At 53.5% G+C, this 67905-nt stretch overlaps 3 protein-coding genes across 3 annotated transcripts in view; 2 read left to right on the forward strand and 1 right to left on the reverse strand.

Annotated features, from left to right (window-relative positions):
* The first annotated feature begins 2361 nt into the window (after positions 1–2361).
* On the forward strand, positions 2362–17043 carry MAPK13 (mitogen-activated protein kinase 13). Its single transcript, XM_009902629.2, has 12 exons — positions 2362–2668; positions 7295–7424; positions 8217–8275; positions 9314–9422; positions 10420–10449; positions 11587–11634; positions 13095–13209; positions 13506–13577; positions 14187–14266; positions 14739–14817; positions 16154–16330; positions 16724–17043. The coding sequence occupies exons 1-12, from the start codon at positions 2370–2372 to the stop codon at positions 16801–16803; spliced, it is 1278 nt and encodes a 425-aa protein (XP_009900931.2). The 5' UTR covers positions 2362–2369; the 3' UTR covers positions 16804–17043.
* Positions 17044–26216: 9173 nt separating this feature from the next.
* Positions 26217–47335, forward strand: BRPF3 (bromodomain and PHD finger containing 3). The gene is made up of 13 exons (XM_054176538.1): positions 26217–26300; positions 32552–33954; positions 35106–35262; positions 36673–36804; positions 37091–37219; positions 38193–38505; positions 39179–39445; positions 39528–40031; positions 40970–41063; positions 43105–43202; positions 43848–43945; positions 44335–44489; positions 46451–47335. Exons 2-13 carry the CDS (start codon positions 32570–32572, stop codon positions 46632–46634), a joined length of 3516 nt encoding a protein of 1171 aa, XP_054032513.1. The 5' UTR covers positions 26217–26300; positions 32552–32569; the 3' UTR covers positions 46635–47335.
* Positions 47336–52591: 5256 nt separating this feature from the next.
* The window catches only part of TBC1D22B (TBC1 domain family member 22B), a 17144-nt gene continuing 1830 nt past the window's right edge, over positions 52592–67905 (reverse strand). The window contains exons 2-13 of the mRNA XM_009902635.2: positions 64729–64785; positions 63500–63813; positions 62511–62690; positions 61366–61436; positions 60332–60460; positions 59357–59422; positions 58408–58522; positions 55095–55201; positions 54702–54777; positions 54249–54376; positions 53915–54010; positions 52592–53470 (exon numbers count right to left, since the gene is read on the reverse strand). Of these exons, the coding sequence (XP_009900937.2) occupies positions 53342–53470; positions 53915–54010; positions 54249–54376; positions 54702–54777; positions 55095–55201; positions 58408–58522; positions 59357–59422; positions 60332–60460; positions 61366–61436; positions 62511–62690; positions 63500–63813; positions 64729–64785 (1468 nt within the window). The 3' untranslated portion in view covers positions 52592–53341. The remainder of the gene's footprint in view (positions 53471–53914; positions 54011–54248; positions 54377–54701; positions 54778–55094; positions 55202–58407; positions 58523–59356; positions 59423–60331; positions 60461–61365; positions 61437–62510; positions 62691–63499; positions 63814–64728; positions 64786–67905) is intronic.

A 67905-nucleotide genomic window follows, 5' to 3' on the forward strand; every position in this document is an offset into this window, starting at 1 on the left:
ATCATCCAAGCCAACCACCCCACCCCCCCCCCCCTGCCAGAGCAGCATCACCCAGGGCAGGTCACCCAGGAAACCATACAGGCAGGTTTTGAAGATTTCTGGAGAAGGGAACTCCACAACCTCTCTGGGCAGCCTCTTCCAGGGCTCCAGCACCCTCACAGTAAAATTTCTGTTCTCATGTTAAGGTGAAATTTCCTGTGACTAGATTAATGTCCCTTGCCCTATCCTTCAGTACCAGTGGCTCCAACCTCCTGACAGCCACCCATTTGCTTCCTCTGAGCTGGTCTGGCAATTTTATGTTGGGGGGGGGGTAATTTCAACCCACCACACCTTCAGATATTCATAAACAATTATAAGGTCACCTCTCAGCCTTCTGTTCTCCACACCACATAGCCCCAGGTGTCTCAGTCTTTCTTTGTAAGAGATGCTGCAGAATGTGCTCATCTAAAATGCTAAAATCAGAATTTAATGGGGGGGGGGCAGGGGGGGAGGGGGAGTACTGCACCTACAACATGAAGTTACTTAAGTCAAGGTTTCCTCTTCAGCTGGAATCAGTCACTTGGATTATTTCATCTTTCTACAGCCACGACATGCCCAAGACATGCAGGACTCTGTCGTGTGCCCATCACCTGCTGTGCACACGTGGTTGAGCAAGAGCTGTGCTCATGAAATGACAAAGGAGTTACAGGTTTGCTGATGTTCCAGTAGCTTTGCTGTTACTGCTCTTGCTCACAGGTGTATTTATAGCTCTAGCCACTGGCAGGTTGTTTCCTGACTTGTCTGGTGCTGTAGACAGGGCTTGGCACGTTCATATGTGAGTGTGGTTAGAGATCTGCCCTGGCACCGTGTCCCTGGTTTGTATTTTATGAAGCAGCAGCTCTTGCCAGGGCTGTTCGTAGAATGGAAGGAGCAGCACTAATAACTATGGGCAACACAGAATCCCAGCATGGAAGGCGGTGGAAGGGACCTCTGGACATCACCCAGCCCAACTCCCCTGCTAAAGCAGGGCACCAACAGCAGCTTGCCCAGGGTCATAACGGCCAGCTGGGTTTGGAAGCTCTCCACAGAAGGAGACTCCACAACCTCTCTGGGCAGCCTGCTCCAGGTCTCCAGCACCCTCACACCAAAGTTTCTCCTCCTGTTCAGATGGAACCTTGTGGGTTCCAGTTTGTGCCCATTGCCCTTTGTCCTGTCTCTGGGCACCAGTGACAAGACTTTGACCCCATCCTCTTGCTCCCTGCCCTTTAGTTGTTGCTGAGCATTGCTCAGATGACCACTGGGGCTGCTCTTCTCCAGGCTCAACAGCCCCAGGGCTCTCAGCCTCACAGAGATGCTCCAATCCCCTCCACATCTTTCTAGCCTTGCTGGACTCTCCCCAGTAGTTCCCTGTCTCTCTGCAGGTAAAATGATTCTTTCCTAAGTCCCTGATTGTGCTTTTTCTGTATTTCCTATTTATCAGGTAACTTGGTTCTAATCCTGCTGCCCAGATGTGCTGGGAGCAGGGACACCAGTGCAGGTGACACGTACGGAAGGAGCAGTGGCTATGGCAGGGTTGAGGGCTAGAGGGTAGAGCACAGCCTAAGCAGCTGGGCTGGCTTGGTAAGGCACAGCTTAGTCATTTCCTTTGGGAAGCATGTCAGACGCACGACCTCCTGTGGAGGAGCCCCACCTGAGTCTCCTCAAGCTGCAGCAAAATATTGGGGTGTGCTCAGCTTACCAGAAAAGACCTTCTTGCAGGCTGGGTTGGCTGGGCTGGCCTGGTATGGGGAGGCACAGGAGAGAACGTGGGCTGTGTGCTGTCCAGGAAGACCTGAGAAAAGGTTTGACCTGCTGCAGGAGATGAAACCAGACCCAGCAAGGCCTGGGGCAGGAAAAGTCTTCTTGACGGTTTCACAGCTGTTCCCGAACCTTCTCCGTGCAGTCACCTGAACGAAGCTGGAGAACTTCAGCTGGCTTTCCCCACAGCCCTGCTCTGCTGGGAAGCCTGGCAGAAAATCCCCACGGCTTCCTTGTTCCGTGGTGTAAGGCCCCGGCGTCCTTCCTCGCAAGCCTGGAGCTGTCCCCTACCAGCTGGCAGGAAGAATGTCCTGGCGTGCCTGACGAGCTGCTGCGGCTTGTCCCCAGATTCCCCAGCTCCGCGAGTCCTTACTCACTGCTTGTTCAGAGCAGGGGTTTCACGAGGTCCCCTGCGAGCCCCATCAGGACACTTCCCGGCCGGCGGCAGCGGGCGAGCAGCAGCTGCGGCTGTCGGCGAGGCTCTGGATTCCGTCTGGAGGAGAGTCCGCAGGCACCTGCACACGGCCGAGGCGTGTCGGGAAACCTGATGCCTCACCTCCGCCAATGTGGAGGCGGGAGGAGGGCCCACGGACATGTCCCTTCTCGCTGCCAGCAGCTGCCAGCGGAGAGGGAAGCTCGGTAGAGCCAAGCTCGGCAGAGCCAAGCTCGGCAGAGCCCTTCCCGGCAGCAGGCCTCGCGCTCCCGCTCTCGCCGCCGCAGCCCTCCCGCACGCCAGGACTCTGGGGGGGTGGCAGTCCCGCAGCCGCCGGGCGATGAACATCGCAAGGAGGAGAGGCTTCTACAGACAGGAGGTGAACAAAACCCTCTGGGAGCTGCCCAGGAGATACACCGACCTGCACCCGCTGGGCTCCGGAGCCTACGGCTCGGTGTGGTGAGTAGGGGCCTGGCTCCGCCGCAGGCCTGGGGTGAGCTGGGGCTGTGGGAAGGAGCGCGCCGGGGGGCAGCGAGGAGGCGCCTGTTGGTACCCCGCCGTTAGGAAAGGCCATTTGCATGTGTGATGAAGGTGGTTTGCCGCCAGACTTGGTCACTTGAAGAAGCTGAGGTGTTTCCTTCCGTGGTTGTTCCTGGTGGGCAGAGAGGGAAGTGTCTCCCACCGGAGCCGGCCACGGTGGGCAGCCTCAGCCAGCAGCTTGAGGACCCTGCAGGGCTGCTGGGGGCAGCTGGGGGCAGCTGTCAGAGCAACGCTGGGGGTCAGGCGGCTTTTGAGCTGACTTGTGGTAAGGTTTCTGCCTGGGATGAAGTCCCTGGGTGTCTGAAAGAGATTTGTAGATGATGATGGAGGTGGGCACTGGAGCAAAGGTGCCTGTGGCATGTCCTCTGCGACATGTCCTTGCTGCTTGAGTCCAGGACAGCTGATTCTGGCCTCGGGGGGGGAAAGGAGTTGGACAGTAGGACCCCCACCTTGATACTGCTTCCAGCTTGAAATGGTCAAATAGGAATGGTCCTTAGACAGCATCAGGAACAGAGTAGGGTTGCAAGAGCTGGGGCTGTTCAGCCAGGAGAAGAGAAGCTCCAGGGAGACCTTACAGCAGCCTTCCAGTACCTGAAGGGGGCTATGAGAGAGCTGGAGAGGGACTTTTGACAAGGGCTGATAAAGATAGGACAAGGAGGGATGGCTCTGAGCTGGAAAAGGGGAGATTGAGACTGGAGATTAGGAAGAAATTCTTTACAGTGAGGCTGGGGAGACACTGGAACAGGTTGCCCAGGGAGGCTGTGGATGCCCTCTCCCTGGAGGTGTTCAGTGCCAGGTTGGATAAGGCCTTGAGCAACCTGGGCTACTGGAAGGTGTCCCTGCTCATAGCAGGGGGGTTGGAACTGGCTGTTCTTTAAGGTCCCTTCCAACCCAAACCGTTCTGTGATTCTACCCAGCTGATGATGGTCTTGGGAGCAGCTCTGATCATCAGCTGGGTGAAGCTGCCTGTGGTGGATGCAGGCAGAAGTCAGATCTCACTTGGTTTGTGTTGGTGAAGCAGAGGAGATGAGCAGCTTTTAGAAAGGTTCCACATGAAGCAGCCTGATGATAGAATCTGAACAGAGCCTTTGTTTCACAACACACTGAGCTAAAATAACCCCAGAGGTGTGTCCCCGGCTGTAGTGTTGGGCAAAGTCTCTTTGCTGGCTCTTGTGGCTCAACTTCTGCAACCTGGAGCCCAGGTGCTGTTCTCAGCCCCTGGCAGCTGGTTTACAAAGAGCACTCAATATTTCCTTTTCCCACTTTGTTGGCCAGGTGCATTTCAGCTTCTGAGATTCCTGAGCCTTGTAAAACCAGGCAGGACTAAACCTGACTTTTTATATATCACAGAATTACAGAATGCATTGGGTTGGAAGGGACCCTCAAAGGTCACCTTATCCTTTGAGGGTCCCTTCCATTATAGATGCATTCTATCTAATGGAATAAGTATATATCTATCTATCTAAATACAGCTATAAATTTGAACCCCAGCATTCCTCAAATAGGCTGCCCAAGGAGGCTGTGGATGCCTCCTCTGTGGGGGTGTCCAAGGCCAGGCTGGATGAGGCCTTGAACAGCTGAGTCTGCTTGAGAGATGTCCCTGCCCATGGTAGGGTGTGTGGAGTAGATGATCTCTGAGGTCCCTTTCAACCTAAGTCATACCATGATTCATTCAATTCCATTTCCTGGGTTCTATCATAAAGGAAAGCAGGAAGAAAATAGGAGGAAAAAAGGGAAGAGGAAAATCCTTCCAGAGTTTCCTTGCCCACGACAAGAAAAAAAAATCCAAATCTACCAGACAAATCTCTTACTGGTCCCAAGGTCTTGGCTGCTCTGGAGTTTCCAGGAAGGGAGGGGAACAGCCCCAGGATCCAGGATGGACCCAAGGTATGGCATGGACAGGAGCCGGTCCAAAGCAGAGGTGGAAGCTTGTGGAGCTGGGATTTGCTGTCCTCTGCTGGGAATTGCTGGGAAGCTTCCCTCTTGCAGCATCGTTGGGAGCTGCTGTTTTTTACACCTCCTTGGGCAGCTGAGAAGCTAACAGAGGAGGAACAGCAAAGTTGTGTTTCCTCTTTCGTTAAATCTGCCCAAATCTGTAGTGATTTGGCTTCCAGCTGAATGTACTTGTGGAAGAAGAGCCTTCTGAGTCCTCCAGCTTGCTGCTCTCTGCTGGCCGGCAGGGACACAGCTCAGGCTGCCCTGGGTCATCCTGAACTTCAGCTGTGGGAAGGACGTGGTGGGCTCAGTGGAATGAACTGTGCCTGATGGCAGTGGTGAAGGTAGCACTGCCAGTGCTGGGCAGGCTGAAGCTCCTCTGAGTCGAGTGGTGGGGTCAGGTGCTTTGTAGGCTCAGAGCTGTGAAGGTTGCTAAGAACATGGACACCACGGCTGGGAAATCTGCCTTGAATTCTGCAGAAGCTCTTTGACTACCTAATCTGAGTCCCTTCCTCATACTTAGCTGGCTCCTCAGAAAGCTCCACGCTGTGCTGTCACCTCTGCCAACACCTGTTTGGAGTCCTGAAACTGAGACAGCTCTCCACTGTACCTCCTGAGACATCCTTCAGCACAGGACCTGCCTCATGTGCTTCCTGCACGTTCCTGACTGGCTGGATTGACAAAGTCCCCGTCATATCAAAGCTCTCAAAGGATGGTTTTGCTCTCATCACACACAACTCAGAGCAACTGGAAGGACCTTGGTGGCCAAGAGCAGGGAGATTGCCTGATGTCATCAGGGAGGCTGATAAGAGGCATTGTTAGCCCAGACTCCTGGAGGGTGCACCACTACTGATCACTTGTGGCTGAGATCTGGAGAAGGCTGCATGAGAGGCTTCCAGGATGTGCAGCAAGGAACTGTTAACCTTTCCTCAGCACTGACCTGAAGGGAAAGCCACATGCAGAGGTCTTTTCCAACCTTATTGATTCTATTATATTGCCTCCTCTGCTCATGCAGCCAGCCCCAAGCCCAGCAAATTCAGTTTGATTGGGTCATGGGTGGCATTTCCCTGTTTGTTTATGAAGTCCTCTTCTGAGTGAGGGCCATAGAGGTCATGGGTCATGCTGATTTACAGCTTTATGGTACCTGTATCTCCCTGTCTGGGTCCTCCAAGAGCCCTGAGGAAGGGGCAGTGGCTGGAGGCTGGCAGTAAGGGACTCTGCTGGGGTGATTCACACATCGCTGCAGAGAAGGAAGCAGGAGGAATGTGTCTGTGTGAGGCTGGAGGTTGCGTGCCAAGCACTACCACCACCACTGTTCACGTGGGCTTGGTCACCCTGTGCAGCTACACACCAGGGCTGAACCTGCTGCTTTACAGCCCTTCTGTTTCCCCAGGAGATGAGATAAGGATTTACAGAGCGGTGGGAACTGCTCTGGAAACCCACAGCAGGATATGGCAAGGAAAACCTTTTCTTCAGCTGTTTGCCTCTCGGAGGGGCCCAGCAGAGGCTGAGGCCCTGATGTGTAACAGGGTGCCCTGAAACCCTCCTAGAAAAGACACCCAGAACCTCAAGTTGCAGCTATCCCTGTCTGAGGACCTCCCTCCCCGCTTCTTACCTGCCTGACCAAAGAGCTTCCAAAACAGAGGAAGTGTTGTGGGCTCACCCTGTCTGGCTGCCAACAGCAAACAAGACCAGAGGGAAGGACGCCTGTCATCTCCAGTGATGGCTGCTGTGGGGTGTTTGACACAGAGCCACACAAAGAGCATCAAAGATCCCAGATGCTTGAGAACCAGCTCCAGCAGCCTGTGGTTTCAATGTGTGACATCCACGGTCCTTGCTCCCAAATGAGGTGAAGGTGGGGTGTACCTTAGAAGGCAGTACCCTCCAAGCAGAATTTGGTTTATTCCCTTATCTCCATGTGTTAGGGAAAGAGAAGGCAGAGTTGGAACTAATTCTGACCTGCAGCCCTTTGTGTTTCCCTCCTCTCAGGGCTCTGTTAGCTCCATCTCGTTTCTGCAGGTTAAGGGGAATAAAGATGAGCCACTGACACTTTGCTTGGTGTCCCACCTAGTCCTCCAAAGAAGACAGGCTGTGGTCTGCTGCCCGCAGAGGGGGGACGCCTCTGCAGCTCCCTCAAAGGAGGCTGGAGCCAGGTGGGGGTTGGTTTCTTCTCACTTGCAACGAGTGACAGGACAAGAGGAAACATCCTCAAGTTGTGCCAGGTTGGATGTTAGGAACAGTTTCTTCCCAGCAAGGGTTCTCAAGCACTGGAACAGGCTGCCCAGGGAGGTTGTGGCATCCGCATCCCTGGAGGTATTTGAAAGAAGCGTAGATGTGGTGCTGAGGGAAGCGTGGATGTGGTGCTGAGGGACATGGTTTAGTGGTGGGATTGTGAGCTCCAGGTGAGCAGCTAGACTGGATAATCTCAAAGGTCTTCTCCAAGCTCAACAGATCTTTGATTCTAAAGCTGTGTGTGGAGAGCTCCCGTGGGTTTCTCACAAGGCCTTTCTCTGCTCCGGAATTAGCTCTTCTCCAGAAGACTTTCGGTATCGCAAAGTTTGCTGAAACATCTTGCTGATGTCACAGCTGCTTTTCATTTGTGCACCACAGTTCAGCCATAGACAAGAAGACAGGGGAGAAAGTGGCTATCAAGAAGCTGTGTCGCCCCTTCCAGTCGGAGATCTTCGCCAAGAGAGCATACCGAGAGCTCATGCTGCTGAAGCACATGCAGCATGAGAATGTGAGTACTGCCTTCCCTCTGCTCCTGCTGACCTGAGGGGGATTTCCTTGCCACTTGGATGGGAGCAAGGCCTTTCTGGGGGCAGCACCAATATTGTTGTATAAGATGAGGAGAATCATATAAGGAGCAGCTGAGGGACCAGGCTCCTCTCCGCAGCCTGGAGAAGAGGAGGCTGAGGGGAGACCTCCTGGCTCTCTACAATGCCCTGAAAGGAGGCTGGAGCAAGGTGGATATCAATCTCTTATCACTAACTACTTGAGATAGGATGAGAGGAAATGGGCTGATATTGTGTCAGGGGAGGTTGAGGTTGGAGATAGGAAAAAATTATTTGCTGCAAGAGTGGTCAGGGGTTGGAACAGGCTGCCCAGGGAGGTGGTGGAGTTCCCATCCCTGGAGGTGTTCAAGAAAGGTGTGGCCATGGCACTTGGGGACATGGTTTAATGGCTATGGTGATGATGGGTTGGCAGTTGGACTGGGTGATCTTAGAGGGCTTTTCCAACCTTAATGATTCTATGATTCTTTTGTAATTGAGAGGCCCTGGCACTGGGCATATGCAGGCAGTCTCAGGGTTTAACTCTGCCTGCCTGCTGTGCCCAGCTGGCAGCAGGCTGGAGCAGATGTGTAATAGGTGCTCCCTGTGTTAGTAAGAGGACAGGCAGCTGTGCAGCATAGCCAGGAGTCCTTAGATTCCTCACATGGAGTTCTGGGTGCTCACCCCTGCACATGTGCCCATGGAAAGCCATGTGCACAGCAAATGCTTTCCAGGTTTAACTGTGGGCTTCTCCCCTGCAGGTCATTGGGCTTCTTGATGTCTTCACCTCCGCCCCCTCCTACCACGGCTTCCAGGACTTGTAAGTGTGGTGTCTGTGTTCACCCTGCCTGGGCTCAGCAGTACCTTAGCAGCAGGGTGATGGGGCAGGTTGAGGTGCAGCCCAACAGCCTGAGACACAAAGGGGCCAGGCTGAAGCCAGACATCCTCAGATCACAGGGACCATCCAAAGCATGTGGCTGAAACACCCAGAATCCATAAACAGCTCCCATGCCCTGCTCTCACAGCTGGCAGAGCACAGTGTGTACAGCCCAGCCTATGTACCAGGGAGGCTTCCTGTGCCCTGGTACATCACACACAGCCTGATCCATGCCAGCACCCTGCCCGTGTGCTGCCGGGCCGGGAGGCTTCACTCACAATCGGTGCTGGGGGAATTAAAGCGAGGATTGTACAGATCTGGTGTCTCTCCATCTTGATTCTGGCTGTTCTGGTTTTGGCCTTTCCCTCAGTGATCGGCTTGGATCAGTTGTTTGTCCCTTCCCCATCCCTGGGCATGGGCAGCGTGTGCCAGGGTTGGGTTTGGGCTGATGACAGCCTGCAGGAAAAGTGTCTGAAGGTTCTCAGAGCAGTTCCTGCTGGAAGACCATTAACTAATTAGCAGTCTGAGCAGGCAGGCCAGAGACTGGAGGAAGCTGGATGTTGTCTTCCAAGGCAGGGCTGAAGAACATCACAGAGATAAATTTGGGAGCTGACGCAGCGGTTTTGCAAGACTACTGCAGTTGGGCAAGATGCTTCAGCTCCCAGCTGCTGTGAGGCCACCTGGAGCTCTAAAGTAAACTCATTCAGGGTTGTCAGAGCCTGGAAGATCCTTGTTCTTACTTCACACCAGACACCTGATTTAAGGGGAGGAGAAAGGGCAATTTTCAGAGCAGGCTGAAATCCCAGCATCGCTGTGGGCTGTGCTGATTAGAGACAGCTCAGAGTGTCAGTGTGTGTGTGCTGGTTAGGCAGGAACAGTGTCACAACACAAAGCCCCAAAACCTCAGCCAAGAGAGAAGAGGGTTGCCTGCTTCCCTGTGCTCTTCCTCTAGACTCAGGGCCTTGTCTTACTGCCTTTTAGCTACCTGGTGATGCCATACATGCGGACAGATTTACAAAAGATCATGGGACATGAATTCAGTGATGAAAAGATCCAGTACCTGGTCTACCAAATGCTGAAAGGGTTAAAGGTAGGTGGGTCTGGAGGAGCTTAGTGGCTCCCCTTGTCTCCTCTAATGTCACCTCTAGGTTGACCAGAATTAAACCCGCTTCAAACACTGTGTAGGAAGGTTTGGGGGGTTATGGCACCTCCTGAGAGCAGTCTGTGCTGTTGAACTCCTGCTGTTTCAGCACACATCAATAAAGTGACTGCTCACAGCAGTCACTTGGGTATCGAAGCAATCAGCAGTCCTATGACACCAGCTGGGTCACTCTTTGACTCACCAAAGAGGCTGGCAGCAATGGGAGCTTCTCCTGAACTCTGAACAGAGGCTTTTGGGGGAGAAGAGAGAGGGAATGATCTGGTCAGTAGAATTAGGAAGGAACATGCTGCTGGAACTGGGTTTGAGGGAGCAGAGAGCAGTCACTGCCAATCCTGGGATGCCTTCATGCTGCCCTCTGGGACACCCTTCATCCCCAGTCAGAGCAGGGGCTCACAGGCATTAATGAGCTCACCTTCATTACACCTTTTCCTCAGATCACTGTGATCTTGAGCGGAAATCAAGAGGGGAAGAGCACACAGAAGGTTTGACAGGTCTGAGAAAAGCCATGGAACCAATTCTTGCAATTAGGTGTTTTAATGATGCCTTTTTTCCACCACACCCTCCCCTCCATGTGGTTTGATGCCCCAAACAGCGAAGTTTTCGTCTTGTCTATCTATTGACCATGCTTCTGCCTGGAATCCTGATGCTTTTGTTTGACAGTTTGCAGCTACTGAGGAATCATTGCTCTAAGGAGCTATTGCTCCACACTCCTGCCCTCTGCCTCTTCTTCAGACTGACAATATCACTGCAAACACAGAAATTCAGAGCAGAAATTTCTATCCCAACTGCTGCCCTGGGAGGGGGACTGCAGCAGCTGCAGGCTTTTGTTCTCAGCACATTCTTGCTGGTAGCTCTCAGTTCTCTGCTGGAGAACAGCGAGCCTGCTCTGCTGGTGCTCACATTGTGGCTCCTCTTTTTCTTGCAGTACATTCATTCAGCTGGCATCGTCCACAGGGTAAGTCCATGCATGTCCTTAACTCTGATTTGTGTCTGTTTAGCTTGGTCCTACAGCTAATAAACTAATAAATTCCTAAACATCCTTTCACTAATAGCCTCAGCTGCTCAAAGGTCTCTCTGGTGTCCTCCCTCTCTTCCCTCCTACACCCTGCATGTGTTTGGATTTGCTCATTTGTGCAGCATTTTGAGGAAATGCTGCCTTCTTTTGATAAGCTGGGAAGCATTTTTTGGATGCTTTTTAAGTGAAAACCAGTGCAGAAGAAATAAACCAGTGGCTAAAGCTGGCCAGCATCACAGAATCATAGAAGGCTAGTGGTTGGAAAGGGCCCTCAAAGGTCATCTTGTCCAACTCCCCGGCAGTAAGCAGAGACATCCCCAGCTAGAACAGGTTGCTCAGGGCCCCATCAAACCTGACCTTGAATGCCTCTGGGAAGGGAGCCTCCACCACCCCCTTGGGCAACCTGTTCCAGGGTTCCACCACCCTCACAGTAAAGAACTTCCTCCTAATGTCCAGTCTGTATCTACCCTTCTCTTCAGTAAGAAATCTCCTAGGTTGTGTTCAGCCTGGAGAAGAGAAGGCTCTGGGGAGACCTTAGAGTGGCCTCACGGTACCCGAAGGAGGCCTCAGGAGAGCTGGAGAGGGACTTCTCATAAGAGCATGTGGTGATAGGACAAGGAGCAGTGGTTTCAAACTCGGGCAGGGTAGATTTAGATGGGACATTAGGAAGAAGTACTTTACTTCTGAGGGTGGTGAGACACTGGAACAGGTAGCCCAGAGAAATTGTGGACACCTCATCCCTGGAAGTGTTTAATACCAGGCTGGATGAGGCCTTGAGCAAGCTGGTCTAGTGGGAGGTGTCCATGCCCATGACAGGGGTGGGGTTGGAGCTGGATGATCTTTAAGGTCCTTTCCAACCCATTCTGTGCTTAGATATGATAAGAACTATAAACCAGGACAATCATTCCTCAGAAGACCTGAAAGGTATTTTGCTTTATTGGTGTTTTGGTGCTGGAGGGTTGTTGCCTTGTCTTTGTTCTGATGGACCTCTGGGATCCCACCAGAGGAGGTTTGGAAGAGGCTTACCTTGTGTTGTAACTCAAACCATCCTTGTTATTGTGCCCCTGTCTGGTGTAGGACCTGAAGCCAGGCAACCTGGCTGTGAATGAAGACTGCCAGCTAAAGGTAGGTGGAAAAGCACCACTCTGAAGTGTATCAGGTGGTGGAGAGACTGCTCTGCCAGCAGGAATCTGGCACTGTCATGTTCCCTCTTGCCTCCCAAGGCTCAGCTGAGGTGTTGCATTACTTGGCGGTTGCAGGCAGTGGGAAATAGCCACCTGCTGATGTCACCTGCTGAGTCAGGGCCCAGCACTAGGAATGAACATCCTGGCACTGTAATTCCTCTGGCATGGCAGCTCCTAACCACTTCCTAAACAAATTCAGTGCTGCTGAGCAGTGCTTCCATTAGCTGACCGATCCATGGAGGATAACTGGATTTGGCCACAGTTACCCCTTGGTTCTCACTGCTGTGATGGTTGATTCCAGCCAATGTTCTCAGCATTGCTTGGGAGGGTATCCCTGCAGCTCACTGCCCCAGAGCACATTTTCTGTGATACAAGGAAAGGCTCCACTGCCTGTAAGAGTTGAGTCAAGCCATGTTCATAGAATCACAGAATGGTTTGGGTTGGAAGAGATCTTAAAATTCATCTAGTTCCAACCTCCCTGCCATGGGTAGGGACATCTCCTACTAGACCAGGTTGTTCAAGGCCCCAGTCCAGCCTGGCTTCATCTCCAGTACCAAGGGAGAGGCCAGAGTGCAGAGTGTTTTTAGAGGAAAGGTTGAGTCATGGTGGGCTGGGAGTTGCCAGGTTTAAGAACAATTCAATTAAATAAAGCTCACAGAGTTGAAACTTAAGCTTCAGAAGAGACCACAAAGATGATCAAAGGGCTGGAGCACCTCCCTTCTGAAGACAGGCTGAAAGAGTTGGGGTTGTTCAGCCTGGAGAAAAGAAAGCTCCAGGGACACCTTAGAAAAGCCTTTGAAAGGGGCTGCAGGGGAGCTGGAGAGGTGTTACAAAGACATGGAGTGACAGGACAAGGGGTATTGGCTTCAAACTGGAAGAAGCTCCATTTAGATTAGAAATTAGGAAGAAATTCTTCCCCATGAGGGTGCTGAGGCACTGGAACAGGTTGTCCAGAGAAGTTGTGGAGGCTCCAAACCTGGAAATGGTCAAAGCCAGGCTGGATGAGGCCTTGCTCCAGCTGGTCTAGGAGGAGATGTCCCTACCCATGGCAGGGAGGTTGGAACTAGATGGTCATTAAAGTTCCTTCCAATCCAAACCATTCTGTGATTCTATGATTCAAGAAAGGAAGTGACCATCCAGGTGATGCACAGCACTGATCCTTCCAGCAGGGTCCTCACACCATTGGGCTTGCAGCTGGCTTGCAGCTTACCATGGAATTAAGCCAAACCTGTAAGTTCTTTGAACTTGTGGCTGGCTGAGCTATAGTTGGGGCTTGCTTGGCTGCTTGCATCTGCTTTGTTGCCTCTTAGAAGCAGATTCTCACTTGCCTGTAGGGTTTCTCTTTTCTTTTTTTTTCTTTCTCCTGCCCTTCCTTCTCCCTCTTCCTTTGGTGACCTGCAGATCTTGGACTTTGGCCTGGCCAGGCAGGCGGACGCGGAGATGACCGGCTACGTGGTGACGCGCTGGTACCGAGCCCCGGAGGTCATCCTCAGCTGGATGCACTACAACCAGACAGGTGAGCTGCCCCTCCTGCCACACCCTGCTCACATCCCACCTAACCCTCCAGATGTTCTTCTGCTTCATCATCAGTGTCCCCTGCAGCGTGGTGTTGCACAACTCCCCAAGCTGGTGCCTGGGGGAAATGAGCACAGGGCTTAGGAGCAGACTGAGATCAGTGGAGGGTGGAAAATGGGAGAGAAATTTACATCAATGCCTGCTGCAAACAACAGCAAAACAGGAAAAGTGCCCAGGGATCACTGCTGCCTTTTTTACTGACCTTTTTTTTTTCACCTCCTCTCCCTCTCTGAGCAGTGGATATCTGGTCTATTGGCTGCATCATGGCAGAGATGCTGACTGGGAAAACGCTGTTTAAAGGAAAAGATTGTATCCTTTGGACCTGCACCTTTGCCTTAGGAGGGGGGGTCATAATTCTTGGTGGGGTGTGAAAGGGCTTTTGGGAACGAGGCTGCTGAGAAAAATAAGTCTCAGTCTGGTTTACCAGGAGGTAGTCATGGGGACCAGTCTTTGGGAGGAGGGAAACAGAGAGAAAGTAGGAAGGGACCAAGACACCCTTAGAAATATGCTTCTGTGCTGGCCATGTCTCACCATGGGTGGACACAGCTCCATCCCCCAGGCCCATGGCTGTGTATCCCCCAGGCCCATGGCTGTGTATCCCCCAGGCCCATGGCTGTGTATCCCCCAGGCCCATGGCTGTGTATCCCCCAGGCCCATGGCTGTGTATCCCCCAGGCCCATGGCTGTATGCCCTGGCAGAGCTGTGCCAGCAAAATTATCCACTGATGAAAATGGCATCCCAGGAAAACAGCCCTGGAGCTCTCCTTGCTGAGAGTCTCTGCTTGTGTGGCTCTGTTGGGGTTGTAGCATCATCTGTTCATAGCTCCTGTGGGGCCTTGGGCTCTCCAGCAGCCAGCCCCCAGGCTGGGCTGTTGAGGGGTACACTCCTAGATGGGTGATCTTTAACCCAGTCTGCCAGACCTCGACCAACTGACTCAGATCCTCAAAGTCACAGGGCACCCAGGAGAGGACTTTGTGGAGAAGCTGGAGGACAAGGCGGTAAGTTCACTGCAGGTTCATTCAGGTCCTGCTGGCAGAGGTTTGGTGGTGGGGACTGGTGGAGGTGATGGAGACTCGAGGAGGTGAGGACTCTTGGAGGTGGGGACTTGGAGATGTGAGAGGTGCTGCTTCTGCAGCAGCAAAGAGAAGCAACCTCAGTCTTTTCCCTTGAACATGAGAGATGTTTCTCTTTGCTGGTGGCACATCTAATGGTCTTGACATTGCACTGGGAAGTGGTGTGGACTGCAGGGACTCCTAGGTGATGCTCCAACAAACCAATGATCTCCTCTGTTCTTCAGTTTGACACTTAAAGCAGGAAGGTTGCTGTGTCTCAGCTGCAAAAGTGGTCACTGAAATGTGACATCTGGGATGATTTGCTGTCCCACCTGAGCCCAGGAGAACTCAGAGCTGTATTTCACAGCCCTCTCCCTCTAGTCCATGGGCAGTGAAGGTGCTTTCCTCTCTCTTTCAGGCTAAGAGTTATATCAAGTCCCTTCCTAAAATCCCCAAGATGGATTTGTCTGTGCTTTTCCCCAAAGCCAATCCCCAAGGTAAGTCACCTCCAGCATTTCTCAGGAGTTTTCACAGCTGGAAAGAAGCCAGGCTGACCACCAAAGCTCCAATATTCTTTCTCCTCTCTCTATGACTCTGATTCTAACAAAGAAGAGCTGCTTGGTTTATCTAAATGCTGCTGCATCACCTGCTTGGCTATAGCCACAACCTCTGGAAGACAACAGCAGCCAAAATTCTTCTCAACTCTCACACCAAGTGGAGCTAATCCAGGCAACTGTCCTAATCCCATCACACTCCACAACCTTGTCATCCTGTCACACAGAATCATAGCTTTGTTTGGGTTGGTAAAGCCCTCTGAGATCATTGAGTCAAACCATCAACCCAATACCACCATGGCCCCAGGTGCCATGGCCACACTTTTCTTGAACACCTCCAGGGATGGGGACTCCACCACCTCCCTGGGCAGGCTGTTCCAATCCCTGACCACTCTTGCAGCAAAGAAATTGTTCCTCTTCTCCAAATTAACCCTCCCCTGGCACAATTTCAGGCCATTTCCTCAACTTTTATCACCTGAGATTAGGGAGAAGAGACCAATCCCTTTCAGAAGGTCTCCCCTCAGCCTCCTCTTTTCCAGACTAAACAACCCCAGTTCCTTCCCCACTAAATCTAAGGCATCCCAGGTTTTGATGAAGTGCTCCAGTAATTTATTACTATTATTTTTAGAGTACAGCTTGATCTTAGCTGTTTGTTGAACACTTGGATCAGCTGACACTTAACAGGCAGCTGAGATGTGCAATTTTCAGGGTAGAAATTGATCTCCTCCAAGGAGCTCTTTTTTTGAGTAGATGGAGGTGAGAGGGAGCCAAACTCTTCTCAAAGCTGATAGGAAGAAAGCATGAAGCTGTTAAAACCAAGGGGGACTGAGGCCCCCAGCCTGGCTGGTATCAGAGTTTCCTGCCTTCCTGTTTACCAGGAGTGTGCAGATTTGTGTAGCTCACTCTTGTTAAGACTTTGAGTTGCAGGGGTCAGAGTTGAAAGCAAATGATGAAAACTGTAAAGTATCTTGAATTTGCTCTTGGTGTTCCTGCAGCCCCATCTGTGCAGCAAGGCTTATTCAGCTCTAGTTTGTTATTTCTGCACAGTTTACACCTCCACTTCTGTCAGAGAGAGCTCCCCAAAGCTGCTGTTGGGTGGACTTTGCATCCCCACCAGTGGGAGCTCCATGCTGCCTTGGCCAGCTTGAGGAATCTCTTTCATTTTCAGGTCTGCAGGTGTGGTACTGGAATGATTAGCCCCATCACTTTCAGGGTTCATGCACAGGATCCCTGTTCTCCATCACACCTTGCTGAGCCCTGCTCCTGTCTTCTCCTACAGCAGTGGACCTGCTTGACAAGATGTTGCAGCTCGACGTGGAGAAGCGCCTGACAGCCACCGAGGCCTTGGCTCACCCCTACTTCGACCAGTTCCGAGACGTCGAGGAGGAGACAGAAGCCCAACACTCCTATGATGATTCCCTGGAGCATGAAAAGCTTTCAATAGATGAGTGGAGAAGTAAGAAGTTCTCTTTGAAGGTCTTGTCTCTCACAGGCTTTCCTCTCTTGTGTGCGGTCACCTGCTGCTGACTGCACATCTGCCTTGCCTTGCTCTTGCTTGCAAACATTTAGCAAAGACCCCTCCAGCTCCCCAGGCAGGCTTCTTGTGCCCCTCCAGCTCCCCAGGCAGGCTTCTTGTGCCCCTCCAGCTCCCCAGGCAGGCTTCTTGTGCCCTCCTGGCTCTTTGGGCAGACACTTTTACCTCTGCCCAAAGAGCTTTTACTTTCTCTCCCAGCTTGTACCTGCCCTCTCCTCCCCACTGAATCCCTGCTCTCTGCACATGTAACATTCAAACTTTCATCTGTGTCCTCTAAACCCCCCCATTCATGGTTGCTTTCTCCTCCTTTTCAAGAGCACATTTACAAGGAGATCTTGTCCTTCAGCCCCATTGCACGCAAGGACTCGAAGAAGCGGAGTGGGATGTCACTATAGTGGCTGCTGTGGCTGTGGCTGGGATGGATTTGCTGCTCCTGACTGGATTCACTCCACACTGCCTCTCTGGTGGCCATGGTTTGGCCTGAGGGACTTCTCTGTGTGCCTGCCTGCACAAGGGTGACACCATGCTGTGGGCATTGGACTTTGTTCTGCCAAAGGGGGAAGAACCCCAAACAGTTTTCAGTGCAAAAGATAAAGATGTTGTTGAAACTTCAAGGGGGAGAACCTGACCTCCTGTTGCTTTTATTCAATATTCGTGGATACAAACTCCAGCACAGGAGGTTCCACCTCAACATGAGGAGGAACTTCTTCACTGTGAGGGGTCACAGAGCACTGGAACAGGCTCCCCAGAGAGGTTGTGGAGTCTCCTTCTCTGGAGATTTTTGAGACCCATCTGGATGTGTTCCTGTGTGACCTGTGCTGGATTCTATGGTCCTGCTCTGGCAGGGGGGTTGGACTGGATGATCTCCAGAGGTCCCCTCCAGCCCCTAACATCCTGTGAGCCTGTGATTCCCCTTGAGAGAGCAGAAGATTCATTGCTGCTTTCTCCTTACTCTTTCCAAGCACAGGGTTTAAAACTTTAATTATGGATAAGGTAAACAAAAGGTTAAACTGACTGGGAAGTGACTCTCAGGCAAAAATAAGTAATAGTGAAATTCAGCATAACAAGGCTTGATCCAATCCAGCTTTGAGTGTGACTCCCCTCCCTGAGCAGTCCAGGAGCCTCCAGCAGGAAGGCTGCTGGGATGGTGTTGGCTCCAGGGCACTACAGGAATCCAGTTGATTGTGGGATCAGTTAGAGTTCAGAGCAGCTCCAAATTCTTAACTCCCTGCTGGGGCTCTTCCCTTTCTGGACAGCTGCTGCCATCTCTCCTTTTGCTCTGCTTATTTCATTCTCTGGTTTGTGATCAGTGCTGTCTCCTTGTTAGTGCCAACACAGAATCCCAGCATGGTTGGGGTTGGAAGGGACCTCTGGACATCGCCCAGTCTAACCCTCCTGCTCCAGCAGGGCACCCACAGCAGCTTACCCAGGGTCACAATGGCCAGGGGGGCTTGGAAGCTCTCCAGAGAAGGAGACTCCACAACCTCTCTGGGCAGCCTGCTCCAGGCCTCCAGCACCCTCACACCAAATAAGTTTCTCCTCCTGGTCAGGTGGAACCTCCTGGGTTCCAGTTTGTGCTCATTGCCCCTTGTCCTGTCCTTGGGCACCACCACAAAGAGTCTGGCCCCAGCCTCTTGCCCCCCACCCTTTATCTCTTGCTGAGCATTGCTCAGATCCCCTCTGGGGCTGCTCTTCTCCAGGCTCTCAGCCCCAGGACTCTCAGCCTTTGCTCCTTACAGAGATGCTCCAGGGAGCATCCTGGGAATTCCAGGCTGTTTCCCACAGGGCTAGGCCAGGTATCCCAGGGAGCTGGGTTATTGTCTAACAGTGCTGCTGCTCTTCCTTTCTGCTCAGCCTGCTTTCCCCAATGGTTCTCTCTTTACCACCCTTATCTCTCACCAAACAGCCTCCCTGGAGTCACCCAGCCTGCTCCCAGCTGCCTTTATCTTAGTGGGGCCAGCACTTCCTTACACAGCCCAGTGCTGTGACCTCCTGTTCTCATTCCTCTGCCTCGTGGGAACAGTTGCACACAATCCCAGCACGATGGGGGTTGGAAAGGACCTCTGGAGATCATCCAGTCCAACCCCCCTGCTAAAAAAAAAACAGTTAAAGCAGGAATCCTCTTCTGCCTCTGCTACTCTTTACAAGTTGCTCACTTCTCAACATGAAGAGACATTTCAACTGACCACTTGCAAAACAGTCAGTCTTGAGGCTCAACTCCCTGAGTAACTAAAACCCTGTTCATATCTTGAGGGGACAAAAAGGCAAAAAGTCTCCTGCATGAGCAGTCCAGCATTGCCAGAAAGAGGAAGGCAATAATTCACCTCAGTGAGCCCAGAAAATAAGCTCAGATCTATCAGTTCCTTGGTATCATCTTGGCTCAGGCAGTCAGCATTGTTATAAAATGCATCTGAGGTTATTGTGGAAAATGGAACATCTCTAACCCTCCACAGCCTGGAAATGTCCTTGTGAACAAGAGCTCCACAGATCCTCTTTACTGCTCTGTCACTGAGGTTTTGCATTTCTTATTTGCCTATTCAGCCTTTAATTCACTCACTTACTTGGTGAGGAATTCTTGACAGCTACAAGAAATTGAGAAGATGAGAAATGAGCCAGTGTGTGGCCAAGAAGGTCAGCAGCAGCCTGGCTTGGGTCAGCAGTAGTGTGACAAGCAAGACTAAAGCAGTGGTTGTTCCCCTGTACTGGTAAGGCCACACCTTGAGTACCGAGTTCAGTTTTGGGCCCCCCACTCCAGGGAGGACATTGAGGTGCTGAAGCAGGTCCAGAGAAGGGCAATGAAGCTGGGAGAATGTCTGGAGGACAGGGCTGGGGAGAGGCAGCTGAGGGACCTGGGGTTGTTCTGCCTGGAGAAAAGGAGGCTGAGAGCAGACCTGGCTCTCTGCAGCTCCCTGAAAGGAGGTTGGAATCTCTGAGAAAATTCAGGCAACTTGCCTGCATTTAAAGAAGAAATGTTTGACACTAAGAGTGGTGAGGTCCTGGCCCAGGTTGCCCAGGGAGGTGGGAGATGGCCTATCCCTGGCACCATCCCAGGTCAGGTTGTTTGGGGCTCTGAGCAACCTGTTCTAGTTGCAGATGTTCCTGCTGACTGCAGGGGGTTGGACTGGATGAGCTTTAAAGGTCTCTTCAGACCCAAACCAATCTGGGATGCTCTGATTTAATTGCTTTGGGAAGGTGTTCAGCTAGCATGGAGGCACAAGGGGTATGATGTGGGAGGTTGTTTTATGAACACAGACCAAGCAGGCAGTCATCAGGATCGCCCCTCCAGGGAAAGTTTGTTCCATCCTTTGGTTCTGTAATATGCTAAATCATTCCAATGTAAAAGTGTGGTTTGATCTTTAAGGTTATTGGATGTACTGGAGGTCCTCTGGCATCATCTGACACCTGGCAATTTTTGATGTGTACACATCAGAATGTCCCAGGCCACCAGTGGAGTACAGAGGTATTTGTTAGAAATGTTATTACAGAGGAGAGAAGGAAAATAATTACAGGAACAAAGTTCATGGTGTCTGAAAGTGACTCTGGTGTCATCACATCAGCATCTGCAGGCTCTTGCCTTGGTCTGTTTGGGGCTCATAACAGCATCTAAACACTCCTGCTTCAGAAACCAGGTGTAACTTAGCCCCTGGGCAGCAAATGTGGCAGAGCAGGATGTGAGGAGAAGGGAGACTCTGAGCTGGTTTCCCTTATAGCTCATCCAGTGCAACCCCCTGCACTCAGCAGGGACATCTCCAACCAGAGCAGGCTGCTCACAGCCCCAGCCAACCTGACCTGCAGTGGTGCCAGGCATGGGGCAGCTCCCAGCTCTCTGGGCAGCCTGTGCCAGGCTCTCCCTACCCTCGTTGTCAAAGATTTCTCCCTTCTCTCCAGCCTGAATCTGCCTCTTTTAGTTCCAAACCATCACCCCTTGTCCTGTCCAAACAGATCCTGATCAAAAGTCTGTCCCCAGCTTTCTGATTGTCCCTTGAAGCACCGAACAGCCACCAAAAGGTGTTCCTGGAGCCTTCTCCAAGCTGAACAACTTCAACTCTCTCAGCCTGGCCTCCCAGCAGAGGGCTTCCAGCCCTCCCAGCATTGCTGTGGTCTCCTGTGGCCCCACTCCACCAGGTCCCTGTCTGTGCTGAGGACTCCAGAGCTGCCCCAGCACTGCAGGGGGGGCTCAGCAGAGTGCATCAGGACAGACTCACCTGGGGCTCACGCTGGTCCTCCCAGGTCCTTTTCTGTTCACTGCTGGCACTGCTCAGACCCACCCTGCAATCCCAAGGTGTGGCTGCAGCTCATGCAAGAGTTCCTGAACTGACTTGAAGCGACCAAGCTTAGTATTTATAGCTCAGTAAAGCAGGGAGGAGCTCAGCACAAATTAGTCTGAATATTTACTCAGGACCTTCTAGAAGTTTTTCAGCCTCTACTGCATGTGATGTAACCTGCAGCCCCATGGTTTGTTGACACCCTCACCAGATCTGGGTACCTGCAGCCCCATGGTTTATTGACACCCTGACCTGATAGTTCAGTGCTAGACAGGTACAACTGTTAGTTGTGACACCACCTTTGGACTGCAGCACAACTGCCTTTGGAATTGGCATCTTCTTCCGTGTTATGGTTGGTCAGGTTCAGCTGGTCACTCCAAAGTCCATCCTGAGGTACATGTGCCACCAGAGAAGTGTCCTCTGTGTGCAAGAGCTCAGAGCATGCAGACCCCAGGGCTACAGAAAAGCATTTGTGGAGAACACAGCTGAAGTCAGCAACACAGGCAGTGCTTCTTGACTCTCCACCCCATCTGGAGCTGCTGAGTCATCTTGGGTTGGTTTGGTTTGGCTTCCAGTGCTCTCTCATTCTCTGCTTTGCCTCAAGTGACATCCTGCTTTGCTGTGCAGACCTCAGCTAAGGGACAACTGCAGCGTTCCCAGAATTTTCTGAGCTCTCCTCTGGGAAAGGGAGAAGGTGATGTTGTGTTTGTTGGCTGTCTCCCTGCTGCAGCTCTCTGTGTGGTGCTTGGGACAGCCCCCCGGTGACTGCAGCTGTTTGATATGGTGATGTTGATGTCACCCCCAGCAGCTGCTCCATGCTGATGAGACTTGGTTTCTCCTGGCTCATATCTCTCTGGGCCATGCACATGCCCTTTGCCTCACTCTGCTCTTAGAGAGGGGCAGCGAGCACACAACAGTTGTGATGTTCCCTCCGTTCCCTTGAGCTTCAATGGTTTTGTTATGAGAGACTCTAAAGAGCTGGGCTGGAGGACATGCAGTGGTGTCCTGCTGACTCTGTCTTGAACCCCAGCTTGATGAGAATGAGAGGCCTTTTTTCTTCTAAAGTGTGAGACAAGTGCCTTTCCAAGTGGAAGGGAGAAGTCCTGCATTGATGATTTGGCTGCCATGGCCCCTGTGTGACATTTAACTGAGGGCAGACAGGAGCTTGCTGCAGCTGCCATAAACATCTCTGATTGCTGCCTAAGCCCTGGTGAGATGAGGTTTGGTGGTTAGCAGACGGGACATCATCCAGGTGAGTGTGTGTGAATGCCCAGGGAGGTGTCTCAGGATGAGTGTGGGTGAGGCAGGCTGGCCCCCTGACTGTGCTGTGGACAGAGAGAGGCAGAAAAGAGTCTTAAAAGCTCCCTCTTCTAGAGGAAAAAAGAAAAGGTCTCTATGAGACCTTAGGAGGACAGAGCTTGCTTTCAGGAGGTCATTTGTTAAGAACCCAGTCAGAACTGATTTAAAATGGGAATTTAGGGTGTGATTTCTCAACTGTCTTGCCCCTAGAATTCATAGACTCCTAGAATGGGTTGGGCTGGAAGGGACCTTAAAATTACCCAGCTCAAACCCCCCTGCCAAGGGCAGGGACACCTCCCACCCGCCCAGGTTGCTCAAGGCCTCATCCAGCCTGGCCTTGAATGCCTCCAGGGAGGGGACATCCACAGCCTCCCTGGGAAACCTCTTCCAGTGTCTCCCCACCCTCACTCTAAAGAATTTCTTCCTCATCTCCAGTCTCAGTCCTCTTCCAGCTTGAAGCCATTTCCCCTTGTCCTGTCCCTCCCAGCCCTTGTCAAAAGTCCCTCCCCTGCTCTCCCACAGCCTCTTCAGGTACTGGAGGGCTGCTCTAAAGCCTCCTCGGAGCCTTCTCTTCTCCAGGCTGAGCAGCCCCAGCTCCCACACTGTCCCCACAGGGGAGGTTCTCAGCCATCTGATCATCTTCATGGCTTCCTTTGGACTTGCTCCAGATCATCTATGCCATCATGACAGCTGGGGAAGAAACCTCTTTAGGATAAAGCAATGTACTGAGCAGTCCCCTGGTAGCTGAAAAGGATCCTCCAGAGTATTAAGGAATAACCTGGGATGCCCTTGGGGAATCATCTGACAAGCACAGCAAAGCCACTGGGGACTTCTGAAAGGAAGGAGTGTGAAAAGAAGTGAACAGGACTGAGTGGGGTGGGTAGGCTTTACTGCTAGCACTGCTCCCGTTGGGGACAGCACATGAAACCTCTTCAGCATCAATTCTTCTGCTGAACATCCTTCCACAAAATATTTAGTGTTCCAGGGCTGGGTGTTTGGATTGGTTTTCCCTTTGGAGTGCTTGCACTGAACGCTCTCCAATTGCAAGAGCAACCTCTGCAGCTGCTGCGTGGGCTCCACGCTCTGCTCTCATTCATTCACCCACCTGACCCCATCCAGTGACACCACCCTCTCCACATCCCAAACACTTCCTTCTGCAGTTCCCAGTATCCTGATGAATGTGGGGAGCTGGTGCTCTGCAAGCCCAGGAAACTTGGAGGAAGGCATGGGTTTGTTTTGGTGGCATGCACCAGCCAGGAACTCAAAATAGACAGCAGCAAGTGTAGCAGGTTGGTAGCAGACAGTGTCTGTGTGTAAGGAGCAAGCGTCACAGCGCTCCTATGGCATCTGAGGACAGCCCTGTGAAGAGCAAAGGAGCTCCTGAGAACCTGAGGATCACAGAAATGTTTAGGCTGAAAAGACCTTCAGGGCCATCAAGTCCAGCTGCCAGTCCAACACTACCACGTCCACTGATAAACCATGGTCCTCAGTACCACATCTCCATGGCTTTGAAACCCCTCCAGGAATAGGAACTCCATCCCTGCCCTGGGCAGCCTGCTGCAGGGCTTTGGGGAAGAAACTGTCCCTTGTGTCCAACCTAAACCTCCTCTGGTGTCACTCGAAGCTCTTCCCTCTCATCTCACTGCATGTTCCATGGGAGAAGAGAATGATCCCCACCTGGCTTCCCTCCTTTCAGGGGCTGTAGAGGCAGGTCTCCCCACCCCTGGAGGTGTTTGAAAGCCAGAGATGTGGTGCTGAGGGGGACAGTTTAGGACCAGTCTTGATAGAGCTAGCAGTTGGACTTCATCTTAAAGGGCTTTCCCAACCAAATCTATCAAATTTTTATCCTTTATGGGTAAGGCTGTGCTGGGTTTGTGGGGCTTAGGTGAGATCCTGTGCAAATCAGTGACAATGTTGGGATCTTTAATTATTGTTTTAGGTTATTATTTTCTGAATGATTGTAGGCTGCTCTTCATGCAGGACAGGACCAGAAGAGGCTATTTGTTATTTATTGAGTTCTGCTATGGTAACAGGAGATGAGGGAGTTCTGAGGCTCCCAGCACAAGGACAGGGAACTGCTGGGAGAGGGTCCAGAGGCCATGGAGAGGACTGAGAACCTCCCCTGTGGAGACAGTGAGGGAGCTGGGGCTGCTCAGCCTGGAGAAGGCAAGGCTCCAGGGAGACCTCAAAAGCAGCCTTCCAGTACCTGAAGGGGCTGTGGGAGAGTGGGGGAGGGACTTTAGGCAAGGGCTGGGAGTGACAGGATGAGAGGCAATGGCTTTGAGCTGGAAGAGGGGAAATTGAGACTGGAGAGTGAAAATAAATTCTGAAGAGTGAGGGTGGGGAGGCACTGGAACAGGTTGCCCAGGGAGGTTGTCGATGCCCCCGGCCTGGAGGTGTTCAAGGCCATGTTGGATGAGGCCTTGAGCAACCTGTGGGAGGTGTCCCTGCCCAGGTCAACAGGGTTGGAACTCGATGATGTTTTAAGGTCCCTTCCAATCCAAACTGGTTTATGATTCTTCACAGAAAGAAGTGCTTAGAGGTTGACCTCTAAGACTGTTCAGCACTCAATAAAGTGTTTCCCCACATTTAAAGCCTCCAACAAGCTCTTCTCCATCCTTGAGTGCTTTGCAACAGAGACTTGCCAGGGAGCATTTGGCCATGCTCAGATTCCACTGTTCATATAAGAGACAGAACATCCATAGCCGGGCCAAGAACATTCATTTTTCCTTCTGAAAACAACTCACTGGATTCTATAAATTCCAGTGCTGCCATTATGCAATACCCAGCACGATCTGAGTGGGAGCTGGAGCGTTCCTGTGCCCAACTATGTGGCATGCTCTATAAAAAACAAGTGTGGGAGCCTCTGCAGGTCCTATCTCCGCACCCAGCTGCACACACAGCTTCTTCCTTTCTCATTTCTGGCCCTCTCACCATCATTCCATCCCCTCAGGAGACCATCTGGACCTGAAGTGTTAGGCTGGAAAATAAATGTGGACAACTTATTCCCATCACTGAGGTTGTTTGACAGTGGCAGAGATGAGGCTGCAGAGCGCAGCCAAGTCAGACTGTAGCACCTGGTGATGCTCCTGCGTGCTCTGGGACACCCCATTGCCTCCTGCAATAAAGGGGGAAAAAATAGGGGTGGGGGGTGGGCAGGATGAAGGCACTGCAATGAGCCTGGAGCACAAATTCCAGCTTCTCCAGTTGCCTAGGGGCTCCTCGGAGGAAAAGATTGGCCTAAAAATCAGAGAATCATCAAGTTTGAAAGAAACCGTGAAGATCAGCCAGTCCAACTGTCAACCCAACACCATTCAGGCCACTAAACCCTGTCCCGAAGTGCTATGCTCACACGTTTCCCGAATGCCTGAAGGGCTGGCGACTCCACCACCTCCCTGGGCAGCCTGTTCCAGTGCCTGACCACTCTCGCAGCAAGGAAATCTTTCCTAATCGCCAACCTAAACTTCCCCTGGTGCAACTTCAGGCCATTTTCTCCCTTCCTAAAGCGACCCCCCCCCGACTGCACCCGAGTCCCCTAGGCAAACCCCAACCCCGAGGAGCCAGCAGCAAGGGCCGGGACACCCGCTCCGCCTCGCCGGGGACAGGCGGTAGCACCTCACCGTAAACCACAAGGCCAAGGACACCCCCTCCCTCCCTCCCACCGCCCCGCAGCCCCCGGGGGCCTGCCGCTCGGCTCGGCCCGGGGGTGGGAAAGGACCATGGAGGGGCGGGCGGTCCCTGCCCGCCCTGGGGGGGAGCGAAGCTCGGCAGCCCCCTCCCCCGCCTGCCCGCCGGCTGCTGCCGCCTTTCCTCGCCGCCCGGCCGGGCTACGCCGCCTCTGCCACCGCCGCTTCCATCTTGTGCGTGTGTCCCCTGCTCCCCCTCCTCCCCTTCCCTTCCCCTCCACACGGCACCGGGAGCGGCGGGGGCGCTGGAGCGAGCGGGGCCCGGGGGAGGGAGGGAGGGGGGGGCGGGGGGGGGAGGTTGAGGGTGGTGGGGGGCGAAGCGGCACCCGGGCTGGAGCGGCAGCGGCGGGAGCGGCAGCGGCAGCGGCAACATGAGGAGGCGGCGCTGAAGAAGGCGGCGGTAGCCGGAGAGGACGGAGCCGACATCTTGTGCCCTCCCCTCCCGCCGCCGGCTGGGTGAGCCCGTCCGCCCCAGGGGGGAGGGGAGGGGGCGGCGGAAAGAGAGGATTTAAAGAGGAAAAAAAAAAAAAAAAAAAAAAAAGAGGGGAAAAAGAAATTAAAAAAAAAATCCCCCAAAAAAGAAGGCGGCGGCAACGGTGGAGACCGCCACGGCGGCGGCGGCGGCGCGCTGAGGCGGCCCAGGTAAAGCGCTGCGCGGGAGGCCGCGACACCCTTCCCTCAGGGGGTCTCTCCTCCCTCACACACCCCCGCGCCGGGGTCGCGGGAAGGTGACCGGGCGGGCGGGAAGGAGCCGAACGAGGCGGGTGCGCTACAGCCTACGGACCCCCGCTCCATCCCCGAGCGGCGAGAGCGGCCCCGCGACCCCTGGCCGAGAAACGGGCGGCGGCGGAGAGCTCCTGTAGAAGGGGAACGGGAAGCACCCTGTCAGCCCGGCCCCCCCCTTGCCGCCATCTTGGCTCCCCCTTCTTCGCAGCGTCGGCGGGCGCCCCGCCCACCTTCTCCCACCCTATTGGCCCAGGGGGGGCGAGCGCACCCCTCCTTAGGCTCGCGGCACCTTGCTTGGCTATTGGTGGTGGGGCTGCGATGGATGGCGGCGGTAGCCAATAGCCTCGTGGCAGTGCTACGCGCTCGGCCCGCCTGGGTCCCCGCTCTCCTTGGGGACTTGTGCCGCTCCTGGGGGCGGTGCGGGCCCGCCCGGGCAGAGCGGGGGGCTGAGGGCGGGCTCATCGCAGGCACCCTCCGCGTCGTCTTTTCCCACGGGGGTGGCTTTGTTTTTGCCCGGGTGTTTGCTGGGTCCTGACCTCGATCACTGGGTGCGTCTGGGGCTCCCTAGGGGGATCCCCTGGCCATAACTGCCCAGGAGCGCTCCAGAGAGAGCCCCCGGTTGGCGCCTGGCGCAGCTTATGGCATGTCATGGTTCCCTCAGAACATTGCTGCTGAGGTCAGACACTGCTCATGACATGTCCGTGTTCTCTCAGAGCATTGCTGCTGAGGTCAGACACAGCTCATGACATGTCCGTGTTCTCTCAGAGCATTGCTGCTGAGGTCGGACACAGCTCATGACATGTCCGTGTTCTCTCAGAGCATTGCTGCTGAGGTCGGACACAGCTCATGACATGTCCGTGTTCTCTCAGAGCATTGCTGCTGAGGTCAGACACAGCTCATGACATGTCCGTGTTCTCTCAGAGCATTGCTGCTGAGGTCGGACACAGCTCATGACATGTCCGTGTTCTCTCAGAGCACTGCTGAGGTCAGACACAGCTCATGACATGTCCGTGTTCTCTCAGAGCATTGCTGCTGAGGTCAGACACAGCTCATGACATGTCCGTGTTCTCTCAGAGCACTGCTGAGGTCAGACACAGCTCATGACATGTCAGTGTTCTCTCAGAGCATTGCTGAGGTCAGACACAGCTCATGACATGTCTGTGTTCTCTCAGAGCATTGCTGCTGAGGTCGGACACAGCTCATGACATGTCCGTGTTCTCTCAGAGCACTGCTGAGGTCAGACACAGCTCATGACATGTCCGTGTTCTCTCAGAGCACTGCTGAGGTCGGACACAGCTCATGACATGTCCGTGTTCTCTCAGAGCATTGCTGCTGAGGTCAGACACAGCTCATGACATGTCCGTGTTCTCTCAGAGCACTGCTGAGGTCGGACACAGCTCATGACATGTCTGTGTTCTCTCAGAGCACTGCTGAGGCCAGACTTCACCTTAAATACTGTCTGCAGCTCAACGTAGTGTCTCACACCCAGTCCTTGCAGCCTGGTGCATCGCTCATCAGCTGGACTTGGTTGCCTGGGGGTTGATAAGAAACTTGTGTGCCATGCTCTGCAGGGCATCTGCTGAGTGCTCTTCATTGTAGGCATCGGTGTGGGCATGAGGAGCACAGACCCTTGGCAGGTGTTTGTGGGGAATATAGGTTTGTGGCAAGCATGGATGTGGCTGGAATATGGAGGGACAAGGTAGCAGGACCGTCAGCCGGCATTCTAGTTGGCCAAGAAAGGGGAGAAGGAAGCTGTGACTGTCCCAGGCTGTTTCTTTCCTCGGGGATCTGTTGCTTTGGTTTTATGGACACATTTCTTGAATAGCTACATGAGTGTCTGTTCCCCAAGGTGCGGGGAGGGGTTTGAAATCACAGCAAACAGCAACAAGTAGCCTATAGCTGTGTGGGTGCCAGTGTGGGATGGCACTGAGGAGGAGCATCTCCAGACCTTGTGTTTGACTTGGTGTCCTGATGAGTCTTTGGTGACACTGAACCCCAAACTTTTTACCTGTAGCCACTGCCAGTAATCATGGGGCACTGGAGTGGAACCAGAGCAAAGCTGTTCTGATCTGCTGCTGCCCACCAAGATCCAGATGGCCGTGTCCTTGCTCCAGATCACTGAAGATCTGTATCACCAAGGAACCTAGCTCTTCACCGTGATCTCCAAACGGTGCTGGAAAGGGCCAGGAAACTCCCCCAGCAGCACTGCCTTGAGCTCCTTCTTTGCAGGTCAGCAGAGACCTGGCACTGGATAGAAAATCCTTGATGGTTCAGTGAGGGAAGGCTGGAAAGAAGGACTGGCACAGGAGGGGAGGCTGAGGTCTGCAGTGTGAGAGGGTCCTCCAGCCCTTGCAGATGGCCAATACAGTATTGCTTGGGGGCATGTCATTTAGCCCTTGTGCTGGATTTCCCAGGCTCTGTGTATCACAGGGGCCTGCACTCTGATGCTGTTCCATGTGAGGATATCTTCAGGTTCTTTTTGGTGGAGCTGTCAACCCCTTACAAGAAATGTAAGTCTCCTGGTTGAGTTGCTTCCTCTTGGTCACCTTTTACAGCCCCTCAGGTGTCTTTGGTCCACAGGTATGAAAGATGCTGCTCAGAAGAACTGAACTTCTCCTGAGTCAGCTTCTGGAGTAGAAATCAGTTGATCCCTGCTGGCTTTGTGTCTTGTAGCCAGGCTGTTTGCTCGGTTGTGCTCTCTAGGAACCTCACCCAGTGCTCCTGGCTCAATCCCCGACGGAAATGGACGATGGGAGGGTTTTGGAAAGCCTTGAGCACACTGTGGCTGTGGGACAAGCGTTTGAACTTTCTGCTTTCACATCAGCAGCCTTTGCCCGCGGTGGGTCAGAGTCAGCATGGGCCGCAGTATCACTTAACCCTTCCAAAGCCAGGTCTGCTCAGCGTTTCAGCACGCACAGGGGCTGTTTGCAGAGGGATTCTGGTTTATCCCTGGCTGGGTGGATGTTTTCAAGTGTGCCAGGAAGATCAAAACAATCCTAGATTACTGCTTAGAAGCTTTTTGTTGTTGCAGACAAGGTCAGAGCGTTCAGCTCGGTGTCCATTTCAAGGTATTTTGGAGGTGGGTAGCTGTGTCTCTCTCAATTTCCAGGTGCATTTCTTACCCCAGGCGCTCGGCTCTCCTTGGCAGCAGTTTCTGTGCTGTTTCAGGTGATTTCCTGAAGCACTAAGTCATTGTGTGTTCCGCAGATGGTTTGTGGCAGTTGGTTGCTGTGGTGGAAACCCATTTTGGGTGATTCCTTTAGACAACCTACTGATTGTTTCACTAAGGCAACAGGAATGCTATCCCCTTGGCTTTCCCTTCAGCAGGTGAAATAAATAACCCTTGGGGTGCTTGCTTCCCTGCAATTCCTCATCCTTCAGCACTCCCAGCTTCATTTTTCTTGAGCACAATATTAATTGAGTGTGCTCAGCTCATGCTGATTACTTTATCCTCCAAAATCTTTTCTGCTTATATATCTTTTCTCCTCTGTTACCTTCTCTGCCCACAGCCCACCTGAATTGTAAGAGGTTTTCTAGTTTGTTTGAAGACCAAGTTGCTTTGAGATCTTCATTTTAAAATTCCTTCTTTTTTTCTTTGCCTACTGAATGAAGCTCAGCAACTGAGTCTCTGCAGTCTGCTGATCAAGTGGCTAATTAGAGCTTTAAGGCAAAGGTCTTCAAATTGGTCACACCTGAGAGGAAATTGTGGCCTGAAATGAAGTTGTGCCCTGCAGGCTCCATCATTGTGGGATGGAACTGGCACCTGCAGCTGATTTCTGTGGATGCAAAGGAGGGTTTGGAAGCTTCCCAAAGCTTGTTCTGATTCTTAGGACACAGGTTGTGTTGTGGCTTAGCCTTGTGGCTCACAAAGATGGTACTTTGAGCTGAAACTTGTTGCTCCTGGAGTTTGGGACATCCTTCTGGGAAAAACTTGGGTCTTCTTGTGGGGCCTGTGAGGTGCTGCTTGCTCTGACTTGCAGGACTGAAGATCTGTGGAGCTGTGTCCTTCCCAGAGCAGAAATAACACAACAGCCAAGTACAAATTGTGGGTTTGTAGTGGGTTTTCTTGTCTGTGGGTGCCACACAGATGGGCTGAAAGCGTGAGCTGCTCTAAACAAGGGTGAGGTGCTTGCTCAGGCCTCTGTGTAGTGACAGATAAGCCCTGGGCTGCCTTCTCATGGAGATTTTACATTTGCTTTTCTTTGTCTCCTCTCCAGCTTGTCACAGCCTCAGCCCATTCCTTCCCACAACTCACGTTCCCATCTGACACTGGCCTTCTCACTTGCATTACTCACTTGGCCTCCTCTGCTTTCCCTCTTCGCTGCCTCCCTCCTTCGCCCTCAGATGCCAGGCTGCTGCTGCCTGTCTCCGTCCTCCCCGAGCTCATCACACCAGTTCCAGCCTTCTGCTCTGCTGCCCCTAGATGGGCACCTCCTTAATGTCAGGGGCTGGCTTTCAAATCATTATCTGTGCTGCTGATTAGCAGTTTGTGAGGGCAGAGCTGGCTTGGGCTCTTCATTAAGGCTCTGAGCAAATACCTTTTCAGGCTAGAAGCTGCCCTGCTGCTTTTCTTCTCATACCCCTGTGGACCCTCAATGCAGAACCAGCTTAGGTGCCTGAACACGGATTGTGGCTTCAGAGGAGCTAATACTGAGCTTGTAAGTGCACCCTAGAGCCCTGCAGCTTGTTCCCATGCTCATTCCCCTTTGCTTCCTCATGGATCCCACCGAGGAGCAGAAGGGGTAGATGTTTCATGTCCAGTTCTGGGCTTTGCAGTTCAAGAGGGTCAGGGATAAACCAGAGAGTATCTAATGGAGGCTATGAGGATGATGAAGGGACTGGAACATCTGTTGAGGACAGGCTGAGAGCCCTGGGGCTGTTTTAGTCTGGAGAAGAGCAGCCTGAGAGGGGATCCCCTTCAGGTGGGGATCAAGAAGAAGGGCCCAGGCTCTTTCCAGTGGTACCTCGTGACAGGACAAGGGGCACAAACTGGAACCCAGGCGGTTCCACCTGCGCAGGAGGAGAAACTCTTTTGGTGTGAGGGTGCTGGAGCCCTGCAGTAGGCTTCCCAGAGAGGTTGTGGAGTCTCTAGAGACTTTCAAGACCTATCTGGACATGTCCTTGGTGATCCTGCTTTGACAGAGTGGTTGCACTCAGTGATCTTTGGGGAGCCCTTCCAAGCCCTACCATTCAGCAGCCACTACATTGCTCTGTTCATCCTCTGCTTCTCTTTGGGATTTTGTGGCCTGGTTTGGATGTTGGGAAGGACAGGGTGTGCTCAATGCACGCTGTCTGGAGAGGGGTGTAAGGAAAAGCTGCATCTGTGAGAGAAAGACAAGCATAGCTTGGAGGATGATTTTCCATCACTCTGTTTGCATCTGCAGTGTGGGAGAGGAAGATGTGGTGGTGGCAGCCCTGGGGTGGGAAACTTGGAGGAGCTTATGTAGAACTGACAAAAAAAATGGGAACTACATTGAGAGGACAGGGGAGGTGCTTTCCTGTCTGCCTGGGAAACGTCCAGCACGTTTGGTGGGCTGTTTGGGATACAGAAGAAAAGCCACAGGTGAAAGAACTCATGTGCAGTTTGTGTGTGAACGGTGCCAGCAGATGTGAAAAGTGCTGTTTGAATTTTGGGGGAACTTGGTGGTTTACTTAAGATTAATTTGAGCTCTTCTCATCTGGTGGTTTGGGGGTGTCCGCACATCTTCTGACATGCAAACAGAGAAGGCTGGAGGGTGCTCTGCTAGCATATTGTGAGATGGGCTTGATAGAACCTCGTGCCAGGGGAGGTTTAGGTTGGGAGATCAAGAACAATTTCTTTGCTACAAGAGTGGTCAGGGATTGGAACAGGCTGCCCAGGAAGGTGGTGGAGTCCCCATCCCTGGAGGGGTTCAAGCAAGATGTGGCCAGGGCACTTGGGGCCATGGTTTAGTGGCCATGGTGGTGCTGGGTTGCTGGTTGGACTGGATGATCTCAGAGATCTTCTCCAACCTAAACAACTCTATGATTCTATGATCGTGGAAGTTGAGGAGGCCTCAGCAAGCCTGCAGTTGCTGGAGTCTCCAGTGGAAACACTGCTGTGTTGCAGCACCGAGTGAGTTCCTGAATCGTGGCTGCTCCTCGCTGGTGTCCGTGGCTGACGCTGCCTCTGCCCTGCTCTGTTGCAGGGTCCCTGGGCCGCAGCGATGAGGAAGCCTCGGCGGAGGTCCCGGCAGGCCTTGGAGGGCAGACGCTGTCCCTCGCCCTACAGCCTCAAGTGCTCCCCCACTCGGGAGACGCTGACCTACGCCCAGGCCCAGCGCATCGTGGAGGTGGACATCGATGGACGGCTGCACCGCATCAGCATCTACGACCCCCTGAAAATCATCACCGAGGATGAGCTGACAGCCCAGGACATCACAGAGTGCAACAGCAACAAGGAGAACAGCGAGCAGCCCCTCTTCCCTTCCAAATCTAAGAAAACACCTTCCAAAGGCAAGAAGAAGGAGTCCTGCTCCAAACGTGCACCAGGGATATCCTTACACCTACCCCAACCCAAGTTCCGCCTGGTGGACTCCTTCAGCCAGCCAGAAGCTGCTCCGCTCCCTGCCGCCTACTACCGGTACATCGAGAAGCCTCCTGAGGACCTCGACGTTGAGGTGGAGTATGACATGGATGAAGAGGACCTGGCATGGCTGGAAATGGTCAACGAGAAGAGAAGGGACGATGGTTACGGGACGGTTTCTGCAGACACCTTTGAGCTGCTGGTGGATCGGTTGGAGAAGGAGTCATACCTGGAGAGCCGCAACAGCGGCGCTCAGCAGTCCCTGATCGACGAGGACGCCTTCTGCTGCGTCTGCATGGATGATGAGTGCCACAACAGCAACGTCATCCTCTTCTGTGACATCTGCAACCTGGCTGTGCACCAGGAGTGCTACGGCGTGCCCTACATCCCTGAGGGGCAGTGGCTTTGCCGCTGCTGCTTGCAGTCCCCTTCTCGCCCTGTGGATTGTGTCCTTTGCCCAAACAAAGGTGGAGCCTTCAAGCAGACCAGCGACGGCCGCTGGGCTCACGTGGTTTGTGCCATCTGGATCCCGGAGGTCTGCTTCGCAAACACTGTGTTCCTGGAGCCCATTGAAGGGATAAATAACATCCCCCCAGCTCGGTGGAAGCTCACGTGCTACATCTGCAAGCAGAAGGGCATGGGAGCTGCTATCCAGTGCCACAAGGTGAACTGTTACACTGCCTTCCATGTCACCTGTGCCCAGAGGGCTGGGCTCTTCATGAAGATTGAACCCATGAGGGAGACCAGCATCAACGGCACCACGTTCACCGTGCGCAAGACTGCCTACTGTGGCAGTCATTCCCCACCCGGCACGGTGAGGAAAGGCTCTTCAGCTGCTGGTGCTGAGGGGCAGGTGGCCACTGTGAAAGAGGAGAGAGAAGAGGAAGCAATTTCTTGCCCTCCCAAAGGATCTCTGAAAAAGAACCAGGTGAAGTTGAAGCAGAAGATCAAAAAGGAGCCCGGTGATGTGACCAGTGGGCGTTCCTCTGTGCCCATGGTGACAGTCACACAAATCCCCTCTTACAGGTGAGTTGTGCAGGCTTGGGGCAGGAGCTGGACAGGGTCTGTTTTGAGGGCTCAGTCCCTCTTGTTGTTGGCCTTGGAAACTGAAGAGTCAAGGCCCAATGATAGCTGCATTCAGAGTGCTCTGCAGCATCACTCTCAGGGTTCTTCCACAGGAGCATCGCTGGCCCCCTCTGCTTTCCCTGCCCTGCTGAGCAGCCATCCCAGACTGCTGCGTGGTCCCCACCAGCAATCACCCATCTACCACCTGAGTTCACACAGATGGCTCTGAAGGTGTTTTTAGAACACTTCAGGCCTTCCAGCTTGGCAGGCAGATGGGGGTAATCCTGCTATTCTTTTTTTTTTTTTAATTAATCTCCTCATTTCTTAATTCCTCCTTTAATTACAGAGCATGGCAGACCTGTCAGTGCTGCAAGCAGCTTTGAATTTGGCAGTGGATTATTTTTCTCCCAGCTCTTCCTCATCAGAACTAGGTAGTGCTGAATCTTTGGTGCCTCAGGAAGTGTGGTGATGTCACTGGGATTTGAAGAGATAAGCTTTGGAAAAGTACTGATAAGGCACAGTGTATAATCTAAGACATGGTTTGAAAAGGTTAGAACAGATGATGCATTACTCTCAGACTCCTGTCAAGTTAGTATCCCAGGCTCCAGCTTAATAACATCAGACTTAAGTGACCCCCAGGAAAGTTCTTGACACTGAAAGTAGTTTTGAAATCAAGGCTGGGAGCTGAATTGGTGGTTGAGCACAATGACCATGCTGTGGCAAGTGCCTGGGGAGAAGCTCCAGCCAAGCTGCTGTTAACCTAGGGAGGCACATATGGCTTCATGGGGGGCAGACCCCAGGCTGTGCCAGCTGCATGTGTGGCTCAGAGCGTTGACACACCACCACAAAGCTTCATTAGAGCAGTCAGACAATGGAATCATCTCCCAGGGGGAGCAGTGCATTCTCCTACACTTCTCAGTTGTAAGACTCAGCTTGAGAGGATGCTGGGCCAGCTCATTTCAACTGCAGCATCCCCTAGAAAGGTTGGACCAGGTGATCCTTGGGGTCCCTTCCAAGCTGGCATTCTGTGACTGTGAACCCTGATGGTATCACCAGGGTCTGCAGAGTCAGGATTTGCAGTTGGCTCCATGACATCTTTCTGCTTCCTTCAGGCTGAACAAAATCTGCAGTGGCCTCTCCCTGCAGAGGAAGAACCAGTTCATGCAGAGGCTCCACAACTACTGGCTGCTGAAGCGGCAGGCACGGAACGGGGTGCCCCTGATCCGGCGCCTGCACTCCCACCTCCAGTCCCAGAGGAATGCTGAGCAGGTACTTGGGCCCCAGCTGAACCTCTCTGGGAGAATGGAGAGCTTGCATTCCAGGAGGAGATGTGCTTGATGCATGGCTGGGAAGGGGAGTGAGGGTTTAAGGATCAGTGAGTGACCTGCTCAAAGTCTCTTTTGGTCTCCCTTTGGTGTGCTGAGTCCTGAAGAGCTGAGTCAGAGGGATGTCCCTTGTGTCACTGGAACTGCTGTTGAGGGACCAGCAAGTTAAGAGTTTGTCCCCTGAGTCAGGAGTGTGCAATGATGTGATGGGCCTTTGGTGAGCTGATCTTTTGGATGAATCATAAAACCACGCTCCTTACAAGTGATTAGAGGTCCCCTCCTCAAAAAATGGGTGTTAGCTCCAGAGTCCTGCCCACATTCCAGTTTGGGTCATTCTTCCTGCAGCTTCTTCAACTCCTGACCCTCCCATGCACATTCATATGGAAGTTTAGACATAACCATCAGCTCTGCACTCCTTTGCCTCCTCCTCTGAGCTGGTGTCCAGAGTCATTTGATCTCAGTGCTATTAGGGAGCCCTGCTTTGGGACAAGAAGTAGTTGATGAAGTAATGAAGCAGTTTGACTCTACCCTCTACTGCAGGTTATCAGGAGGTGCTGTGCACCTTGTGCTCATGGCTTGTACCTGCACTTGGAGGAGTTTCTAGGCTTTTGGTTTGCATGAGGCCTGCTCTGTGTGATCAGTAGAACAACTGCTTACTTCCCATTCCCCAGCCTGGAGCTTGGAGAGGTTCAGCATTTCCTTGGTGTCTTAAGTTGGCAATTTACCAGAAGTAACTTCTTAAAGCCAAACATCCAATAAATAAAAACCACTGGGGGCCTGTGGAGCAGTTGCCCTCTCTTGTCATTCATGTGGGAATGTTTGCTCTTCAGTTGTACCCTCAAACCCATGTAAAAAGCTGCAGATTCAGGAGAGGCAGGATTTGCTTTACAAAGCCACTGAACTGTGCCTTGGAAGGTGTGGGCTCATCTCTCAGCGTTGGCTGCTCCTTTGTGTTTTGGCAAATCTCTTTCCAGGGCTCTGTTTCTTGTTGGGTATAAAGAGGACAGGAATAGCTCTTCTCTGCTGTGCTGTTCCCTTTGTACTGCAGGCTCTTTGGGCTGCCTCTTTGGTGCACAGCAGCCAACAGAAGAATTTTCCAGCCTCTGTAATGAACCTGGATATGAAAGCAGGGAGGGTATAAATGAGCACATGCTGAAGTGAGCTCCCAGAGTGTGGGATTTAGCTTCACAGAAAGGGTGGAATCCAGTAAGGCTGACATTAGGGTTGTCAGACAGCTAAGTGTTGGGGAACAGGCTGGACAAGAGGCAAGGAGACAGGAGGAAGGCACTTCATACCTAGAAAGAGGAGGAAAGGCAGTTCTTGTTTTATCTCACCCCACTGCTCTACCTTGCAGAAGGAACAGGATGAGAAGACCAGTGCAGTGAAGGAGGAGCTGAAGTACTGGCAGAAGCTGCGGCACGACCTGGAGCGGGCACGGCTGCTGGTCGAGCTGATCCGCAAGAGGGAGAAGCTCAAACGGGAGCAGGTGAGTTCAGCTCTGCCTGTCAGGTTGCTGCCTCCAGCTTTGTTCTCATGCAAGAATTGTAGAGTTGTTTTGGTTGGGAAAGACCTCTAAGACCATTGAATCCAACCACCTACCCACCACCACCATGACAATTAAACCATGTCCCAGAGTCTGCCAGCAGTGAGTCTACCAGGCCTGTGGTGTGGTGACCTGAGGTGTTGGAGCTGGGCTGATGATTCAGGAGAAACTGGAGGGAGACACCTCTCAAATATCCTGTCCTTGATAACTGTGCTCATCCTGTCCCCAGGTCAAGGTTCAGCAGGCTGCTATGGAGCTACAGCTGACCCCTTTCAATGTCCTTCTGCGCACCACGCTGGACCTGCTGCAGGAGAAGGATGCTGCCCAGATCTTTGCAGAGCCTGTGAACCTGAACGAGGCAAGTCTCCTTCCTAGAGGTGTCTGATGGGCTGTAGGTGAGGTATTGCTGGGCAGCAGCTCATGTGCTCTCATAACCCTGGAAGCACAAACCACCTTGTCCCAAGATGCTGGTGGGTTAAAGAACACCTCAGAGAGGCCTCACAGTGTGGGTGTCCTGGGCCAAGAAAGGGTATTTGTGTTCTGGAAGCTTCAACACATCTCAGACAAGAAATGTCTGCAGAGCCAGGATCATAAGGGCTGGAAAAGACCTCCAAGATTTCCAGATTGTATCAGGTTGGAAGGGAGCCTCAAAGCTCATCTTGTCCAGTGCCCCTGCAGTCAGCAGGGACACCTCCAACTAGATCAGGCTGCCCAGGTGCCACATCAAGTCTGATCTTTAATGTCTCCAGGGATGAGGCCTCCCTCAACCACATTGCTGGGCAGCCTGATCCAGTGTTTTACCACTCCCATTGTGCAGAACTTTCTCCTGATGTCCAACCTAAATCTCCCTTGCTCCAGTTTGCCCTTCGTCCTGTTGCTGCAAGCCTTGCTGGCAGCCCCTGCCCAGCCTTCCTGTAGGTCCCCTTCAGATATTGAAGTGCAGCTCTAAGGTCTCCCTAGAGCCTTCTCATCTGCAGGCTGAACAGCCCCGATTCTTTCAGCCTGTCCCCATAGGGGAGGTTCTCCAGCCCTCTGATCTTCATGACCCTCCTCTGGACCTGCTCCAGCAGGTCCATGGCCCTCTTGTGTTGAGTATCCCATAGCTGGACACAGCACTGCAGGTGAGGTCTCGCCAGAGCAGCTCATCAAGTCCAACCATTAACCCAGCACTGCCAAGGCCACCCTGTCCCTCAGCACCACATCTCCACAGCGTGTCTGCCTTGCCTGGGTGGCACAGGAGCGCAGTGCCCCTTGCTGGTGGAAGGGGCAGCCAGGTGCTGGTGCTGGGCTGGTCAATGGTGTTTGTAATTGTACAGGTTTTATATGTTTAGGTTCCAGATTACCTGGAATTCATTTCCAACCCAATGGATTTTTCCACCATGAGGCGGAAGCTGGAGTCCCACCTGTACCGAACGTTGGATGAGTTTGAGGAAGACTTTAACCTTATAGTTGCCAACTGCATGAGGTATAATGCTAAAGAAACGATTTTCCACCGAGCAGCTGTCCGCCTCAGGGACCTGGGGGGAGCCGTCCTGCGCCATGCACGGCGGCAGGCTGAAAGCATCGGCTTTGACCCTGCCGTGGGGCTTCACCTGCCTGAGTCACCCAAAACCAAGGACTTTTACCGCTTTTCTTGGGAGGATGGTGAGTGCTGAGCAGCTCCTCTTTGCTTTCAGGCGCCTCATAACTCTCTGTCTTTGTGCTGAGCTCGGCAACCAGCGGGCATGGAGCTCCCAGCTGCCGGTCAGGGTACGGGAATTGGGTTGGAAAGGACCCTCCAAGGTCATCTTGTCCAATCCCCCTGCACTCAGCAGGGACATTCCCAACTAGAGCAGGCTGGCCAGAGCCACATTAAGTCTGATCTTGAGTGTCCCCAGGGATGGGGCCTCACCCACATCCCTGAGCACCCTGTTCCAGTATTTCACCACTCTCATTGTGCAGAACATCCTCCTGATGTCCAAACTCTATCTCCCCTGCTCCAGTTTCAAGCCATTGTCCCTCATTCTGTCACCACAGACCCTTCTAATAAGCCCTGCCCAGCCTTCCTCTATGTCCCCTTCAGATCTTGGAATGCAGCTCTAAGGTCTCCCTAGGGCCTTCTCATCTGCAGGCTGAACAACCCGAATTTGTTCAACCTGTCTTTGTAGGAGAAGTGCTCTCACATTACCTCTCTCATCTGCTCTTAGCAGTTCCTGAATCCCCACACTAAAGCAGTTGGTTCATGCATGGCAGCAGTGGGGCGAGGCATGGCAGTGCTCTCAGATGCTTCTCCAAGAAACTTTACTCCTTCCCTTCATGCTGCACTGTTTTGCTGCAGTGGATAACATCCTCCTCCCGGAGAACCGTGCTCACCTTTCCTTGGAAGCCCAGCTGAAGGAGCTGCTGGAGAAGCTGGACTTGGTGAGCAGCATGAGGTCCAGCGGCGCCCGGACGCGGCGCATCCGGCTACTGAGGCGCGAGATCAACTCTGTCCGGCAGAGGCTGGCCCAGCAGCAGAGCAAGACCCTGCCCAATGGGGAGCCTGTGCCATGGGAGGAGGGGCTGGAGAAGACATCGAGGGAAGGGGATGAGGAAGGGGAGAAAGGTGAGAGGTGGCAGATGTTGATGGCTGGTAGGACTCTTTGCACTAACTCTAAAACGCTCAAGTGGATTCTTTATTCCTCTAGCAGATGACACCAAGCCCCCACATCCTCCAACCCTGGAGCCCACAGGACCTGCACCTTCCCTCTCAGAGCTGGACTCTCTGCAGGACCCTCCAAAGCTCAAACCCATCAGTGAAAGCAAGTCCCTGAATCAGCTGCAGAAGAGGATGGTGTCAGACAGGGAGCTCTTTGAGAAGCAGGCTCTGGAGCGGGAGAGCGAAGCCTTCCAGCGCCTGCTCAGCGACAGGGGCCTCAACGGCCTGGCCCTGCCCGCCCCCGACAGCCCCGACAGCCCCTGCCTGGGCGGCGTGGGCCGCAGGACATCTGTGCTCTTCAAAAAGGCTAAGAATGGGGTGAAGCTGCAGAGGGGCCTGGACTGCTCCCTGGAGAACGGGGAGGACCATGGGCAGAGCGGGCAGCGCACCTCTGCCCGCTCTGCTGCCGAGCGCCCGGCGCGGAAGAGGACACACAGCAGGGCCTGCGGTGACGGCGATGGAGAGAAGTCCCCCAGGCAGGCAGGGCAGAGAGGTAATTCCTGGGGTTTCTATTCCTATTTCCTTGGAGTCTTCGAGGTGGGGCTGAGGGAAACTCTTGGGCTGAGCAAAGACATCTGCATCCAGACTGCTGGAGTGCATCAGGAAGAGTGTGGCCAACACGTCGAGGGCGGTTCTCCTCCACCTCCACTCTGCCCTAGTCAGGCCACATCTGCAGCACTGGGTCCAGTCCTGGGCTCCCCAGTTCAAGAGAGACAAGGGACTGCTGGAGACAGTTCAGATGCTGAGGGGCCTGAAGCATCTCTGGTAGGAGGAAAGGCTGAGAGCCCACACCTCAAATATTATCTTGAAGATGTTTGGCTGTTAGAAAGTGGCCAGCAAACTGAGAATGGAAGGAAAGGACTTGAATGTGAGGATTAACTTACCAGGACAGGTTAAAGGAGACACAAATGGCTTTTCCAAAGAGTCTGGAGTCTCTCCACATCATCTGCCACTACCTGTGACTGAGTGAGCTCTGCTTTCCTGGGCCTGTTCCCATGGGCAGGGACCAGCTTGGTAGCCCAGCCCAGGCTGAGGCAGAGAGAAGTCCCTGGCAGTCAGCATGCAGTCTCCATGTCCTTTCCAAACAGACTGGAAGCCAGATGAGCAAGTGGTTCATTTCCTGGCCTCTGGGTCTTCCAGCAAGCTGGGTGCTGAGTGGAGCTCTTCTGTAACATCCCTGGGCACCTCTCCAGTGCTGCTTCTTCAGAGACAGCCCAGTTTTTCATCTGTTGGGGTAGAAATAGCTTATCTTCATCACTTTGGGGTTGCTGCTGAGTCTGGAGAGTTCTGTGTGGCATTTCCCTCTCTGGCTGAGGTACTCAGCATCTTCGTGGCTGGCAGTTGTGTGACCATGACCTTACCTGAGCCTTGGCAGCAGCTCTGTGTGTTGCTGCTGCTGTGTTGGGCTGATTCCTGTTTTCTCTTTGGCAGGGGTCACCAATGGCTTTGTGAAGCACACTGAGAGTGGCTCTGACTCTGAGTGCAGCTCTGGCCTGGCAGGTGGACTGGTGTTTGAAGCCTGCAGGTAAGTACCCCATGCAGAACTTCCCCAGAGCACCTTCTGTGTCTGGATTATCTACCTGGGCTTATTGTTTGACTATAGTGACTTCTGACTTTGTGTGTTGACCCTGCACAAAAAACAAGTGACAGGGTGAAGCACCCTCAAGTTGTGCCAGGGGAGGTTTAGGCTGGGTATCAGAAGATACTTCTCCACTGAAAGGGTTCTCAAATGCTGGGACAGGCTGCCCAGGGAGGTAGCTGAATCCCCTTCCCTGTTCAAAAGCCTCAGAGATGTGGTGCTGAGAGGCATGGCTTAGCACCAGCCTTGGAAGAGTCAGAGAATGGTTGGGGCTGATCAGAAAGCTGGGGACAGACTATTGGGCAGGGCCTGTTGTGACAGGACAAGGGGTAGTGGTTTGAAACTGAAAGAGGCAGATTCAGACTAGATGGAAGAAAGTTTTTCCACTGAGGATGGCGAAACCCTGGCCCAGGTTGCCCACAGAGAGGTGGGAGATGCCCCATCCCTGGAACTGTTCCATGTCAGGTTGTTTGGGGCTGTGAGCACCCTGCTCTAGTGGCAGAGGTCCCTGCTGACTGCAGGGGGTTGGACTGGATGAGCTTGAAAGGTCCCTTCCCACCCAAAGCAGCCTGGGATTCTGTGATCTGCTCAGTCATTGCCTTTTGTATTGGCTGGATACCACCGTGACCCTATGCACAAGAAGCTACTGCAATAAACTGTGGTAAAGCAAGGGGCTGCATGGGAGCAAAAAACAAGAGAGGGCTGGATTCACACAGAGTTGTGGTGTCAACTAAACAAGGGCCCTTGAGTCATGCAGAAATCCTTCCTGAGGCAAGGATGCTGTCAGAACAGGACCAGGAACTGGCAACTCGCCTTCAAACCGTGTCCTGCCCTTCTGGCCCCACCATATTTGCCTCCATTTCCCCACCTCTAAGTGAGGGAGACAAATCTGAACTGAGAGAGGAATGGGGGGGCCTTGTCAGTTGCTGTTTGTGGAGCACTTTGAAGATGTAAGTGCTTATTACAATAATTGCAAGCAATTCACAGAGCAAAAATGACATTAGAGCTGTGTGCCACCCACTAAACAAGGAATGAAGCCCAAGCTGCTGTCTCGTGGGGGACTTGGACAATTACTCTGTTTAGGAACAGCTCTGTTTGCTGCTTTTTTCCTCCCCTCAGAAGGGGCTGGTTAGTAGAAGGTTGTAAAGGAGGAAAAAAAAAAATCAAACAAGGAAGAATTACAGTAAGTGGAAAACTGATTGCTTGAGGTGGAGATGGTGCAGGTTTGGAAGTGTTTGTAGTAGTGGTTGAGTTTGATGAGCTTAAAGGTCTTTTCCAGCTGAAACAGTGCTGTGATTCTATAGTGAGGTCAAAGGATGTTCAGCACTCAGGGAGTGCTCCAGCAGAAGCTATAAAGGTACTGAGGGGCCTGGAGCAGCTCTGTGAGGAGCAAAAGCTGAGAGCTCTGGGGCTGAGAGCCTGGAGAAGAGCAGCCCCAGAGGGGATCTGAGCAATGTTCAGCAAGAGCTAAAGGGTGGGGGGCTAGAGGCTGGGGCCAGACCCTTGGTGGTGTTGCCCTGGGACAGGACAAGGGGCAGTGGGCACAAACCTGGAACCCAGGAGGTTCCACCCAACCAGGAGGAGAAAGTTCTTTGGTGTGAGGGTGCTGGAGGCCTGGAGCAGGCTGCCCAGAGAGGTTGTGGAGTCTCCTTCTCTGGAGAGCTTCCAAGCCCCCCTGGCCATTGTGACCCTGGGTAAGCTGCTTTAGCAGGGGGGTTGGACTGGATGATCTCCAGAGGTCCCTTGCACCCCCCACCATGCTGGGGTTCTGTGTGAGATGGGTTAATAGAGTCTGTGTTGTGTTTGCTCTCCAGCATGAAGTCTTGGCTGGGTTCCTTCAGGTATTCAGTGCTCTCTTCATGGCAGGGGTGCCCTGTGCAGCCCTTCTGCAGTATTTCAAGCAGCCCTGAGGAATCCATTTACTTGGCTTTGCTCCCCAGGGCAGTCTGTGTTCTCCTAACCCCCAGTTTTCCATCTTCTCTGGCAGTGGTTTGATGCCTCCCAAGCGCAGCCGCGGGAAGCCTGCTCTGTCCCGGGTGCCCCTCTTGGAAGGGGTGAACGGAGACTCCGATCACAGCAGCTCAGGTGAGAGGAGCTGCAGAGCAGCCCTGCTCTGGGGGACACTCTGCTCTGGTCCCACCACACCTATCTGAACCAGGGCTAACAGATCTCAGTACCCACCAGGAGCCAGTCCTGCAGAGACTACCCAGGTTTCTCAGCAGGCTGCTCACCTGCCTCTGCTTGTTACCAGTGTGGGTTACGGCATCACTTCTGCTTTCACTCTGTTCTCCTTGGGTGGCAGCCCAGGGACAGGGCAAGGGGCAGTGGGCACAAACTGGAACCCACAAGGTTCCACCTGAACAGGAGGAGAAACTTCTTTGGTGTGAGGGTGCTGGAGGCCTGGAGCAGGCTGCCCAGAGAGGTTGTGGAGTCTCCTTCTTTGGAGAGCTTCCAAACCCAGCTGGGCATTGTGACCCTGGGCAGCTGCTGTGGGTGCCCTGCTTTAGCAGGGGGGTTGGACTGGATGAACTGCAGAAGCACAGAGGCTGACAAACCAGAAACACTGCCAGGGTGTTTCAAGCACAGCAGCAGCTCACCTGGTGTAGCTGATTGCTACTGGGATGATGCAGACCTGCATGCCTGGGGGAGCTGACTGTGTGATTTCTTGTTTCAGCACAACCACCTTGCTTGTACTCACTCTCCTAAGCCTTGCCTCCATCTCTCCCTTAGGCAGGGCTCTCCTGATGGCCTTTGAGAGTCAAGCTGAGCTGGAGCCCTTGGAGCTGGTGTGGGCTAAGTGCCGTGGTTATCCCTCCTACCCTGCCTTGGTAAGTACCCTGCTGCTCTCAGCCTGCTCCCACAGCTCAGGCAGCCCACAGCACAGTACCAGTGTGCAGCATAAGCAGACACAGAAGGGAAAGTTCTCAAATCATGCAGAAGCTGCTCTTCAAGGTCCTTTCCAGCCCATTCCATGAATCTATGAACCCACAGCACCACACACTCGGGACCTTTCCCTTTTTTAAGCTCAGGTGCTGACTGACTCCCCTTCCTCAGGGGGAGCCTCAAGGACAGGAACATCCTTTCAAAATTGCCAGGAGTGCTGCTTTCCCCATCCCAAGGAGATTTGCCTTGTCTAGCTGGAATAGACTGAGAGAAGAGGTTACAGAAAGTGCTCCTTGAGGGTTGGTGCTGAAATCTCCTTTCCCTCTCTCTCTAGATAATTGATCCCAAGATGCCACGTGAGGGTTTGCTCCACAATGGAGTCCCCATCCCAGTCCCACCTATGGATGTGTTGAAGCTGGGGGAGCAGAGGCAGACAGAGGCAGAAGAAAAGCTCTTCCTTGTCCTTTTCTTTGACAACAAGAGAACCTGGTGAGTGTGTGCAGAGAGGCAGGTCCTGTGCTGGGTGCTCTGGCAGCGAGGGAAGGGTTAGCAGCATCTTGGCTGTTGGATTATGGTGGTGGTGTTAGATGTGACCTGGAGGAGTTGGATGTGCAGCCAACAAGAAGAGTCTGACTGGGGAAGGCAACCTGCTCCTCCTCCCCTAAGAGCATGACATCTGCTCAGGAATGGAGTTAGCTGTGGTAGGTTGAGAGACCAATTCTCCCACCACAGGCAAAAGAAGGACTCAGACAAAAGAGATTGCAGAAATGGTGGAAAGTTTAAATGGGTTAAAAACCCCCAATGGAAGTGTTACAGAAAACCACAAGCACCATGACAGAAGAGAGATCCCAAAACATACCCAAGATCATCCCACCCCCACCTGGGGGTACACCCAACTGCCCCCCTCCCCCAGGGCTCTTTCCCCATCCCCAACCCAGCCTTGGGCCTGGGCAGGCCCAAGGGAGGCAGCTCACACCATTTACCTATAGGGGCAACGGCAAGGGAAGAAGGAGGAAGTGAGGACCCCTGGCTGATGTTTTATAGGGGAGCAGGGCATTATGGGGTGAAGTTCTGGGCCTCTCAGTTTAGGAAGGACATTGAGACACTTGAAGGTGTCCAGAGAAGGGCAACGAGGCTGGGGAGGGGTCTGGGGCACAGCACTGTGAGGAGAGGCTGAGGGAGCTGGGGTTGCTTAGCCTGGAGAAGAGGAGGCTCAGGCGAGACCTTCTTGCTCTCTACAACTACCTGAAAGGTGGTTGTAGCCAGGAAGGGGTTGATCTCTTCTCTCTAGCAACCAGCACCAGAACAAGAGGACACAGTCTCAAGCTGTGCCAGGGGAGGTTTAGGCTGGAGGTGAGGAGAAAGTTCTTCACTGAGAGAGTCGTTAGCCATTGGAATGTGCTGCCCAGGGAGGTGGTGGAGTCCCCATCCCTGGAGGTGTTCAAGAGGGGATTGGATGTGGCACTGGGTGCCATGGTTTAGTCATGAGGTCTGTGGTGAGAGGTTGGGCTTGATGATCCTTGAGGTCTCTTCCAACCTTGGTGATACTGTGAGACTGTGAAATACCTGTGACCACCCACTGGGCTGGGCCCCCTTTGGGACATCCCAGGTGTGGCCTGTGCAGTGGCATCAGGGGCTGGCACCCAGCCTAAACCACCACATTAGCTTTGCCAGTCACGAGTACGGTTCCCCAGGGCTCAGTGCTGGGGCCAGTCCTCTTCAGTCTTTCTCAGTGGTCTGGACTAGGGGATTGAGGTCACTCTCAGTAAGTTTGAAGATGACACCAAGTTGGGCAGAAGTGTTCATCTGCTGGAGGGTTGGAGGCTCTACAGAGGGACCTGGCCAGGCTGGATCAGTAATAATATGGCCACAGGATCAGGGCAGGAATTGTCCTCCTGTACTGGGCACTGGTGAGACAGCTCACTCCAAGAAGGACATTGAGGGCTGGAGCAGGTCCAGAGAAGGGCAACAAAGCTGAGGGAGGGTCTGGAGAACAGGGATGGGGAGGAGCAGGTGGGGGACCTGGGGGTGTTCAGTCTAGAGAAAAGGAGGCTAAGAGGAGACCTCATTGCTCTCTACAGTTCCCTGAGAGGAGGCTGGAGCCAGGTGGGGCTTGGTCTCTTCTCCCAAGGAGCAAGTGGTAGGATGAGAGGAAATTGCCTCAGGCTGTACCAGGGGAGGTTTAGGTTGGCCATGACCACTCTTGCAGCAAACAAATTTTTCCTCCTCTCCAACCTAACCCTCCCCTGGCACAATTTCAGGACATTTCCTCTCATTCTGTTACCTGATCCTGGGGAGCAGAGACCAACCCACACCTTGCTCCAGCCGCCTCCCAGGGAGTTGTGGAGAGCCAGGAGGTCTCCCCTCAGCTCCCTCAGCCATTCCTGCAGCCCTGCACTGCATGATTCTCTTCCTGATTCCATGCTGTGAGTGACTCCTTCCTGTTGCAGGCAGTGGCTTCCACGGGACAAGGTCTACCCCCTGGGTGTGGACGACACTGTGGACAAGCTGAAGATGATGGAAGGTCGCAAGAGCAGCATCCGCAAGTCGGTGCAGGTGGCCTACGACCGTGCCATGAGCCACATGAGCCGCGTGCGGGGGGACCACCCCTTCCTCCCCTCCACCTACCTGTAAGGCCTGGGGGTGCCTGGTCCCCGCCTCGTCCTCCAGCCCCCTCCGTGGTGGCAGAGAGGAGCATCCCGAGCACTGCCCCCGTGGCTGGGGGATGCTGTTGCCAGCAGTTCTCGGCACTCCTCCGAGTACCCTGCGCTGTGCCAAACCAGCCTGCCTGGCTGCTTCCTGAATGTGTCTCGCTGAGGAGCTGGCAGGAGATGAAATGTAGAGTCCAGAGGGCCAGGAGTGAGTGAGGTGGGAGAAGCTGCTGCTGGGTGGTGATGGGGGGAGCCAAGGGGAGCTGCTGAAGCGAGCAGCACGTGGCTAGCCAAACCTCACACAGGTCCCTGCCTCCCCTCTCCCCAGTGCTTGTTGGAGTTTTGAACTCATCAACCAGCCCTGAGTTATTCACCCACTGGAACCCAACCAGGCAAGATCCCAACTGGACTTTCTGTTGTGCCAAATTTAACCCAAACCATCATTGGCCTTTGTTCTTTGCATTTTCATTGGCATTTTTTTCTGACATTGATTGTCCCATCTCATTGCAGAGGGAAAAAAACAGTAGCTGGGAGCTCCTGTTGGGATCTTCCCACCTACATCTGTGGTGTTCTCCTGTCGTGGTCTTTTCCTGCAGCTGTGCATGGGTCTGACCTTTGGTCACCTTCCCCTCTGCTGCACCCCCATGCACAGCTGCACACAGCTTTAAACAGGATTTTTCCCTTCATCTCAGTGTGTCTCCTAGCAGCTGATTGGGTAGTTTGGCCATTTCAATCCTGATTTTTGTGCCCCTGCTCCTTCCCAGCCCCAGTTCACGTCGTGGTATTGAAGTGCAGTAGTTGAGTCTTCAGCAAGGAGAATTTCCTTTGTGTTTTTTTTAAGAAGCAAAACTAATTTTGGAGGTGTCTGAGGAGCTGGAGCAGCTCTGAGGGCACTGAGGTTGATCAGGGTTGGAGGGAGATGCATCTTTTGTGGTGGTTTCCACGCATTTGGTGTAGGGCTCCTCTTCCTTTCTTCCCTTTTTGTTTTGGCCTTCTCTCTGCTCTTTTCCTCTAGCTCTGGCTTGAAGCCAAGAGCAGCACATCACCATTTCTGCCTTTTCACCTCCTCCCACACCCACATATCCTTACCCCTTGGGGGGGGGGGGGGGCTCCAGCCTTGTCACCTCTGCAACCCCAGCTCTGCTGACAATCCCTGGAACGTTGAGGTTTGCATCAGTAAGACAAAACCCAATGGGGACAAACCCATGCTGGGCAACAGGGTGACAAAACCTTTTCCCCCTTGCCCCCTTGGCCAAGGACTCTGATGTTTGGGGTTTGGTTTTTTTTTTGGGGGGGGGGAGGGGGTGTTTCTCTTCTCTTCTGCTTCCCCCTTTCTGTTTCTTTGCTTTCCCATGTTCAGAACCAAAGGTGCAGAGCAAGATTGTAGATTGAAGCTCATCTTTTCTTGGCTTTGGAACTCGGTATTTTTTTATTATTTTAACTTTTTTGTTTGTTTGTTTTCATACTGAAGAGAATGTGGAAAAGGGGGGAGGGGGAAGGGAGGGGGGAGAAGAGTATTAATAATAATGATTAATAATAATTAGTGGGGAGTAATCACTGCCATTTCTACTTGGTCTACTTTTTTAAAGTACCACTTCTTATACATTGGGACATGGAACCACACTTTGAGGAAGATTCCTGTAATATATCTCAAGAGGTGGGGCACAGGGTTTTGTAATAATAATAATAATAATAATAATGATGCTGATAATATAATTGATAATAATGATGATGATGCCTGTGGAGCGTGGCTAGTGGAAGGCCCCCTTTTGTGTACATAGCTGTAAAAAAAAAAATACCACTCTTAAATTATTTAGACCTCTTGTCACCATCCTTGAAGTCCTTGAAGTCGGTGTTGCTGGGTCCTGTTTTTCTTTAGCTGCACACAGTGTAATTTATTGCCAGGAACGTTCCCTTTCTCCAGCTGGTAGCTCCGCTGTGGCCTCGTGACCTGTGTAGATGTTTGAAGCTCTTGGGAGTTGGGGGTTGGGTTCTTTTATTGTTTTGGTGCTCTTTTCTTTGCTGTTTGGTTTTGGTGGGTGGTTGCTTTTTGGTTGTTTGGGGTTGGTTTGGGGGTTTTTGGTTGGTTTGGGTTAGTTTCATTGCGGTGTTTGCCTTTCGGGGGTTGTTTTGTTTAGTTTGGTTTGGGGTTTGTCTTTGGTTTGGTTTGGGGGGTTTTGGTTTATTTGGTTCTTGTTTGGTTTGGGGGGTTTGGTTTGGTTTGGGGGTTTTGGTTTATTTGGTTCTTGTTTGGTTTGGGGTTTGTGGGTTGGTTTGGTTTATTTGGTTCTTGTTTGGTTTGGGGGTTTTGGTTTGGTTTGGAGGTTTTGGTTTATTTGGTTCTTGTTTGGTTTGGGGGTTTTGGTTTGGTTTGGAGGTTTTGGTTTATTTGGTTCTTGTTTGGTTTGGGGGTTTTGGTTTGGGGGTTTTGGTTTATTTGGTTCTTGTTTGGTTTGGGGGTTTTGGTTTGGGGGTTTTGGTTTATTTGGTTCTTGTTTGGTTTGGGGGTTTTGGTTTGGTTTGGGGGTTTTGGTTTGGTTTGGAGGTTTTGGTTTATTTGGTTCTTGTTTGGTTTGGGGGTTTTGGTTTGGTTTATTTGGTTCTTGTTTGGTTTATTTGGTTCTTGTTTGGTTTTGGGTTTGTGGGTTTTGGTTTGGGGGTTGGTTTGGTTTATTTGGTTCTTGTTTGGTTTATTTGCTTCTTGTTTGGTTTATTTGATTCTTGTTTGGTTTGGGGTTTGTAGGTTTTGGTTTGGGGTTTGGTTTGGTTTATTTGGTTCTTGTTTGGTTTATTTGATTCTTGTTTGGTTTGGGGCTTGTGGGTTTTGGTTTGGGGGTTGGTTTGGTTTATTTGGTTCTTGTTTGGTTTGGGGTTTGGGGGTTTTGGTTTATTTGGTTCTTGTTTGGTTTGGGGTTTGTGGGTTTTGGTTTGGGGGTTGGTTTGGTTTATTTGGTTCTTGTTTGGTTTGGGGGTTTTGATTTGGTTTATTTGGTTCTTGTTTGGTTTGGGGTTTGTGGGTTTTGGTTTGGTTTATTTGGTTCTTGTTTGGTTTGGGGTTTGTGGGTTTTGGTTTGGGGGTTGGTTTGGTTTATTTGGTTCTGGTTTGTGGGTTTTGGTTTGGGGTTTGGTTTGGTTTATTTGGTTCTTGTTTGGTTTGGGGTTTTGGTTTTGTTTGAGGGTTTGGTTTGGGGTTTGGTTTGGGTTTTTGGTTTGGTTTGGTTGGGTTTTGTCTGTCTTGGTTTTCTTGGGGGTTTGGGGTTTTTGTTTTGGTGTTTGGTTTCTTTTGGTTTGGTTTTTGGTTTTGTTTGGGGGTTTGGTTTGGGATTTTGGTTTGGGGTTTGGTTTGGGTTTTTTGATTTGTTTTGTTTGGGGGTTGGGTTTGGTTTGGCTCTTTTGGGGTTTGGTTTTATTGGTTTGGCTCTTTTTGTTTTGGGGTCTGGTTTGATTTGTTTAGTTTGGGGCTTGGGTTTGGCTTTTTTTGTGTCCGTTTGGGGTTTTGCCTTGGGTTTGTTTGGTTTCATTTGGTTGGGGTTTTGTTTGCTTGGCTTGGTTTTGTTTGGTTGGGGGTTTGGTTTGGGTTGGGGGTTTTTTTTGTTTGATTTTTCTCCTTTTTTTTTCCCTATTTTTTATCTTTTTTTACCTTTTTTCCTTCGTGGTTTTCTTTTGAATGCCATCTTAGGCTCTGAACTGGCTGATACCCTGCTGTGGCTCCGGGACCTAACCGTTGCTGTCAGTCTGCTGTAAAGCACAGATGATTGCTCTATTTATTGTAGAAAGTGAGAGGTTATTTGCTTTCTAGAGTTGTTTATATCAGATGGTATAAGAGAGGTAATCAGAAGAAGAGAAAAAAAAACAAATCTATGCTTGTAAAGAGAGGAGAGATGCTAATTTTACCTACTATAATCTGACTGTCTGAGACTATATTTTCTCTCTGAGAAATAAATGTTCTAATGTATAAAAAAAGAAAAACACACCAAAAAAAAAACCACAACCAAACCTCAGAGTCCTTCCTTGCTTAGGGCAGCCTGAGGCCCAGGCCAGCGCCTTCTGTTCTCAGCACCAGGTAAGGGCCACACCTCGAATCCTGAGGTCAGTTTTGGGCCTCTCACTCCCAAGGACAGTGGGGGGCTGGAGGTGGGCCAGAGAAGGGCTGGGGAGGAGCAGCTGAGGGAGGTGGGGGTGTTGAGCCTGGAAAAAGGAAGCTTAGGGGAGACCTACAACGTCCTGGAAGGAGGCTGGAGCCAGGTGGGGGTTGGTCTCCTTTCCCTAGTCTCAGGTGATAGAAGGGAGAGGAAATGAGGGGCTCAAGAAGGGTGTGGCCATGGAATTTTGGGACATGGTTGAATGGCCATGGTGGTGTTGGGTTGCTGGTTGGACTGGATGCTGGGAGTCTTTTCCAACGCCAACAGTTCTCTCCTTACTCCATGTCAAGAAAAGAGCTTCTCCCCTCCCACCCTGCCTCCTTTTTTCACACATGAAATTGGGATTTACTGAATCACTGCAGCTAAAAGGTTTCCATGGCAATGGCATCTGCCAGGCTCCCAGCTGCAGCGGTGCCAGCCCCAGTGCTCACCTCCAGCCTCACCCCCATTGAGCCCAAGGGGGAGGACATGAGCCAGTGCCAGGAGCCACACCAAGAAACTTCCCCCCATAGGGCAGAGGGTGCCGGGGGATCAGTGTGAAGTGAGTCCTGCTTGGACTTCAACTTGCATTCAGTTGGACTTCAGTAATTAATAGGGGATAAAGAGTGACTGCAGGGAGCAGTAAGGGCTTGTCCTCCCACAAACTGCTCTCAGCAGCAGCAGTCACCCACCGTGGTGCAAAGAGCAAGGAAGGGGAGGGGGTTGGGAGGGTAGCTGATGTACCTCAACTCCCTCACCACCCACACTCCCCCCCAGCTCACTTGTTGGTTTGGGGTTTGTTGCTTTTCCCCCCTTTTGTTGTTGTTTAATTGGTGATGTTCTTACCTAGAGGATCCTTGAGGGCCTTTCCACCCTGGCATTCCCTGACAGGAGGGCTGCCAGCTCTGCCTGGCAGGCACACAGAGAGGCCAGGCTCTGAGAAGAACCACTCCAGGTTTGGAAGCAGTTTCTTGATACACTGTTTGGAGTTTTATTGGCAACAAGGCTCTGCCTTCCACATGCTCGGCCTCACGGCCTGCTGCCTCTTCCCACCGGGAGCAGCAACAGAAAGCAGAGGGCTCAGGATGCTCCACACCCTGCCCAGGTAGCCCCCAGGCAGCCCAGGGTGGCCTGGGTCCAGCACCCTCCACCCTCCTGGCACAGCCCAGACGGTGCCAGCCCGTGGGAACATCCCTGGTTGGTTTGATTTAAAAGCAGATGGCAGCAAGGCCTGGTCCTTGCCCGTCCCAGGAGGACGCGTACGTGGCTGCAGGGCTGGGGAGTGCTGGGGGCAGCCAGTGCTGGATCCAGGACGCTTCCCAGAGGCCCCCAGGCACAGCTCTGCCCTGCAGTGCTTGGAGGGGCACAAGCAGCCCGGATACCCTGTTTCCTCGACATGGCTCTTCCCTGCTTCCTGATGGAGCTTCCCTCTCCTTTCAACACCCAAATCCTCCTCACGGGGGAAGCCTTGAGAGCCGCATTTCCATCACACCTCGTCCTGGCAGCTCCAACACTGCAGCAACACCTTGGGGGCAGAAACTCGGCTCCAAGGCGCTCTCCACCGCTGGAGGGGTTCCAAAGCCCTCCAAGGCTGCCCCCAGGCATCTTTCCCAGGCATGGAGAGGGGTGAGGAGAAGGGGGTGCAGGTTATAAATATAAAATCATTATCTGCTACAAACAGAGACAGATATTGTACAGCTCTGACCCATATACACAAGAACACAATATACACACAATGCCTCGGAGGAGCTGCACAAGGGAGCTTCAGGAGATGCTGCTGCTCCCCTCCCAGCCCTCCCCCCTCCCCCCACAGCTGCACCGGAGGGGGTTGTACCGACAGCACATCAGCCACCAGGAGTCCCTTGGAGTGGTCAACCCATGCCTGGATGGAGCGAAGGCCCCAGCCCCTCCGTGCCCACTCCCCTGCCCTGGGGGAGAGGGAGGCAAAGGGGAGGAGAAGCAGAGGGCAGGCACGAGAGGCTCTCTCCTGAGCCCACAAAGTGCTTAGAGGTCTCTGGACCCTTGGAGCAAAGTTAGGCCCTGAGAGGAACTTCTTGCCCTGCTGCCCTCGGTGTGGGGGGAGGATTCTCCAGCCAGGCAGGTCTCTGATAAGGCATTTTCAGCTGGGAGATGGAGTGAGCAGGAGCAGACTGGGGCAGCACACGTGGCAGCAGGTTCACAGGAGGCAGCCAAGCCAAGGTGGTCCCAGCTGGACAAGCCCAGGGCAAGAAGTGGAGAGGACAGGAGGGCTTCCTCCTCGGCTCAGTTCATCTGGAAAGCTGCCCCCCCAACGTCTTCCCCCAAGCCCCTTCAAGCCTCTCTCCCTGGGTGGAGCCAGCAGCAGGGCCTGAAATACTGCAGGTGGTTGGAGTGGCACAGCCAGGGGCACGGAGTGGCAGCCAGGCACACGTTGAGAGTTAAGACAAGAGTTGATGTGAGCTTTGTACAGCGAGGAGCAGCTCCCAGCCGGAGTGTCCGAGGACTTGGGACGACAAAAATGCCACAGTGATCAGATTGGGCCAGGAGAGGGGGCGGGCAGGGGGCGGAGGAGGGGCTGGAGCCCTGGCACCTATCGGCGGTAATGGTTGGGGGCGTCTGCAAACATGTACTTGAGTCTGTAGGCTTCAGCCAGCAGCAGTCCGATCTCCTCGTTCCCCCAGTGTATCGTGGGCAGGTTCTGCAGCAACATCAGAAGGCCCTGCAAGAGGGGAAGGTGCTTGAAGGCAGAGGACAGCTGCAGAGCAGGCTCAGGGCTGGCACGACCAGAGGCAGCAGCACTTGGTGACTTTCATCCCCAGCCTCACAGCTCTGAAAGGCTCAGAGGCAGCTTTAAGATGTGCTGATGTCCAGATGTGAGTCAGTGCAGCTCCTCAAGTGCACACAAACCCCTTGAGGTAAAGGGTGCTGCCACTGTGCTAGAGCTGGACACCAGAAGGCAGACACTGAGGGACTTCTGATCAAAGCTGGAGCCCAGGGAGGAGCTGGCAGCTGAGGTCTGACCCCTCCCAGAGTCCTGCCCTGTGTGCTGAGGCTCAGCAGTGGCTTTCAGGCATCAGCTTTGAGAGGAACATTGATCATGTCCATGCTGGGCTCCCAGCCACAGCCAACTCCCTCCCTGCTGCCCCCAGCCCCAGGGACTCACCTGGAAGTCTTCCTCATCTAGGATCTCCTTCCTCCACTTGATCAAGAAGGCGGCGCAGACGTAGAGGTGGAAATGGGAGAACCCTTCTGGCTCCGACTGTGGACAGCAAACCCCTGGATCAGCTCCTGCAGCCCACCTGGAGCACAGCCTCCCCAGACACACATCCTGCTGGGCCACCTCTCACTCAGCTGACTACAAACACCCCAGGGCCACACTGCTTTGCTTGCCTCCTCTCCTTAGCTGCACGCTGCTGCCACAAGTCCTCCATGCCCAGCCCCTGGAGGGACGTGGTCCCAGAGCGGCCGGGGCAGGGGAGGAGCAGGAGGCTGCCTACCTGGTAGGTGTCCCAGAGGCGGATGGTGCAGCGCAGGGGCAGCTCCCTCATCAGCAGGTTGTTCATCCAGCGGAAGGCAAACTGCAGGTACTCGACCTCGTACCTCCTAAAGTGATTGTGTACCTGCTCTGGAACAGCACATGTCACCTGCACACCTGGGCACAGCTGTCCAGCCTGAGCCCCCACCTCCCAAACGCCTCCACACCTCCCCCTGTGCTACCCAGCATCACTGAATCACTGCAGCTGGCAGAGCCCTGTAAGAGCATCCAGTCCAACATCAACCCAACACCACCGTGGCCACTAAACCCCAAGTGCTATGGTCACACCTTGCTTGAACACCTCCAGGGACAGGGACTCCACCACCTCTCTGGGCAGCCTGCTCCAGGGCTCTGCCACTCTCAAAGTAAAGAAGTTCCTTCTCGTGTTGAGCTGGAAGATCCCCTGGTCACCTACCATCGATCCTGCTGACCAGCTCCTCCAGGGCTTTGACCTTCTTCTGGATTCCTGGCTGTGCAAAGGTGTAGTTATCCTGTGGAAAGAGGCCATGAGTCAGAAGCAGCAGCCCCAACAACAGCTAGAAACAACCCAAACCAGCTCCATAGGGACCCAAGACCACGCTGAGGCAAGGAGCACCAGCATCATCTGCCTGCTGTGAAGCCCCTAGCTGGGACAGAGCCAGCTGGACAGCCACAGCATCTTATTTCCACTGCATTTTACTCAGATTTAGCTTAGTGCAGGAGCAAAAATCTCCCTGCCACTGGGACATGCAGAGAGCTCAGCCAGCAGAGAGAGTGCTGCTGCCCCAGCAAGGGGAGAGAAAGCCTCACAGTCCCAGGAGAGGCTCACCTGGATCCCATCCAGCAGCTTGCTCATACACCAGAAGCTGTCTGCTTCAATGCTCCGCAGAACATCCTGCGACAGGTTGGTCACATCAAAGTTCTCCACATCCTCCTCTGCAAGACAGGGAGGAGGAAGGACATCAGGAGGCTCTGGGAGACACTGAGGGGCTTTATCAAGCCAAGGCAAGGCAAGCAGTACTACAAGGCTCCCTGCACAACGTGAGTGGCCTGCCCAAAGCAGAGCAGGGCACCCACACACTCACCTCCAGCACTGAAGGACCCAAAAGACTCAGCAGCCCTGATCCAAACCCAGCCCAGCTCCCCATAGGACCATGGGAGGAATTCCACAGTGCTGCTGCTGTGGTTCTCTCCTCAAGGGCTGTGCATGGTCAAAGCTCCCTGGTACCATATGGGACCATGTTTACTGGAGCAGATCCTGCCTTGGGCTCTGCCAGCTGGCAGCACCACTGAGAGCTGGGGGAGATGAGTTGTTCACTGCAGCCGGAAACCATGGGAGGAAACACTGCTCTTGGCCTGAGGCAGCACCAGGCAGCTCAGTTCCTCCTCCCAGCTGGATTCATCAGCATCATCCCAGGTCTGAAGCACAACAGAAGCACCCAGAAAGTGCCTGGCAACTCTGAGAAGCCATGAGGAAGAACTGCCAAAGCCTCAGAAGCCTCTACAGGAAGGCAGGACTCTGGGGCACAGTCACGAGGACCCAAAGGGGTGTAAACAGCTTCCTGGAGAGCAAAAAGGCTCTGAGTTAAATCCAGCATGAGCCTGACAGTAAAGCCAGCAGCTGAGGGACAGCTCAGCTTCACAGAGCTTCTCCTCCTCCTTCTGGAGCCTGGCTGACAGGAGAGCTTCAGCAGCCAGAAGCAGCCCTGTGCAGGAAGAGCCTTGCTGAGGGGGAAGTAGAGATTTGTGTTTTAATAACTGAGTGGACTGGGAGCTGAGCACACAAAAGTCAGTGGCAGCTCTGTCCCCAGAGGGCACTCCCAGAGGGCAAAAGGCTGCTCCTGCTTTTAAACAGACTCATGAGGCACCAGGAAGGGCAAGGGGAGAGCAGATGCCCCGAGGGTGGGATGGCAGTGAGGGTGGTGCTGGCCTGAGTGTGGAGCTGAGATCACCTGCTCCAGGCTAGGCTGACTTGAACCTGGAGGCTGGAGGACAACAGGCATGGGAAGGCAGTGGAAGGTGGGGAGGAGACAGCCAGGTCTGGCCCTCCTGGCTCAGCTGAGCCAAGCAGCTCTTTCCCTCCCTCCCTCCTCACCACGCTGCAGACAGAGGCCTCAGAGGGAGCTGTCACACCGCTAAATCCCATCAACAGATGCCACAGCTAAACTGGCCCAGTTCCAAACCCAGAGCACCAGAAATCCAGCCAAGCATCTTTGATCTTGCTTGTAAAGGAGAAGAGGGAGAGGCCAGGGCCGAGGGATGGAGCTGGGCCACCCTCCCGGCTCAGATAAGCTGCAGGGCAGCTGCTGCAGGCTGGCAGCGCTCACAGGTCCTGCCTGCAGGAGGATGGGAAGTGAGGAGCCAGCAGCTCCAGCACTGCTCTCACCTCCTCCTTCTCCTGTGAGTATTTTTCACTCACTGGTCCTGCAGGACCTGGAGAAGCACCATCCCCTTCCTCCCCACACCTGCTGTGGTGACAATGGAAGGGCATCAAGGCAAAGGCAGAGCAGCATGGCCAACAAACTGCTCCAGCAAGCGGAGGTTAATCCCTTTGGGAGTCTGCTGGGTACTGCTGACTCTGCTTCCTTGTTCATGTCAGAAGGAGCAATGGAAGCTGCCAAACTGCTCCCTGAATGTGCTGAATAGGCCACAGACCATCCCCTACCCAAACCACCCACCTTTTCCCTATGGATCCTTCTAGCCCTCTGTGGGAAGCCAGGGAAGCTCTCTGAAGGATATTGTAGGCCTTGGTCTAGTAACTGATAAATAGAGGAATCATCACCAACCAGACACATTCACCAGCTGGTGAGCACCAAGGAGAGATTTTAACTGAGCTGTAGAGGAGTTGCTGCCTGCAGATGCAATGCCTGCCCAAAGCATGGCTGAGGGGTTAGAAGTCTACAATGAACTTGGAGGTGGGGAGCAGTCCATGACCAGAGGCAAGCTTGCTTTGCAAGAAGCCACTGGATTGAAAAGGCAGAAGAGCAGGGTGTCAGCTGCCCAAAGAGAACAGCCTGTGAGTTCCCACCTCTGCCTGTCAGCTCCCAGTCACACACACAGGGTCCTGAGAGAGCTGTGAGGGTCCTGCTGAGTCAGCTGCTGCAGGAGACAGCCCTTCAAAAGCTCCAACACCAACATGCCAGGGAAGCCAGCAGGCAGCTAAGCAAAGGAGCCAGCTGGCAGCACAGTGGGGCTCTGCTAGCAGCCCACTCAGAGCAGGGGCAGGAAACACAGGAGGTGTGAGGGCAGAGCTGGTGCCAGCTTCCCAGAGCCAGCTTTCAAGGAAAGGTGAGGGAGACTCTTCCAGGCCAGCTGTACACACAGCTTTGAACAGGGAAGGTCCCTCAGACATTCTGACCCTGGAACCAACTCAACCAGGCAGCAAAGGTACAGGAGGAGGTCAGGCTGCATGGGACAGCTATGTGCCCTTGTGGCCAAGGTGGCAAATGGTCTCCTGGGGTGCACTGAGAGGAGTGTGAACAGCAGGTCAAGGATCCCTCTGTGGTCATGCCACATCTGGAGTACTGTGTCCAGTTGTGGGCTTCCCACTTCAAGAGAGACAGGGAACTACTGGAGAGAGTCCAGTGGAGGCTATGGGGATGATGAAAGGACTGAAACATCTCTCTGGGAGGAAAGGCTGAGAGCCCTGGGGCTGTTTGGCTGCAGAAGAGCAGCCCCAGAGGAGATCTTCTTAACCCTGATAAATATCTGAAGGGTGGGGTCAAGAAGAAGGGACCAGGCTCTTTTCACTGACGTCCTGTGATAGGATGAAGGGCAACAGATACAAACTGGAACCCAGGAAGTTCCACCTCAACATGAGGAGGAACTTTGCTATGGAGATGCTGGAGCCGGCTACCCAGAGAGGTTGTGGAGTCTGCTTCTCTAGAGGCTTTCAAGACCCATCTGGATGTGTTCCTGTGTGACCTGCCCTGGGTCATCCTGCCTGGACAGGGGGCTAGGACTGGATGACCTCCAGAGGTCCCCTCCAGCCCCTAGCATTCTCTGGTTCTATGCATCTCCAGCCTGGCACAGCTGCTGAAGAAAGGAGCCAGCACCCCCTCCAGGCAGGCAGGTTTGCACTTCACACCGTTTCCAGCAGCTGGAGAGGCAGCACCGTGCCTCAAACAGCAACTGTCACTTACCAACATACTCAGAGAGGAAGACAACAAAGAAGGGGGTGACCAGGTCATTGATGCCCTGCACATAGCCGCTGGCTGGGTGTCGGATGGCCCAGATGAACAGGATCCTCTCAAAGATCTAGGGAAGGAGGGAAAGCAGGAACCTGCATTAGCTGTGCACAGAGGAAAGGCAGGAGAGCAAAACTGCCAAGCTGAGGGAGCAGGGCTCGTGCACTGGCAGGCTTTCTGCAGCAGCACAGGGAAGGTAAGCAGCATACAGGTGCTAGGGGAGACTCTGCTATGATCCACAGAGCCCACACAGGCCAGCACACATCACAGAACGTTCAGACCAGGCTGCTCATCAAAGCCTCATCTCTGAGGAGAGGCAGAGCAGATCCAACCTGTCAAGTTCTAGGTGGTTAAGAGCCTTCCCTGCACAGGACAGGGCTGCTATCAGCAGGGCTGCAGACCTGGCTCAGCACCACGTGGACAGCCACTGCTGTTATCTGCTCCCAGCAGAGCTCCCAACACAGCAGCCTCCTCCCAGCCACCAGTGTTACTCCCAGACTGCCCCAGCCCCAGGACACCACACTCTGACACAGTATCCAGAAAGCACAGATGCCACACACCTCCTGGCCCCCTTCTCAAACCCAGCCCCGTCCAGGTTCCTCACAGACTGCTACAACAGAGGTTTTGTAGCAAACAGAACCTGCTCTGGCCCAAATGGCTTGAGTTTGTTTTGAAACAAAAGCTCCAGGCCTTTCACCAACTCCTGGCTACATCTCACCACAATAGAGCTGAGCTCATACCCCTGAGCTCCACACCTGATACCCTTCAGGAACACGGAAGAAGGTGCAACAGTTTCAGCAGGTATTTGCACCAGGCAGGAAAGTCTCCCCACAGAACTCACTATGGGCAGGGCTGGGCTAACCCCACACAGCAAGTGTGGAGCAGGAGCTTCCCTCCCTCTTACCTCCTGGACGAGTGGCTGCTGGAAGAGGGGGATGAGTGGGTTGGTCCTTGGAATGTCGATGTGGATCTGGAATAGAGGGTAGGTTGCACACACCAGCTGTGAACTCCAGGGGCACAGTAACCCATCACAGGCTAACAGGGAAATCCACCCCTCTGTACTCCCCCCCAGGCCACAGCTGCACTTGCTGACAAGCACAGGGAGGGTTACAGATGATGCCTGTGCTGAGGACATCAGGTACAGCTCTACCTCCAGTCTGCCCTGCTCAGGTGTGGGCAAGTGGTCAGAGCTGGGGTCTGAAACACAGCAATTTAGAGAAGGTTTAAACTAATACCTGTAAGAAGGCAGAAACAGAAGAGGAGGAATCTTAGAATGGTAGGGGTTGGGACCTGTAGAGACCATCCAGTCCAAACCCTCCTAGGCCAAGGTCACACAGGAACACATCCAGGTGGGTCTTTAAAGTCTCCAGAGAAGGAGACTCCACAACCTCTCTAGGCTCCAGCACCCTCACACCAGAGAAGCTTCTCCTCATGCTGAGTTGGTACCTCCTGTGTCCCACCTTCTATCAACTCTTCCTTCTCCTATCACTGAGGACCACCAGAAAGAGCCTGCCACCTTCACCTCACCCCCCACCCCTCAGATATTGATAGCCATTGATCAGATCCCCTCTCGGCCTTCTCTTCTCCAGACTAAACAGCCCCAGGGCTCTCAGTCTTTCTTCATAGGAGAGATGTCCAAGTCCCTCCATCATCCCCACAGCTCTCTGTGGGACTCCCTCCAGCAGATCCCTGTCCCTCTTGAACTGGGGAGCCCCAGACTGGACAGAGTATCCCAGGTGTGGGCTCACCAGGATGGAGCAGAGGGAGGAGAACCTCCCTCGGCCTGCCGGCCACACTCTCCTTGCCGCACCCCCCAGGTGGAGAGGGAGGAGAGGGCCTGCAGCAGGGGAGAAAGGCCTGCGGGAGGCAGCAGCGATACCTGCCGGTAGGTGTCCTGGTGGTGCTCCTCGTTGCGGGAGTCGTAGTACTGCTGGATGAAGCCGAAGTACTCCTCGCGCTTGCGCTGCAGCGTCAGCTTCCGCCGCTCCGTGTTGGCCGGGAGGTAGCCCTGCGGCGGCACAGCTCCTCTCAGGGCAGACCCTGGCTTCCCACACCACAACCCCCCCGAAACCCTGCCAGGCAAGCTGGAAACACGAGGCACAGGGACTCGGGGCTGGGCTCTCCCAGGCGCCTCCGCTGCTCTGGGAGCAACGCGAGGCCGTGGGGCTCAGCTTCCTGACATGGAGTGAGCCACAGATGCATAGAATCAATGGCTTGGGTTGGAAGGGGCCTCAAAGATCATCTAGTGGCAACCCTTCTACTGGACCAGCTTGCTCAAAGCCCCATCCAACCTGTCTTTGAATGCTTCCAGCCTCCACAACTTCTCTGGGCAACCTGGTCCAGTGCCTCAGCACCCTCATGGGGAAGAATTTCCTCCTGAAGTCTAATCTAAATGGAGCTTCCTCCAGCTTGAAGCCACCACCCCTCACCCTGTCACTCCATGCCTTTGTAAAAAGTCCCTCTCCAGCTTTCCTGTAGCCTCTTTCAAATAGTAGAAGGTCTTTTAGGAGCCTTCTCTTCTCCAGGCTGAACAACCCCAATTCTCTCTGCCTGTCTTCATAGAGAGGTGCTCCAGCCCTCAGATCATCTTCATGGCCTTCTCTGGACCTGCTCTAATAGCTCCATCTCCTTCTTGTGGTTGGGGCTCCACAGCTGGACACAGTTATCCAGGTGGGATCTCACCAGAGCCAGGGCAAAGGGAGAAAATCATCTCCTAGGACCACTCTGGCCCTGGTGCTCCAAGAGGACACAGCAATTACACCCCCTGGCCAAAAACCCCTCCCAGCTCACCCTGGGCTGGGCACAGCCACGACAAGAGCAAACCTAGCTCTAGACACACAGAGTTCTAGGAGTGCATGTCCCAGGCTCAGCACATTCCTCCCAGAGTCCTGCATCCCAGCTCCAGGTACTCACTGAGAGGAGACGCCACGTCACGGGCCGGACCTCTCTGGGCACCCCAGGCCAGCTGCACTTCCTCAGCTCATCTGCAAACGGACAGTGGTGGCAATGGATTAGATCCTAGGCACGTCCAGGCACCACTACAACCTAGAAGGAGAGGAAAGCCCAGTCTGCTCCTGCAGGCTCTGGAGACAGCCTCAATCAATCACAGATCAAAGAATGTTAGGGGCTGGAAGGGACCTCAAAAGATCATCCAGTCCAACCCCCCCCTGCCAGAGCAGATCACACAGAAACACATCCAGACAGGTTTTGAGTATCTCCAGAGAGGGAGACTCCACAACCCCCCTGGACAGCCTGCTCCAGGGTTCTGTCACCCTCACAGTGAAAAAATTCTTCCTCCTGTTTCCATGGAATTTCCTCTGCCTCAGCTTCCACCACTGCCCCTTGTGCTGGCATTGGGCATCCCCCAGCAGAGCCTGGCTCCGGCCTCTGGGCACTCACCCTGCACAGCTTTATCAATGTGAATGAGGTCACCCCTCAGCCTCCTCCTCTCCAAGCTAAAGAGCCCTCAGCTCCCTCAGTCTCTCTTCATCAGGAAGATGTTCTACTCCCTTCATCATTCTTGTGGCTCTGTGCTGGACTCTTTCAAGCAGTTCCCTGAGGTCCTTATTGAACTGAGGGGCCCAGAACTGGACACAATATTCCAGATGCAGCCTCAGCAGGGCAGAGTAGAGGGGGAGGAGAACTTCTCTCACCTACTAACCACAGCCCTTCTAATATACCCCAGAATGGCATTGACCTTCCTGGCCACAAGAGCTCATTGCTGGCTCAGGAAGGCTCCACCTCAGCAGTGTCTGGGGATGTGGGTCTGCAGCGAAGGGAGCAGAGACGATTTCAGCTCTGCCTAGGCATGGAACTGGTGCTGGCTGCAAGGGCTCCTGAAATGCCAGAGCCTCAGTTCTCATGCACAGCCCAAAAGCCCCCAGTGAGATGGAGAAAGACTGGAAACAAACAGAGAGCTGGTAGAGGACAGAGCAGCTCACGCAACCACCCCACCTGCTTCAGGCTATCATCAGCTCTGCTCCAGCGGGGGGAGAAGATGACATATGCCTGAGGCAGGCAGCAGGCCCCCTCCTCCACCTCCCCCTTCCCACACTCACCCAGGTCTGTGTTGTGGCTGGAAAGGAGCTGTCTGAACTTCTCCAGGCGAGTTTTCTCCCGCACTGTCATGGGGGGAGCCCCCGAAGCGTTTTGGTCGGAGATGCGAGCGACGAGAGGAATGACAGGGCGGAGGGGAAGGGACTGCTGCTTCTGGAGGGGGGTCCTCACACAGGCCTCCTCTGCAAGGGGTAGAAGGGGAAAAGCTGCAGCTCCAAACCCTAACCTTGCTCCTCTGGTCACTGGCAGTGAATTGCCAATGCAGATTTTTGTCCCTCTCTTCCCCAGCCCCAGCAAGCAGAGTGCTGCTGGCACACTTGAGGGATCAGTTGGTTTGCAGGCTTCTCTTGGGGCTCTTCCATCATTTCCCCTTCCCCTCCTTCCTCCTGCATCCAGTGGCTGCCAGTGGACCAGCCTTCCCTCTTTCCATGGGAAGCTATGGGCAGGAGCTGTGGGAATCCCAGAACTGATCTGGTCTGCTTGCCACTGATCTAAGCAGTGATAGAGCTAATAGTTAGAGCAGAGAGAGGGGGTGACAGGCTGCCAATGCCACCTTCTGGCAGCAGGGACCTGCTGGGTTCCTGCCACAGCAAAGGCACAAGGCAGAGAGAGCAGAAGCTGATGCTGCTCAGTTCTCTGCCCAACTTGGGCTCCATAGGGCCTCATCCAGACCTTTACTAAGAGCAACTACAGGAACCCAAAGGAAGCAGTGAGCAAGAACTTAAAGAGATATCTCCAAAATCCCTTAGCACCCAGCCCATGGGATGCTCTGGGACAGACATGCCTGTCTGCAGGACACTGAGCAGCAGAGGACACTGAAGCACTAAGGCCACACCTCCAACAATGGCTCCTTGGAGTACAAGCTGCTACAAGGAGGCAAAGGCTTCACACAGACTGTGCCACAGCCCATAACATGCAAGTAGAAGTAAGAAGCTTAGTTCAGTGGTCAACCAGGAGAGCCCTGGAGCAGGAGGCTGCTCCTGGCTCTTACCAGATGCCCTGGAGAGCTGGGCCTCACTGCTGGACTTGATGACCTTGCAGTTGGTGGGCACCTCGCTGAGAGTAGACTGCGCCCGCTCAGGTTTCGCTCGCAGCTTGCTGTGGTTCTCCAGAACCTGGACTGCTGTGGCCTTGGCCACTTTAGAGTTCAGAGTTTGCAAAGAAGAAGAGGAGGAAGAGAAGTCCTCATCTTCATCATCCCCGATGTCCCAGGCATCGCTGGTGTTGCGAGCAAACTCGTGGAAGCTGGAGGCCTTCTTGCTCTTCAGAGGCAGCGCGTTGGTCTTGGAGCGGTCCTTGATGAAGCTGCAAGTGAGAGAGAAACACTGTCAAAGCCATGCTGACAGAGCAGTCCACTTCACTTCCTTCCTTATGTCATCACTCCAATCCCTTCTCCCAGCTTTCCCATTCCTCCTCCTCCCAAACTCAAGAATTTGTTAAGCCTCTCTGGGCTGCCAGGAGGCAGAGTCCAAGCTGGTATGACAGGGCACAGAGGCCACAGTGCCAGCACACAGCTGGAGAGCTGCCAGGCTTGCTGCTCAGAAGGGCAAAAGGAAGAGAGGTGCAATTCCTTCAGCTCTGCCTCCTCCCACCCTAGAGAAAACCAGCAAATTAACACCCCCAGAAAAGCCCTGGGACCTGGGCAGAGGCATCTCAGAGGTCAGACACAGCCAGTCTGTGCTCGTGGACACTCCAAAACACCTGTGATGGCTCCCAGCAGCCTGGTTCTTTTCTTGGGCACAGGAGGAGCCTTTGCAGTTACCCTTCAGCCACAGGAGGCAAAGTCCACCTCCTGAGGCGTCACAGACCAGAGGGAACCTTCATGGCCACAGGGAGACACGGAGCAGCTCAGCTCTGCTCTGCCAGGGAGTGAGGGTCCTGTGGTTCCACAGCCTTGCAGCTGCTGGGCAGCTTTACCTCCCCTTCCCTTCGTTCTGCCTCCAAAGGGGAGCAGAGGGCTCAATCACCACTGTTCAGAAACATGCCTGCCTCCTTTGATGTGGCTGGTCTGATAAGAATCCTGGCCACAAAGGGGTGTGAGCAGATAAGCCTTCCCTGGAAGCCCTTGCAGAGCTCCGGGCAGCCCCACGTGCCGCTGCTGCCCTTCCCAGCTGGGACACCGCAGGGCCAGAAGATGCTGGAGACCTCCTCCTGCCGCAGGGCTGAGCCCAAGCCCTGCAAAGCCTCGTGGCCTGCGTCTCCAGAAGGTAAAACACTCACTTCTTGGTGAGCCGGGGATCCAGCGGAGGATGCTGCGCTCCATAGACAGGTTGAATGCTGCAGGGAAGGGACAGAACAAGTCAGGAGGCAAAGCAAAGAGCCCTGGAGCAGCCCTGAGCAAGCTCCTCAGCCTAGACCTGCCTCACGCTCCTTGTCATCTGTCAGGAGCTCAACAGAGACCAAACCCAACTTCAATCACCTCCTCTCTTCAAAGCCTTAGATCCAAAGTGCCACATTCAGCTGAAGATTTGCTCTTTGCAGGAGCAAAGAGAAGCTTTGTTTAAACTCTTAAGTTCTCTCCAGCCTGAGCTGGGATTTGGAGATCTCCTCTTTTTTTGCACCTCTGGTTCACTGAGGACCACGTGTCTCAGCCCCCCTGCCTTGACACACCAGCAAGGGGATTTCCAGGTTTGGGAATTCACCCTTTGGAGCCCTGCAGGACAGGGAAGGGCTCTGGCCACTGACACTGCATAACTTGCTGGAAGGTTTGAACCCCGCAATGGCCCTTGGGCTCGTAGCCAACACTAGGACGAAGCAGCCTCTGGCACAGGACAGTTTGACCTGGGTCCAAATCCCAGCTTATCAATTCCCTTCCTACGTGGCCTGAAATGAGTCACTGCATCCCAGTCCCTCAGCTCCTCTCCCTGTGGAATGGGACTCAAGGGACAAGGAGCCCAAGGGCTGCAGGTCCTCAGAGAGGAGCTATTAGATGAGTGCTCATCACTAGTTTTACAGGCTCTGGACATGAGAGAGGGATCCTCAGTTGTCACCTCCATATAGGTAACTATCACAGCCACCCCACCCTGAAAAACCATCTCTGGAAATCAAATCCTCCCCATTCCCTGGTACACAGCACAGGCCCAGGGCCCACAGCACAGACAAGGGCCCATTCAGAGCTGGCACACAAGGGACAAGCTCCTCTTGGGTCAACAGAGCTGGCCTGGTTTCCAGGAGCTGCAGATGCTGCCTGGCAGTAAACCGAGCAGAGCCCAGCCATGTAGGAGGGGGATGGCAGCCTGGTGCAGCTGGAAAACACTCTGGGAACCAGTTGATGATGAGGAGGTGGCAGCAACAGGCCCAGCTGGCAGGGAAGAGATGCAGAGATCCAGGCCAGAGGCTGAGACTGGAAACAACCAGAGCAACATGCTGGTGGTGAAGCCTGGTGAGGGGTGGGCTCGCTGCTGGAGCAGCAGTCCCACGTGGCTGGAAGCACTGGAAAGGTTCCCTGTGTTTACCCACCAGTGAACCAGCCTAGAAAGAGTTTGCTGACTAATTAGCATCTTGGAGTCAGGACAGCTATTAAGCAGAGATACCCCCGTGGGTGGGCATAGCAAGCAGATTATCAAGAGTGAGAAAAAACAACCCCTCCAGATCAGTGCTGCTTCCCAGTGACTCACAGCAGCTCCCTGCAGAAGAGGAACCAGCAGAGCCTCTGCTGGTGCTCGGCGCCAAGCTCGGAACAGCAGCCACAATGCTGCTCCTCCGTGGGGGGATCCACACACTGCTGAGCCTGAACTTCAGCAGCAGAGTGAATGATGTGTGTTAGAGACACAGGAGGGGATGTGGCAGCCAGCTGGGGTGAGGAAACCCTTTCCTGGGGCTCTGAAGCAACAGGCTGATGCCTTCGGTGGCTAGCGGCTGACACAGCAGCGGAGGGTCCCACCTCCCATGCAGCAAAATCCAGACTCCTTCAAACCAAGCATCCTGAGCTGATCTAACTGCACAGCCATCAGCCTGTACTCCCACGAAAGCAGCTGAAGAGGACAGTCTCATTTCCAGCAGGTAACAGAGGCAGGGCTGAACACCACCATGCTGCCCTGGAGAACTGCAGCTGCTGCATGAAGCAGCTTTGCCCCTGTGCTTGTCCCATCTCTGCCAATTCTCTGCCCTATCCACCCAGGCAGAGGATGCAACAGGTTGGACAGGAGGATTGTAAATGCTCTGAGGTATGCAACAGGTGACCTCCAAGACACACAAGTACATGCACAGCTGCCAGACAGCAAGCTTGTGCCACGGTGTCTGATCCTGCTCCTTCAGCTCACGTCCCTGCAGCCGCCTCCCCACAGATGCTGCAGCTCCACACCAAGCTGCATCACCACATCCTGCTGCCACACCTGAGGAAACTGAGGCAGAGTGACACCACCAAGAGATGCTCAGTAACTTTATTTCCTCACTCTTGCCTGGTTTTGCAGCTCAACTAGAATGAATCTGCTGTCTCCAAGCTTGACTCCCTGTCTGGAGATGCCTTTGCCCAACTTCTGCATGGGCAGAAAGCTGGGGGCAGGCATCACCTCTCAGCAAACACATCACTGAATCAGGAGCCAAGAAGAAAGCTGATGCTGTACTCCCAAACTGAATGGACAAGTCTCTTTGGGACAGCTATCTCCTGTTACCTCTGTGGCTAGTGTCTGGTACAACTGCTGACTGACAGTGCTTGGCACAACAGCCATGGTAGCTGTGTTACACCACTCACCAGGAGATCATTGTGTGGGTTCCTCACATGGCAGCAGAAAGCTGCAAATCCATGAAAGCTCAGTGCCACTTGGGACACAGATTTAACCTTAGCAGGCTCTCTTTCTCCCCTTTTAAACACCCCTCCCAGGGGCCTGGCTGCTCTCTTCAGGGCAGGAAATAAACAGCCCACCACACAGGGTAAGACACGAAACCAACCTGCCAGCACACCCCCAGAAAATGACTGGGGTGAGAACTCCCAGTGCAAAACAACCCCCAGGGCAGTACTGGAAACAGGAAACAAGATTTGCTCCTTCTGCCACCCTAAATCTGCAGGCACAAAGCACTGACTAACAGCTAACACAACCAGTGACCAAATCCACAACGTGTGGTGGAAAAGGAAGCTAACACAGACTCCAAACCTTCACAAAGCCTCCCTCTGCCAGCTTGTCAGGGCAAAGGAAGGCAAGAGCCAAGAATCTCCACAGGAGGATGTCCCAGTGCTCAGACAAAGAAGAAGAAAAGGAGCTTCACATCTAGTGACCATGGATGCAGCACGTCCCACCTCCACCCTTCACGGCTGCGTGGCCCAAGCCCTGTCAGTATCTGTCCCTGGAAAGGACCAGCAGGCTGGGTGTTCAGAGGTGGTAGCAAGGCTCCTGGACAGCAGCAGGATATTTGCCAAGCAGCCAGTTAGGAACAGGAACTTTGCCAAAAACTTGATGT

This window comes from Dryobates pubescens, chromosome 35, assembly GCF_014839835.1.
Source record: "Dryobates pubescens isolate bDryPub1 chromosome 35, bDryPub1.pri, whole genome shotgun sequence".
Classification (NCBI taxonomy): Eukaryota; Metazoa; Chordata; class Aves; order Piciformes; family Picidae; genus Dryobates; species Dryobates pubescens.

What these genes read in the sequence shown, in the direction of transcription:
- MAPK13 (XM_009902629.2), top strand. Translation starts at nt 2,370, where the DNA reads ATGTCCCTTCTCGCTGCCAGCAGCTGCCAGCGGAGAGGGAAGCTCGGT. An exon ending in AGCACATGCAGCATGAGAAT is followed by an intron (nt 7,425 to 8,216) that starts GTGAGTACTGCC and finishes TCTCCCCTGCAG; the next exon opens with GTCATTGGGCTTCTTGATGT. An exon ending in GATGCACTACAACCAGACAG is followed by an intron (nt 13,210 to 13,505) that starts GTGAGCTGCCCC and finishes CTCTCTGAGCAG; the next exon opens with TGGATATCTGGTCTATTGGC.
- BRPF3 (XM_054176538.1), top strand. Translation starts at nt 32,570, where the DNA reads ATGAGGAAGCCTCGGCGGAGGTCCCGGCAGGCCTTGGAGGGCAGACGC. An exon ending in GGATGAGGAAGGGGAGAAAG is followed by an intron (nt 39,446 to 39,527) that starts GTGAGAGGTGGC and finishes TTATTCCTCTAG; the next exon opens with CAGATGACACCAAGCCCCCA. An exon ending in TTTGACAACAAGAGAACCTG is followed by an intron (nt 44,490 to 46,450) that starts GTGAGTGTGTGC and finishes TTCCTGTTGCAG; the next exon opens with GCAGTGGCTTCCACGGGACA.